The 57,586-nt window shown below is 39.7% G+C and overlaps 2 protein-coding genes across 3 annotated transcripts in view; both read right to left on the bottom strand.

Annotated features, from left to right (window-relative positions):
- Window positions 1–6,169: 6,169 nt before the first annotated feature.
- On the bottom strand, window positions 6,170–39,756 carry rapsn (receptor-associated protein of the synapse, 43kD). 2 transcript variants are annotated; one of them, XM_028794286.2, is made up of 8 exons: window positions 39,131–39,756; window positions 22,056–22,394; window positions 17,732–17,890; window positions 14,509–14,607; window positions 12,327–12,449; window positions 12,193–12,246; window positions 11,919–12,118; window positions 6,170–7,021 (listed from the first exon to the last, which is right to left on the bottom strand). In XM_028794286.2, the coding sequence occupies exons 1-8, from the start codon at window positions 39,320–39,322 to the stop codon at window positions 6,949–6,951; spliced, it is 1,239 nt and encodes a 412-aa protein (XP_028650119.1). In that variant the 5' UTR covers window positions 39,323–39,756; the 3' UTR covers window positions 6,170–6,948. The 2 variants fall into 2 exon arrangements, with proteins under 2 accessions (XP_028650119.1, XP_028650121.1); XM_028794288.2 differs by lacking the exon at window positions 39,131–39,756 and adding an exon at window positions 30,488–30,562 and having other exon boundaries at window positions 6,172–7,021.
- Window positions 39,757–47,980: 8,224 nt separating this feature from the next.
- celf1 (cugbp, Elav-like family member 1) overlaps window positions 47,981–57,586 on the bottom strand; it is a 58,285-nt gene continuing 48,679 nt past the window's right edge. Inside the window, 2 exon segments of the mRNA XM_051923538.1 lie at window positions 47,981–50,212; window positions 54,258–54,424. Of these exon segments, the coding sequence (XP_051779498.1) occupies window positions 54,297–54,424 (128 nt within the window). The 3' untranslated portion in view covers window positions 47,981–50,212; window positions 54,258–54,296.

Below are 57,586 nucleotides of genomic sequence, written 5' to 3'. Positions count from 1 at the left end.
CCTTTAACGACAAGAGGCCCACCCAGTGAGAAGTGTCCTTGTGCCAACATCACCAAAGGGGAAAGGGAAACCACCCCACCCTCATGATGACATGACTGAGACCCCAAAAACACGAGTGGGAATTGCAGTGCTGCATTCAAACAACTGGGGGTCCGCGAGTTGTAGTGGGAGATCACATGTACCTGCTCCAAATCATAAGCAGCACTTTCGTTTCATTTTTAACCATTAACATTACTTACTCATAATCATACTCTTGTAACAACTGCAAATACAATGTAACAAAATAGAACATCATAATGTAAAATCCCACAACACAGTTAATCAAAGCAAAAAAGTTTTTAAAATGATTGTTATAACAATAGTGCATAAGAATTAGGATTACTGTATAATATATGGTGAAATGCAAAACTGGCTCAAAAAGCGACTTTTGAACTGGGGGTCAATGAGAAAACCAATGCTCATCACCACCTCCTCTGTATATCTGCTGTTAAGGTCTTCTAGCATTACTCCTTTCACCATTGTCCTCCAGAATGTCACTGGTGATGTGGACCTTGACAGGTTTAATGGCTGACAGTGTCACTCCAGGTTATGAAGCAAGTGTATGGATAAACATGCTCAGAGGCCACATGACACTTACAGTATGTCAGCTTGATTAGGCCTCATATGCCATATTCCTCTTTCTCCTTCCAGTGTAACACCAATGGCTGTCTACTGTTGGTTGAGAAAACACTCAAGCATCTTGTATGTGGATTCCAATCGAGTTCCCACATCAGGGACCAGGGCCTTCTGGGGAATGTTGACGACAGCTTCCTTTTGCTTTAACTCAATCCTCCTTTTCCAGATCTGCGAGAAGCCATGAACCAAATGACGTCAGCCTGCATGGCCAACTCTCTAAATTTTCAAAGCCTTTGAGATTGTAAGGTTCAGGTTACGGCCAAAGCACCCAAGCCACAGATCTGGGTACTATCAGGGACTTGTTTGGGGGTTCATTTATTTGTAAAATATAGTTCTGATGTTGATTTGTGATTGAGGCCATTATATCACCACCATTTTGATGGCACTATTGTGGATTCCTGTTGATAGGACCACCCAACAGTGGCTGTGTCCTCAGAGGTCGTAGTCTATCGATCACACTGTGACAGGATGAAAGGTCATCTAGCAGTACACTTCTCCATCCTACTCCACCAACTCCAAAACCCTTTGAACCTTTTTGAAAAAGTTTTGGTTTCATTTCTCTGAACTCTCTGTTTTCCTTCTTTCTTCGATTTTGTCCCATGATTCTTGGCCTCAGTTACTGAGACTGGTCCTCCTGGTTTTGACTCTTGCTACATTATTATTTTTTTTTACTACATCCTTGACTTCTTGTTGGTCTTTGAATTCTTGTGCTGCTGGGCATGATATTTTTCAAAGGCTTTTCTCGTGTTTCTTGTATTATATGTGGTATCACAGACCTGGGGCCTCATGTATAAACGGTGCGTACGCACAGAAATGTTGCGTACTCCCGTTTCCACGCTCAAATCGCGATGTATAAAACCTAAACTTGGCGTAAAGCCACACACATTTCCACGGTAACTCATACCTTGGCGTACGCAATTTCTCCGCTCAGTTTTGCAGACTGGCGGCACCCAGCGTCAAAGCAGTGCTACTGTTCCTGTGTGATCACCCTTTCTTTCTTAGCTCCACATTCCTGACGCGGCTTTATAAATACACTGAAACTAACTGCATATTGTTTATTAGTGTAATGCATCTGATAATTAACCTGCAGCAATATAATGGTCCAGGGAACAGCCATAGTATTCCAAATACCATAACTGCTTTAGCGTTGTAACTCTCACTGCACCTTCTTCTTCTTTCAGCTGCTCCCGTTAAGGGTTGCCACAGCAGATCATCTTTTTCCATATTACTCTCACTGCACCACTCGGAGTGTTTAAATCACTGTATCTGAGTGGGGAATCACAGCAGCAGCTGATTGGAAAGAGAATTATCGGTATACAGCATGAAGCAGACGCTGACTCAGCCATGGCAAAACACTTTAGAGACTTACAGTTTATTTTTTTTGTATAGCCCAAAATCACACAGGAAGTGCCGCAATGGGCTTCCCAGTACGGACTTCGCGGTTTAGAAAAAGTTTCATCCCAAGAACTCTAAATGCACTCAATCAGCCCATCAAGTGCTCCTTGTAGAACTGTTTGTACTTATAAGTACAATTACCTCACTGTAAACCTGCACTACAGTTATAATATTACACAACCTGCGCCACTTTATAAAGAGCGTATTTACATATGATGACGATATCATTTTTAAGATGAAATGCAGCAAAATATGTTGATTATATTATACAGCTAAAACTTTAACTTCATTTAAATAATCTGTATTGTTAATAATTAAACATGTGAGGACTCGGTGCCGCAGCGCTAGCTAGTTCAGGGATTGTTCCTGCATTGCGTTGTATTCTTGCGCTGACGCGACACTGGAAGGATAGACGGATAGAATAATTAAACATGTACTACGGAGATATTTCAATGTTCCTTAAAAGTTTTGAAGAATCGGCGTTCTAAGCTTACAGATGGCTTCACGTCTATTACATAGCTGATTGTGTGGCGATTGGGTATTTGGAGAAAGAAAAGTAAGGACAGGAATTGGAGGTTAGTACATTTGAAAGAGACAGTACTGCTGTGATAAATTATTTCATTGAAGGTCGCGCATGGCGCAGCAAGCCTCTTGTGTGAGATATGAACAAGCACTGCGCCACCGTGTTCCCATGTTTAATAACATGCTTTCATTCCTATCATAATGAAAACGATATCACGTATACATCTCAGTATTTTAATTATTCAGAGAGCTGTAATATCACAAATGCAATGGATTATGTGTCCTGTCGGAGAAAGAGAAAGCCCATTTAAGAAGCACGTAGTGATTCACACACAGAGCACAAAGAAGATCAAATACAAAACAAAGCATTTTACATACTACTTTAGTTACAATGGGATTTGAGAAACTAGTAAATTAAACAATTTTAAGATAAAGTTTATGATGTTCTACTTTAATGGCAAAATAAACAACGTGATTAAAGTGGAAATTTCGAGATTAAAGTTGACATTTCGTGCTTTTTTCCCACTGTGTGCCTATTTTTTTTGTCTGTACCCTAATAAGCTTTCATATGACACTCAGACAGTGGGCTACGACTCGCCTTTTCACAGCGACTTTGATATGCGATTTCTTTTTTATTTCGGGCACTGTGCGACTTTGTGAACTTGAGCTTTCGAGTTTCTCCGACACTCTGTCACTCGATCAACTTCCTTTTGTTGATTATACCACTGTTTAAACCAACAAATAGTACGTTTTTTCCTTTGCCTCCACTTGGTATTCGCTGAAATTCTTATATTTTCCCCCGTGCTTTTCTCATTGTCTTTTCTCAGAAGGCTATTTATATCGATTTGCATATTCAAAGAGGCGTAATTCTGGGAGGAGTTGGGGTGGGACAGAAGGCACGTGCACGTGCGTTACTTTACACGCTGATCGGGATTTATGTAGTGGAAGAACGTGAAAGTTTGCGTACGTACAGATTCCTGCATCTGGATTTTTCTGTGCGTACGCACATTCCCGCTTTTGTGCTTACGCCATGTTATAGTGTGAGTTCTACGCACGGCGTTATACATGAGGCCCCTGGTCTTCCTTGTTGACTCCCCACTCCTCCGACGTATTTTCAAAAAACATCTCAAATGTTTCTCAGAGGTGAGATCTTCTGGGAAGAACTGTTTCCAGACAGGGGTGATGTAATATATGGTGAAGCCAATGTAAGGTTGCTGAACACCACAGCTAGTCCAGAGATCAGCACACAATGTACCCCCTAAGGTAACTTTCTGCCAACATCAGAATTAACTTGGTTGTACAGATTGGAGATTTTAGTTCTGGAAAACAACTGTGGTGATGGTACTTTATATAGTGTCACTGCCACTGCCACCGTCCTCAGCCTCAGCCATCCAGGTCTCACCATTTGAAATGGCATCATGAAGTACATGACTGTTGCACTGAGGTCCTGGGCATTCTTTGATTGGGGTGGATAGGCAGTCTGTCGCTGAAAGGCTTGCTGGATTGTCCACCTCACCGGGCAGGAGGGTGAATATGGACCAGAAGCACCTCTTGTTTTACTTCCAGTACGTCCACTCTGTAAAAAAAAAAAAGTAACAATGTTTAAAATTCTAATCCTCCCCCTCTCACTCACACACACATTTCAGTTTTTGCTCCGAGCTAGACACTCTCTCAGAAAGTAATGACAGCACAGCTATGTTTACACTCAGATATTTATATGATCAAATCTGATCTGGTTGTACAGTTTATATATAACCTTCATGGGGCCATCATCTCCGGTCACTTCTTTAAATGTATGTGACTTGTAATCCGAGCAAAACTTGCACTCACCTCTGTCCGTGCAGCTACTAATTCCCCACATGTAATTAAATTTAGCACGATTCGTTTGATTTCAATGGTGGCCTCCGGTCAGAGGGTTCTTTTGACGCAATTGTCTATCCTTTCTCCGAGTTTATCCACAGATCTCCAGTGATTAATTCCCGCATTTGGGATGGCCTGACTGTATGAATGCAGACGCTCTGTTAGCTGTTAATGCCATGGGGTTTTAGCTCATTAACCATCTCCACTCTGTGCCTTTATATATTCGTTTTTTCAGCAGACTCTTTTCTCAGTTGTTAAACGTCTTGCTCGTAGCAAGAGAACACCAATAAATTTCAATGGAACAATAAATGTGTCCGTTTTTTTGTTATATAAATGTACATTTCAATTGGATCACTTTATTCCAATATCTGTGTTTACGTGAATCTCTTTAATTGAAGTTTAACACTTGGTCGATTCATAAGGCTGGATGTAAAAACCCAATTCAAGACCTGTGTTAGTGATTTGAATGAACAAAACACACTGGATGGATGGCCCTGTGGAATAAACAGTGCAGACATGGCTAACACGTACGTCAGGACAATACATGCACAGTCGAATACGTACTGGAGCATGTGACACTACAGCTTCTTACCAATCTGCGATTAGCAAGTTAAGCAGCAGTGACGTCAGAATTACCTTACCTTGAATTTGCCATACAGGAACAGGCGATTGTCTCGAAGACGACTCAATAAATTCAAAGCGTTTCTCCTTTTTGCTGCAATTTTCTTTCTGCATGTTCTGCAGATAGGGTGATCGCCTTCCAACACTTCTCATAAAACCAAAATAAGACAAATTTCACAATCGTTCCTCTTCAATGGGCGAAAGAGCTCTAGCCCACTGTTGCTGCCTTCCACCATAGCTGTATGAAAATGCCCGATTTGCACACTACCCGTGTGCGATTACTTACTCTTTAGTGAACACTTAACAGTCTCCAACAACGGCCATAGTGATCTTTAAAACATGAAGCGATGTGATAAAGGTGTCAGGAATTTCACTGCGGTTAATTGTAAAAACTGGTAATTGTCCCATCCCTAGTTCAGGGATTCCTAAAACTTGTAAGTCTGCCTCAATTACACTTATGTAGTGAGATATCAAATGTTTTCCAAAACACAACACTTTATATTCAAGTCTTCAAAGTTCATATTATCTTTAGGCCTTTCTTTTCGTACTTTTAGGACGCAGGACTGCAGGTCTTGAAAAACTCTGCCACTTCACTTCACCACTTCATATGTTCCTGAATGTAAACATGAAATACAGCTCAGTTTGCAATGATGGGGATGAGTGAGATGGTGGTATATACGATGATTCTGACATTCAGTTGGGGTTACCTTCAATTTATTTGTTTAGATCATTTTGTACAACAGATATAAAAACAGCTTGAGGTAATGACAAGTCCTTGTAAGCGTCAACGGTGAGTCTATTTGTCAAAATGGGAGTTGCCCCCCTTTAAGTTACAAGTAACATGACAGCAGCAATTTGGTTGCCAGACTTCAGTTCCTTAATACTTATATTTTAAGTGGAAAACTGGACATTCTGACCCTTGTAAGTGGTTATTTAACAATGTCCTCAACCCCCACGAGAAATTACATTGTCTGCACACTAACAGCACCAAAGTACAGACTCATCTCCTCATGGCACTGGACGGATGAAGTCATGTCTTTAATCTCTTTGAAGCCCACTGAGTAGACAAAAATGAGTCGGACAAAAGCGAGAGCTGCACTTGAGCACTGCCTGTGTGCGCATCACGTGTGCCAGAAGTCACTCCAAGTCCTACTAAAAGCACTGCCAACTGGCATGGGCAGACAATAGCATGAAGTGGTTAGCTCTATACACATAGCTTCACTTTATCGGTTATGATGATTAAAGATGATTCATTCACACAATGTTGTATACCAAAGTGGGATGTGAAGGTATAAAGACTTACAATATCATATCTCTTCTAGAGGTTATAAATTCCAATGTCAAACAAAACAGGATTACAGTTGGATTAAGTGTTCAGGACCCTCTTAACAGCTTATTCAATAAAGCCTTGACTAGATACCAAGACACTGACAGAAGGGTGAAGAGACCAGAGAGCACAAACATTGCTATAACTTGAGTAAATCATAATACAAGTTAAAAAAAAACAAAAAACAAGTTCAGCTGCCCTGAGAGGAGCCAACTCGCCAGCATGAGTTCTCCAGCTCAGTTGGAGAAAATGTAAAACATCAAAATGTAACAAATGAGGTGCTTTGCTCACATGAATCCTAAAGGACAATCACCTCCATGCAGGTGGAATGATTTCCAAGGTAACTGTACACAGGAAAACGGTGCCAGCTTGCTGCCACATGCCTGCTCCTGAACATGCTTCCATGTTACCAAAGAGAAAGGAAATTAGAATGTCTGTCTGTTCAACCATCTGCTTGATTTTGGTGTCTCCCTCTGGTTAACTGCATCAAGAAAACCAAGAACAGTCCATGTCCAACCAGCACCATTCAACGACTGGTGCCATATCCATCATACAAAGCCTGGCTTGATTGAAGATTTTCGGCAATTTGGACACCCTCTTGTCCCATTTGTCTGCAGACACCTAGAAAGTGAAAACATTGGTCAATGTGTGCCTCCACGTCCTGTCCAGACAGGAGGTGACTAAAAGCAGGCCTAATTTCTGCCACATTTTTATTTCACTGGTAAATCTTGTACACTGTCCATTTTATATTGTCCTGCAGGCCACTTCCAATACCCAGGAAAATGACTTGATCATGTTTATATTCCAGAAACAACTTCATTATCACATTTAACGTTGGATTTGTTTGCTCAGGTGCCAACACACCACTGTTTTGGATTCTCACACTTTGTTCTGTTGCTGCTCTGTCCACTTTCTCAAATGGTTAGTGCTGCTGCTTTACAAGTTTGAGTCCTGCATCTGGTCATCCTCTGTGTGAAGAGTGGATTTGAGGGGGCAAAGATGGGCCACTGCTAGAAATGTGTTCCTTGGTAATTCTGAACATTGCTAATAATCAATGTATATCTTTACATTCAATCAACTTACTGAACCTGTTCAATAACAAATTAAGGGTGACAGGAAACTGCATAAGGCCAGTCATAGGCAGCCAAGAAGATCAATTAACGTGCAGTGTGTCACTGTATTCTGTGTATAAGCTTTACACTAAAATATGATTCTTTCATGTGCCATTTCTCCTTATTATGTCACATTGCTTGCTTTTTCTTTTCATTACTGCTCTGTGTTAGTCTGTAAGAAAGCATTTCTTTGGCTCTGCTAGGAAAACTCTGAGGAAGTTCTTTGCTTCCAGAGGTTCCTAGCAAAAGAGAAGCAAAGCTCCTATTTAGACACCAAATAGATCATTTATAAAAAACTAGGGGGTTCTGCTCCCTGCTCGCTTCACTCCCCGACCCCCGTGCAGGACCCATGCTCTAGTCATTTCCCAGATCTGCTGCTTGTGATGAAGCGTATTGTACTTTTGGATAAACATGAATATCAACTTTGTCTTTGATATCTCTGTCTTTCGAAACTATTATCACTGACAATTCATCACATGTTGGTTTATTATATATGTGAGTGTGATCTTTTGGATTCATATAGAAATCCAAAAAAACTTCTTTGTCCATGTTTTTCAGATAAATTTCATGTAAAGTGCGATACCTTTCGACATATGGATTTGTATCCATTATTGGCTATAGAATTTCTAATATGTCCGATCATATAACTCTTTCGATTCTATGTTGCATCGCTTCTCCGTGATCATAAATATAAACCTGACAAAATTGTGGTTTCTTTGAAATTAAACTTGTGTAGTAGCTTTAATTGTTGTGGGACCACAGATTCTCATTGTGTATGGTTCTGAATCGTGGAAATCTACTTTTTGAGCATTGAATGATGCAAATGCGAAAAGATTACTGTAGATGCGGATATTTTGCCTGTAGTGTTTGTGGATTTCGCTTTCACCAAATAACAAATCTTTTTATTCTTGTGGATACGCCTCTTCATTGGGAAGAAACACTACTTTTCCTTCATGACAACACGAATTAAACTTTAAAGCCAAACAATATCTACATACTTCTGTCATATCACCTTTATCCATATATTCAATCTCTTTTCGCTGTTCCGTTATTTCACCGAGTAATAATTTCCGTTTGTTAGCGCTAACACGATCTTTACTCTCAGTTTTTTGAGACTTTCAAATTTTAGTACTGTCATAATCTCTAATTGTGTTGGTTTGGACATGTGTAGAGGAGAGATGCTGGATATATTGGGAGAAGGATGCTAAGGATAGAGCTGCCAGGGAAGAGGAAAAGAGGATGGCCTAAGCGAAGGTTTATGGATGTGGTGAGAGAGGACATGCAGGTGATGGGTGTAACACAACAAGATGCAGAGGACATGGAAGAAGATGATCCGCTGTGGCAACCCCTAACAGGAGCAGCCGAAAGAAGACGAAGAAGATAATCTCTAACTTGCTCTGCATGTGTACGCTTTTTGGACTTCTTTACGAAATTCTACTTTGTCTTCTACTCTTTGTCTTTTATTTCCCCCATTTGGACCTGTTAGGTTTTCAATTCCACTTGGTCTGGGCTGATTATAACTTTCCTTATTTTCTGAATTTGCACTTAGATTATTATTGTTCTTTTTAGAATTCCTTTCTCTCCAACACTTTTTGGCCTCTTTTCAATGTGCTGCCCTTTCTTTTTCGCTTAGCCGTCAACGTTTCATAATAATAATAATAATTCATTACATTTATATAGCGCTTTTCTCAGTACTCAAAGCGCTATCCACACAGGGAGGAACCGGGAAGTGAACCCACACACTTCCACAGTCTCCTTACTGCAAAGCAGCAGCACTACCACTGCGCCACCTGTGAGGACTATATATGTTCATCTAGAACATATAAAATTATTGTCCAGAAAAAGACTACCTTGAAGGAAACGAATAGATTGTATGTCTTGTATTAAAATGAGGAAAACGTAAAAATGTATAAGAGCTGAGAGCACAGGAACTGTGTCTGACAATAGCATTCACACGAATGCGAGGTGAGTGGACCGTGGGCATGGTTAAATCTCCTGGCACAAAGTCTCGTCTTGTGGGACTTGAAATTATCTCTCTGAAAAAGTCTTGTCTAGTCCCAGGATTTTATTATATAATAGAGAGAAATATTATCTCAAAGTTATAACAAATTTAAGTATAAGTATCTACTAGCACTGAGAACAACTATTGAAACCTGGACATGCTGGAGCACCCGGACAGCCAGCGCACCAAGAGCACTTCAGCTAACAGAGAGCGTGAGCGTCATAACTATGGCAGTAACATTCACTGCGGCTCCAAGCAAGGTCTGTTACAGTGCGGAATGACTCTTTAATACAGGCTAAGTATAAACTTATTATTTGTGTTATGACTGGTTTGCGGCAGTGGTGGTGTCCCCAGTGCAATTCCCAGCATTGAACCTGGTCCATCTGGTCGCTGCTTTACACACCAATCCACTACTGGGAAAGTATACTGGTATTAAAATACCAAGTGTCTGACCCAAACTGTACAGCTTCCCATTGTGTAAAATTCATATTAATGTCCATGCATTTTATGCCCTAATGGATACTGAATACTACAGCACTGCTCATAATCAACTTGGTGCCATGATTGAACAGAGGCTAGTCCTGACCCTCACAAATCCTAGGTTAATCCCAAACCTGGCTGTTGTGTGTGCTTATGTGGACAGGTAGAATATTTAGTAATCCCTTGTCATTAACTTCCAAACACTCTCATGTCAACCAAATGCTGTCAGGTCCAGAACCACTAGAACACAGAGGTAGGGTGCAGTAATGAGACTGAATTTACAGCAGCCTATCATAAATAACTCTTGTAAGAAAGCAACATATTATAGCAAAAAAAATAACAATGTTGTGATAACCAACATGTGAATTATGTGACACAAGTTAACTTGAGATGTTTTATTAGATTGATTTTAATATTGTTTTCTGCTGTTTAATGTTGGCCCATTGAATTCCACTGTATCAAAAACTTTGTTATATCTGTTCTCAATGAAGGGGCGGCACGGTGGCGCAGTGGTAGCGCTGCTGCCTCACAGTTAGGAGACTCGGGTTCGCTTCCCGGGTCCTCCCTACGTGGAGTTTGCATGTTCTCCCCGTGTCTGCGTGGGTTTCTTCCAGGCGCTCCGGTTTCCTCCCACAGTCCAAAGACATGCAGGTTAGGTGGATTGGTGATTCTGAATTGGCCCTAGTGTGTGCTTGGTGTGTGGGTGTGTTTGTGTGTGTCCTGCGGTGGGTTGGCACCCTGCCCAGGATTGGTTCCCTGCCTTGTGCCCTGTGTTGGCTGGGATTGGCTCCAGCAGACCCCCGTGACCCTGTGCTCGGATTCAGCGGGTTGGATAATGGATGGATGGATGTTCTCAATGAAAACATGAGATTTAAAAATTGCCTCTGGCATGACTACAAACAACACGGGGTAAGTAACAGATTAAAAAGATCATTCCTTTAAGTAAGGGGTCCGGCCTTTGCACTGACATGACTGTCAGTTATCAACACTGCATATGGCCAACTTGATTTCAGTTCTAAGTAAAAGAAAAGGATCTGGATGAGAACAGGCCATACATAGCCCAATCATTCTTATTTTACAATATTCTAGAACAATATCAACCTGAGATTTAAAGGCTTCAGCTCTCTAGTACAAAGAATGCAACTATACAGTTGTCTTTCCATCCATAAATCTGAGGCAAAACATATTTTTTTTGTTGTGCCTGTGTGAAATTTACTGTTAGGCAACTATTTGTGACTTTGCTGAAGAAACTTCTTTTACTGTAAGTCAGTATCCACCTTACTTATTCCCAGCATAAATCCAGTTTATAACTAATATGTCTCATTACAGGATGCACAGAGATGGAGCCTATTCTGGCAGCACTGAGCCTAAAACAGGTAGCAATCACGGACTGGATGCCAGTCCAAGATATTAACCTTACAAATTGCCTTCATAATTTTAAACATTTCTATCATATCATGCGTCAGATACAACTAGATTCTTATATTTTTTTTTTTTGCTTAGTTCCCACCCTGTACTCATGAAGTACATCTCACTGTTCTTCTCTAGACCTTTTCTACTGCTATTCTGTCCTTTGTTTTAACATGAACACCAGACTGCACACAGCATTCCAGATGTCTATTATACAGCTTAAACTTAAGTCCTCTTGATTTGTACTCCACACAGCATAAAACCCCTCTTTCAACCACTTTAGTACCAGATCTTTTCAAGGTCCAGACAACACACTCATTATAGTACATACAGTCCAAATTTACTCTGATGTGCCCTGTCCGCTTTCCTTCTCCTTTTTAGGTCAATATCACACCATAGATCTTTGCCCTGTACACACGTCACATTGTCTTCTCTCTGGCTATATATCTGCTGCCCAATGCCACAACACCATATCCATTACTGTTCAGCTCAGCTCAGCTTAGTTGACACTCACTTAAGGTGAAAGACATGGGAGCAGGGCAGCGCTTGTAGCTGATGGTTTCGGTCTCCTATGGACTCTCCACACATGCCGCAATATAGCTCCATTTCCTCCACACACTCATGGAACTTGACGACATGTTCCCGAAGTTTGGCCTGCTCCTCTTTAGCACGATAAATACCTTCGTTTAGGCAGTGGACCCGGAGAAGACTCAGCTGCAAAGAAATAAGTGATCAGTGGGGCTTTACTGTAAGAGATGTCCATTGTCCTGAGGTGTTCCACTTTTTACCTTGTGTTCCAACCCTTCTGCCAGCTCATATGCTTTCTCAACTGCAGCCAAGGCCTGTAGGAAAAAAACAAGCTCAGTCAGAAACCTCCGTCCACCTGCCAACCCTAAAACGCAGTCATTCAGAAAAACATCACCTTGTCCAGCTCCTTCTGCAGAAGCCAACACTTAGCCACTCCCAGGTAGATGTTCACCTGGCCCAAGCGATTGCCCGTCTCCGTCATGATGCACATGGACGACTCATAGCGAGGGAATGCTTTCTGGAGGATGAAATAAAAGAGTGAGTCGCATGTTCTAACATCTACAAAATGTCTACTCTGTCCATTATTAAAGGTCCACACCAGGACCAGTCACATCCATCACCTCAGCTCTGCTAAGAGATCCATAATGTCCAGAATGATAGAGCCAGACTGTTTTTACCTCTGCCTTCATATCAATTTGGTCTGCCACCTTAGCTTCACATAAAGTCCACTGTTCTAAACTTAAAGCTACTCAGCCCATTTAGTTAATCGTAAACTTGAAAATAAGTTGAGACTATCTAGAATTCTGATTCCACATTGGGTTTATGGCATCCTGCACACTTTTCTGCACTGCCCCACTCCCCAATTAGCCACACCAACTTCAACTTAGCATTCAACCCCATATCAATACTACATCCTGTATATCTACAGTGCATACTTTGTCAATGCACCTTTGGCAGCAATTACAGCCTCAAGTCTTTTTGAATATGATGCCACAAGTTTGGCACACCTATCCTTGGCCAGTTTTCGCCCATTCCTCTTTGCAGCACCTCTCAAGCTCCATCAGGTTGGATGGGAAGCGTTGGTGCACAGCCATTTTAAGATCTCTCCAGAGATGTTCAATCGGATTCAAGTCTGTGCTCTGGCTGGGCCACTCACGGGCATTCAGAGTTGTCCTGAAGCCACTCCTTTGATATCTTGGCTGTGTGCTTAGGGTCGTTGTCCTGCTGAAAGATGAACCGTCGCCCCAGTCTGAGGTCAAGAGCGCTCTGGAGCAGGTTTTCATCCAGGATGTCTCTGTACATTGCTGCAGTCATCTTTCCCTTTATCCTGACTAGTCTCCCAGTCCCTGCCGCTGAAAAACATCCTCACAGCATGATGCTGCCACCACCATGCTTCACTGTAGGGATGGTATTGGCCTTTTGATGAGCGGTGCCTGGTTTCCTCCAAACGTGACGCCTGGCATTCACACCAACGAGTTCAATCTTTGTCTCATCAGACCAGAGAATTTTCTTTCTCATGGTCTGAGAGTCTTTCAGGTGCCTTTTGGCAAACTCCAGGCAGACTGCCATGTGCCTTTTACTAAGGAGTAGCTTCCGTCTGGCCACTCTACCATACAGGCCTGATTGGTGGATTGCTGAAGAGATGGTTGTCCTTCTGGAAGGTTCTCCTCTCTCCACAGAGGACCTCTGGAGCTCTGACAGAGAGACCATCGGGTTCTTGGTCACCTCCCTGACTAAGGCCCTTCTCCCCCGATCGCTTCCACTTAAGGATGATGGAGGCCACTGTGCTCATTGGGACCTTCAAAGCAGCAGAGATTTTTCTGTAACCTTCCCCAGATTTGTGCCTCGAGACAATCCTGTCTTGGAGGTCTACAGACAATTCCTTTGACTTCATGCTTGGTTTGTGTTCTGACATGAACTGTCAGCTGTGGGACCTTATATAGACAGGTGTGTGCCTTTCCAAATCATGTCCAATCAACTGAATTTACCACAGGTGGATTCCAATTAAGCTGCAGAAACATCTCAAGGATGATCAGGGGAAACAGGATGCACCTGAGCACCAATTTTGAGCTTCATGGCAAAGGCTGTGAATACTTATGTACATGTGCTTTCTCAATTTTTTTATTTTTAATAAATTTGCAAAAATCTCAAACTTTTTTCACGTTGTCATTATAGGGTGTTGTGTGTAGAATTCTGAAGAAAAAAATGAATTTAATCCATTTTGGAATAAGGCTGTAACATAACAAAATGTGGAAAAAGTGATGCGCTGTGAATACTTTCAGGATGCACTGTACTTCTGCAATGTCCGGCCTGTCTACCTTAACCCATATAAAATGTAGTTTATGCATCTTCCTAACTCCACTGGGGTTTATGCTGCCCCTTGACCTAAATTCACACCACTTATACAAGTTCCACCTCAGGTGCTGTCTGCTGAAGAGCTTCAAGTTTCATAAAAGTGTTCACCTATTCTACAGTAAGATGGCTTCTCAGTTAGCAACATCCATGTTATTATGGCTAAGGTCCAGCTGCTCACGGGATGGCATACCCTTAATTATGCCAAATGGCCTTTACTGTACCTGAACATCACCTCTACTGCGATGGATGTCAGCAAAGGTCAGGAGGCACAGAGATTGGAGTGGACGATCACTGTGCTGAAGGGCAATCTTCATGGACTCCTGAAATCAGAGGACAACAGTCAGGACAGTTTACAAGATACAGTAGTATACCAGACAGACAGCCACTAATACAATCACCGACCAATAATAAGGGATATATAAAGAGATAAAGATAACACTATGCAACTGATGATCTCTTGGTCACCAAGACAGGTGAATTTGAGCAGCCCCTCTAAATCATAAGAACATCCACATCCAACATGTATAAAATAGACAGATTCAGGCTGTCCAACCTATCCCTAGTCCTGCCCCCCACTAAGTGGCGCAGACAGGCAGTTACCAGGTGAGTGGGATTCTCCCAAGGGTAGACAGAGGATGTGTGGCTGGCAGCTGCTAGATGGACCTCCAACGTAAAGTGTAACTAGATCCTCGTGGCCAAGCTGGTCTATTTAAACCACAGAGCAATCCACAGCTGAGTAAATAAGGTCAGCACACAGCCGACCGGCAGGCGTCACAAGGCCCTAGTCAGTCTGTTAAACAGCCGCTGAACAGAGACAAAGGAATGCGGTATGCTGCTGACCACTGCATGGACACTCTCTATACCATCTGAACTCCAACCTGCCCTAACTGTATTTACCTTGTGGCTCTGGTAAGTTGATGCCTACTCTACCACTGTCTGTTTCTGTGCTCTTGAGGCACATTACAGCAGTTTCACTGTGATGTCATTTTTTAGCAAATTATTATATGGTACAGTACATATCCATCTTCTGCACTTGCTTGGTCCATTTCAGGGTCACAGGGGGCAACAACCTATCCTGGCAGCTTTTGAGCTTAAGCCAAGAACTATATCTGGATAGGATGTTAAGACAATCATTGGGTTCAATCTCTTACAAAGTTACAAATCTATGGGATGGGAAACAAATACTTACAGTACCTAGAGGAAAACAAAAACACTACTCTATGCCAAGAGTCCTACTCTAAGTCCATAGTGGCTAGAATTCAAACCCAAGACTCTGGACTTTTAAGGCACACACTCTAACCACCCTATATGACTGCCGTTCCAGTATATCGGCTTATAACTCTCATGCCTATCTTCCAAGCCTCCTAGTAATCAGCCAATTGCTTATTCCCATAATTTTAATGCATCACTCATTTGTCTTATGTGTCTTTCTTTGATTGCTTCTGGTATCAACCCCCTGTGATTTGGTTGCTTCTGCTCATGTCACCTTTTGCCTAGCCTCTTTATTCATCTCTCTTTTCTTGTTTCTTGTCGGAGTCATCCCATTTGTTTCTAGCTCACACTTTCTTTCTGTCTTTAAGGTTCCTTTCATGCACACCCTTTATGTTCAGCCCCTGGGATGTATTTTTACCCTCTATTGGGGGTGCGTGCCTTGGTTTCTGTAAGGCAACACACTTGCAGCTGTCAGTCTACTGGGATTATTACAGGTGAACAGAAGGTGACCGTTGTATATGGTGTCCTATAAAAATGAGACATGGCATGCCTGTGACTAGTGGACCCAAAAACAAAAACAACTGTGGCTTACAATGAGACTGAAAAAAGAACATTAAAAAGGAAACCAAAATCACCAACCACTTGTAACAAAAAAAGACTGAATGGATGTTTCCCACAAGCTTAGTAACACAAGGCTTTTCTCACAGGTTCAACTGGTCTTCAAGTCAGAGACAGACTGAAATGACATTGAGCTGGAAGAGGCAGACACCACGAGGGGTGAGGAAAGCCACAACCATTTAATCTATCCCAAGAGAAGATAAGCAGAATAACTGAACTAATTCTATAGCTTCGGTATTCTAATAATCTGCTACACATGTATTTCGGTTTGTTATGTTGCATCTTTCAGAATAAATGACATAATGTCATTGTCTAACTAAATTATTCCTGAACAGGGTCGCAGGGTGTGCTGCAGCCTATCCCAGCTAGCATAGGACGCAAGACTGGAAAAATGCCTCTAGAGGGTACCAGTCCATCATAGGGCAAACACATAAACATACACACACAAACCACAAGCTACAGCCAATTTAGGATTGACAATTTACCTACCTTGTGGGAGCAAAGCAGAGCACCTGGAGAAAACCCATGCAAACACAGGGAGAACATGCAAACTCCACGCATGTGGAGTCTAACACCTCCTGAATCATCTGCATGAGAAAAACTCCACATGTACTATTCTAGACCCAAAACACCCTCATTTTAGGGTTATTTTTGGAAATTACACCCTTATGATGAAGAGTAAACCAATACGTGACAGTATAAATGATCAGATGGACTTCAAATTGTGCATGCCATATTAGCTAACCCCAGGAGATCTAGCCCACTATAGCCCTCTATCAGATGGTAAAAAAAATGACAAATTCTTTTACAACCAATAATATTTAGATATTAAACATTTATATTGAATCACACATTTTAATATTTCATATATCTTATGCAACTATTCTTTATTATGTACTTCTGCCTCATTATGTAAATAATTACATTTCTTATTAACACAATGAATTAGGAAAGCTTATGCTTATTCAGACTTTCATACCTGTACACATACTGTATATATATATATATATATATATATATATATATATATATATACATATATATATATACATATATATATATATATATACATATATACATATACATATATATACATATACATATATATACATATACATATACATACATATACATATACATATATATATACATATACATATATATATATATATATATATATATATATATATATATACACACACACACACACATATATATATGTGTATATAAATACATGTGTAAATAGGTATATATTTACATATATACAAATTATATATACAGTATATTTACATATATGTATATGTATATACTGTATATATGTGTATGTATAAATATACACACAGTATATTTGACAGCACAGTATGTATTTACTGTACGTGTATGTCATAGCTGAAGAACAGTACATTTTTTGTGTCTCCTTCAAATCCAAATCCAAGACATGAAACCAGTCTGTCTGCTCTCACATCATCCAATCTGTTTCTACAGGGACAGGATGTAAAAAATTAACTAAGGAGCCACTGGTAATGGTAATGCTCTGTGCAAGATGCTGTTGATTTTTCTCCTGTGGCCTAAGGTAGTAGAAAGTGAGCAGACATTCAGTAATTACCACAGTACCTCGCAGCACTCCATGGCATCAGGGAGACGACCCAACTTCCTGTAAGCCACTGCCATGTGATACTGGCTCATTGCTCGATATTTCAAGCTCCAACTTTTACCATAATCATTTACAAGCTCAGCTGCTTTACAGGGAAAAAAGAGAGCCTTTTCAAAGTCCTGCAAATCAAAAGATAGCAAGTAGACATTAAAGACAGTCAATTGCTTACTCAGATCCATGTTTTAGCAAGAGGAATATTGTGGCTAGTTCAGTTAGACAAAGTGTAGCAAGAAGTTAAAAAATAATAAACTGATTTGATTAATGTAATGGTAACAGAATGTAATTACATGCATCAGTAAACTCTTTTATAAAACCACTTGGGGGTTACCCCCTGCTCACTTTGCTCGCCAACCCCGCCAGCCTGCGCTATGCTCCAGCCACTTCGCGTCTCTGCCGCTTGTGTTGTGAAGACGCGGTTGCTCCTCCAAAACCCCCTCTTAAACAGTGATACAATGGGAAACAAATACAGTATATCTGTATGTGTGTATATGTATACATTTATATGTGTATGTGTACTTGTATATGTACTTGGGTATATATACATACTAGGGGGTTTGCCCCCTGCTCACTTCGCTCTCCAAACTCCCCAGCCTGCGCTACACGCCAGCCACTTCATGTCTGCAGCTCGCGTTGTGAACAGGGGGGCTGAACGCACCCCAAGGAGACGCGGTCGCTCCTCCGAAACCCCCTCTTAAACAGTGATACAATGGGAAACAAATAGTTTTTTTTTTTTTTCTTGAAGATAATCTCACATAGAGCATGCTTTACAAAGTTTTGAAATTTCACAACTCCTATTTAAAAAGCAGTAACTTTTTTTCAAATTGTTTATCTTAACATTCTTTGCAACCTCAATTACTGATTAACTCTTTCAGATTTACATTTAGAGAGATATTTCCAAATTGTATATTTTTTTGTTGTACATCACTGATAACCGCATCTGATGGGAAAACAAGCACCCAATACAAGTGAGCCAAGAACTCCCCGTCACTTCAACTGCTTGCACGCAAAGACAGATTTTAATATAGATTTTAACTTCATTCAAAAATGTAGTGTTTAAGAAATATGGACCATTGTAAGCCATACTGTATAACCTATGCAATCAACAACCAACAATAGTACAAAAAAATCAATTTTTACATCTTGAATCTTTTTTCTGGTGTGAATGAAAGCTAATTCACCTACTTCAAGGTAAGTTTTTAACTACATCTACTCTATATAAAATCCTAAGCCTAAAACTGCAACGATTTTGTGCAACGATTTTATGTGACGTTTTTTGTCACACTTTATATCGGGCTTATTTTTAAACCTACATATATGTGTTTGGTATCATTCTTTTCAGAATTTATCGAACTGAACTTTAATGTGATGTTGTTAGATTTTCAGATTCTTATGCTGTTTTTAAACTATAAACTATAAAATATCAAGAACTCACGTCTCGTGAGATGAGACTTTGTGCCAAGACATTTAACCATGCCCGGGGATGGAAATTAAAGACAAAGAGTAGATGACAAAGACAGCTGCTGTACAGGTTTTTAAATGTTTGAAGCACCACACGAGATGCAGATCACGCGGCGCAGCAGCAGCAAGTCAGCAGCTGATCGAGCAAAGAGGAGGTAAAAAAAAAAAAAAAAAACTGTATTTGTTTCCCATTGTATCACTGTTTAAGAGGGGGTTTCGGAGTTGCGACCACGTCTCCTTGGGGTGCATTCAGCCCCCCTCTTCACAACGCGAGCTGCAGACATGAAGTGGCTGGCGTGTAGCGCAGGCCGGGGAGTTTGGAGAGCGAAGTGAGCAGGGGGCGAACCCCCTAGTATATATGTTTGGTATCATTCTTTTCAGAATTTATTGAACTGAACTTTAATGTGATGTTGCTAGATTTTTAGATTCTTATTCCGTTTTTAAATTATAAACTAAAAAATATCAAGAACTCACATCCCGCAAGATGAGACTTTGTGCCAAGAGATTTTACCACACCAGGGGCTGGAAATAAAAGACAAAGAGTAGATGACAAAGTAGAACGTCGTAGAGACAAGGCAGTGAGACAAAAGGACAGCTGCTGTACAGGCTTTTAAATGTGGCAAGGCAGCAGCACCAAACAGCGACAGAGATGTGAAGTGGCTGGCGCGTAGCGCAGACCGGGTGGGGGGGTTGGCAAGCGAAGCAAGCAGAACAAAGTATAAATATAAGAACAAAGAGTACATATCAAAGCTGAAATAAAAAAAAAAAAAAAAAAATTGTCCCAGACCGTCTCATCTTATGCATATAATTTGTCAAAATAATAATGAAGTTAACTATAAATTACTTATATTTTTTCAATGGGGCTGAATTTTAACATGACATTTACTTCTTGAAAGCCAAAATCAGTATCAGTCTTTTTTTAAATATAAGCTTCTTACTCAATCCATAATTTTTTACAATGAAACATAAGCAATTAAATATTAATTACTTTCAGGATTATTGTCACAAAAACACATCCATCATTTATATTAATTGTAAATCTAAAAATAGTTAATTTTAATACAGTATAAACTTTAAATTGTGAGACAACAAAGGATGCTTACAGAATGAATTCAATTAATTATTGTGTAGAAAACTTTCTTAACCTTATTAAATATACAGTATTTATTGGGTGTCCACAATGTTTTTGCTGTCATGATGTCTGCAATATACTGCAACAAGAAGAATGTTTTCAGCTAGCAACAAATATCTTGTTAAACCAATAAAGCCATAAAACAGAGCATCAACAGGTACTCCCCTGTTTAGAAACTCATCTATTTTATATATATATATAAAAAAAAATCTCAGAAAATGAGATTCTCCTAAATAATTGAGCATGACTTTCATTCGCCATCAAATATGTGTGTACCCCCCCTCCCACTTTGGTATTATCTCCATGGCTCATGTTCCCTGCTTCGAATTGATTCATTCAAACGAGTGTCAGCATATTGAAAGTGAGGATAGTGGCATAGGTAGTGTGATTCACCTAACATTTCTTCTTCTTTGTTCACATGTATAATAACCTGCAAAAATTCTTGCAATTACAAGAGGAATCTGCTTGGTAAACTGGCCAACTTTCCAGTGTAGCCTGAACCAGCAGCTTTTGTCAAAAGGAGATACAGTACTATCAGGGGAACGTTTCAAGCAGAGAATAAAGATTCATGGGAACAAAAAAACTAATAAATATGGTCAATTAATGTTCAATACAATATACATAAAGCAAAACAGCAAGTTAAACTGTGGTATGGTGTCAATTACTTAAAACACAACATAGAGCAACAAATGTATTTTCAAAAGGAATCTCCATATACCTTTGTCATTGTCTAACAGACTAAACTCACACAATAGTACACAGTAGTACACAAACGAATCCACGTTTGTAAGTTGTAGAGTACCAGAATTAGTATAAACTTGTTCAAAATAGGGACATTCTTTTTGAATAACCCTGTAATTTCTCAAAATATGGCTACATTGAGAGGAGACCCATGTTTTCTAATTTGAGACACGCTACAGAGTGCCAGTTTCTTATTTTGTGTAACACGAAAATCCCTTTGATTCAGTACCATAACAGGAGGAACTCCTACCAATAATGAATGAATTCCCATCAGGACCCTTCCGTATGGGGAATGAAGAAGTTTGATTTATCTGTTCTGCTTCAATGCCTCTGCTCATTCACAAAGCCCAGTGTCTCAGGAAGACAAACATGTTTGTTGGACAAGAGCTGCACTTCTTCTTCACCACTGGCAATGACTGCTATGAAGATATTGTAGTAATGGCTTTGCTATGCATGCTGCTCTAAAGAGGGGAGTAAGAGAACTTCTTGCTGTAGTGACAAAAGCAATGTAAAGGTGAGAAGTCTTACACACCGCACAGGGGATGCAGAGAATCTTCTGCTGGTTAAATATCAGAAATTTGAATTCTGATATGATGAAATGGATTAAATACTAAAAATGGCTGCCCTAGATTAGTGCCTACAGTGCAGTAAGCTAAAAATGGAAAAACACTAACTGCCTATTAATTGCTTACATTAAATTATGTTTACTGTGGTGGGTTGGCGCCCTGCCCGGGTTTGGTTCCTGCCTTGCACCCTGTGTTGGCTGGAATTGGCTCCAGCAGACCCCCGTGACCCTGTGTTCGGATTCAGTGGGTTGGAAAATGGATGGATGGATGAAATTATGTTTATTGCCCTTCATGTGACTGGACTAAAAGCACTGGGAACTTCCCCAAAAGCACCTCAATGGTCTTTACAACTAGTTACGGTATGTGTACGGAACATACTGGACATACCTTGAGCTGGATGTAGAAATTGCCCAGGCTGCAACACACACGGCACTCTAGCATCTTGTCATCGTTATTGTGGGCGTAGCGGAGCGCCTTCTCATAGTTCTCCAGGGCTTTCTGGAACATGCTGAGGCCCAGGAAGGCATTGCCAAGGCTCAGACAAACCTGGCCATTGAGTTGCAGGCTGATGGTTGTTCCTTGCATGTTGAGGCAGGTTTTGCAGTACGAGATGGTCTTTTGAAAGTCACACAATTTCTCATTGCTGCGTGCCAAGTTCAAATAAGCTTCCGTGAGGTAATCGGGATTCTCCATCTCCCGAGCTGTATCGATCTGAGCTAGGGCATACTGCAATACAATGAATATAAAAATATACAAAACTACTTCAAGTATGCTAAGAAGAGAGAAAACAGTCCTTAAATGACAGAAAGAAAAGATGCTCTAATGGCTCAAACACTCAGAAGTGCAACTTGGTGACCAGGAGTTTGATTCCACCTTTCAACTTACCCAATAGAAACCAGCTCTCATCAAGGAGCTAAAATAAACTATTTACAAGCCCTGCACATCAAGCTCAATCTACTCTCTCTCACAGTTACATCAGGATGGTTATTCCATCAACACCTTTATAGTATTATAAAGTATTATATTTGTTACCCATACTGGGTCATTGAGGTCTACAGTCAATCCTCACAGTGCTGGTGGTGGAGAGGAATGAGCGCTCAATGCCTGCTGATGACTAGGCATAACCACTCACACATTCATGGCCATTCATGTAGGGCTAATTTAAGTTGCTAATCGAACACAACACAACACATGTCTTTGGAAAATGGGTGGGAAACCAAAGTAATAGGAGGAAACCCATACACATTTGAGGAGAACATTCCTTATTTGCATAGACAGTAATGGGTAAACTTTAACCCCAACACCGTCCCACTGCTCTAAACGTTTTCTAATCCTAGGATTACCAGAGAAGCCCTTCTCCATGTCAAACACTTCTATTATAACACACAGTTAACTGCAAATAAGGTGTGAAAAAGAAAAAATATAATGATCTAATCTTTCACAGAGTTTACCTTCTGAGTAAAATGTAATGTTAAGTCAAAAAATGTGTTTCCTCTTCCGGAAATGGTCAATACTGCTAGGTGGCGAGAATGTCACCTTCTGTTGTAACATCATGGTGGAGGTGTCCAAACAAGGTTCATCAGTTTTATTCTTGGGCTTTAAAGATATGCAAAGTTCTGAAATTCCAGGAGCCTATTAACCTGTCATTGGAGGTTGTGGTCATTGCAAGAATGGTTTTACAGCACATGCTGAAAGAGAAATCTTGTCATTCAGTCATCTGGGAACAGCAACACCCTGCCTTGCACCATCACAATACAGCAAGGACATAGTCTTCTACACACTTGTAAATGAAAAAAGATTATGTGCACACCATATTAATAGCCATACCCACCTGCTGTAAAATATGGATATGTTTAACTCATAAATCCCTACTGTGCTCATGAAAAGAAATGATGTGATATGTCTACTGAAAGCTACTACCTGGGGCACAATACAGGATTATTCCTTTACGAATGTAGTCAGTGGTTGCTGTCGTACCTCAATTAGTTCTAACATTCTGAGAAAAATGAATTAAAGATATGGACAGATGAACTAAATAAATTTGAGAGAAAAAAATATATATATACAAGGTTCGATCACCGAGGGGGGTGCAGTGAGTGTGTACGCCTGATGAGCCCAAATAAGGCTGAAACACGTGTCGCATGCTCTTTGCATTATCTGACAGTAAACTATGCAACATTCTATGATTTGCTTCTTGCAACTGAGAGGGCACTGTGGCAGATGTTTGCCGACTTGCAGACCAACAAGTGTTACCTGGTAGGTAACCACTCATACAATCAGATTGTGATTCAGACTACGAATGCTATGAAAATATAATATATATATACACACACATATACAAATACACACACCTGTTAGGTGACACAGTGTGCAGTGTTGCCTCTTCACAGCTCTGGGGTGTTGGTGCAGTGATTTTTCAGGTTCTTCCTGTGTTTGCATGGGCATCCTCTAAGAATTTCAATTTGGTCTGAGTATGCTGGCAAGTTGGTTGAAGAACCAAAGAACAGTTGTAACGAGATCAGTCCATTCAGCACATATTGTCAACCACGGGTATATGACTACCTCCCAAGTTCTCAGAACTGTTTACAATTTCTAAAGGGTTGCAAAAGCCTGCCATATTTTGATAGCCAAAAGACATCCTTTCCAGATATGTAGAGTTCAGTCTTTATCCTTTTAAGGTCTGTTTGCATATAATGTGAAAAGTACCTACTGCAATTGCCATGTCTGCCTGTCTGCATGAAACAATTCAGAGTCCATTAGACCAATTTTGCTGAAATTTGGCACACTTATTCTTCAAGGAAAGGTGTTAAGAAAGTTCAGCTTTATTTGAGATATCTCAAACACAGCTCACATTTTTTAAATTTCAAATTCTCCTCCTGAAAAGCACTGGGGAATTTGCAAATTCATCTGTCTTCTATTAAAGTAAGGAAAACTAACCTTAATTGAGGTCACATTAACTTGTATATTTCCCTATTTTACTCATCTGACAGCCGCTCCTGGCAGCAAAACAGATCCTCAAATCAGTAAAGCCAGGCATACATGTGCATGTGCAGCCACCGCAGTGAGTGTGCACGTGGCAACAATAGTAACAGTAATAACAACATGCGCAAAAGGTCATGAAACCATTTCATATCATCCATTTAATATTAACGTCATCCAAATAACATACTGAATTTGACTTTGAAAAGAACAATCATAAGAGCAGTGAGAAATTATCGGTATTGTAATATCAGTATGTTGAAGGTATTGTAGTATAGTGGCTGGACATTGTACATAGGGTATTACTGCTGTTTTGCTTGTTTTCATCTTTTTTATTTCCAAAAGATGACTCTTACAAAACAACAAACATACAACTACAGTAAATGGCCAAAAACATCTAAGGAAACATTTATGGGAAGAATCCAAAATAAACACACATAATGATAAATTACATCAATTACCTACATCCAGTTCTCTATGAAAAATAGACTGACTATATTTTCTGTGCCTTCACAACTATTTGCCTGTCCAGTTAAGCCTTTTTCTTTTCTTTATAGTTTCAGAGCCCAGTACAGCAAAGTCAGCAACACATCTATTTTCTTTATTTCTATTTTGAGAAACCTGTGGCCATATTGTTTGTTGAATGGGTACAGCTTTATTGAAAAATATCAATGTGTAAAACCATCCACATGAGTACCAGCCACCTACTCGTATTATAATAAAAATTACAATAATAATAAATTTATTTTATTTATATAGCTCCTTTACTTTCTCAAGGTGCTTCACAGTGTCTCATAAAGAAACAGCAGGTATATGTAACATTGGATACAGATGCTTCCTGCATAGAACATTAAAACAGATAGATATAGGATATACAAAGGCATTAAATAGAATAAAACACAATAAAAAAATACTAAATTCAATACTAAAAGAAAGCTTAGTAAATAACATCATTTGTGATATAACACACACAAATAATACTGAACATCTGGGCAGACAGGAAGACAAAGAGGAGACAGAATGTCCAGTTAAGCTAAAAGCCTCCCCGAACAGAACAGTTTTAAGTTGTTTTTTTAAAAGAATGAATGGAGTCAGCTGATCTAATTAATTTATGGAGGTCATTCCAAAGTCTGGGCGCTATACAGCTGAAGGCCCTGTCACCCATAGAGTGCAGTTTAGTGTGGAGATTGCCAGAATCAGAGAACCTTAGTGGGTGAACAGATGCATAGTGATGAAGAAGGTCACTGATGTAGTCCAGTGTGAGGCCATTTAAAGCTTTGTAGGTTAATAATAATTTTAGATTAAATTCTGTAAGACACAGGAAGCCAGTGGAGGCGAATCAGTATGAGTGTTATGTGCTCGCTGTTGTTGGTCCATGTTAGGACTCTATACTGCAGTATAGTTTTGAATTAGCTGGAGCTATGATATAAGATTAGAAAGGGCACCTGCCAGTAATGAGTTACAATAATTGATGCGAGATGTGATAAGAATGGACAAGTTTCTCACCATTAAAAAAGTTGAGGAATGAGTGAACACAGGAAATGTTACGGAGGTGAAAGTAGGAAAGTTTCTTAATGTGGTTTATGTGGGTTGAATAAGAAAGGGAGGAATCAAAAATGACAAGATGATCCCTTGCATTAGAAGAAGGTCTGATGAGATCACCATTAAGAAAATGAGCTCCTTCTCAATCACTCTTAAGTTGCACTTTAGTGCCAATTTTCTGGAGTTCAGCTTTTGCTGCAATTTAATTTTAAAGAGTTATACACCATTTTAATTCCACTGAGGAAACTTGTGAGTGGAGAAAACCCTGATGAAGTTCCACTTTAAACATTGAAATACAGTTGAGTATCATCTGCATAAAATGATAACCCAGTCCATAGCTACGAATAATATGGCCAAGGGGAAGCATATAAATACAGAAGAGAAGAGGGCCGAGGACAGAGCCCTGAGGAACTCCTTGTGTGACTGGCGCTGAGCTTGATCTGCTGTTGCCAAGACTAACAAACTCTTACCTATCAGTCAGATAGGACTTAAACCATCGGAGGGCAGTGCCAGAGATACCCAGCATGTTCTTTCTCAATTCTGGACACTAGAATGTCACGTCTGACAGTGTCAAATGTTGTACTAAGATCTAACAAAATTAACATGCTGGTTTGTCCAGAGTCTGCTGCCATAAGCAAATCATTGGTTACCCGAAGCAGAGCAGTTTCACAGCTGTGCTGTGCCCTGAAACCAGACTTAAAGGGTCCCATCAATTTATTAAAAGTTAAGTAATTGATGAATTGGGAGACAACAACACACTCAAGAACTTTTGACAGAAAGGTAAGTGAGAAATAGGCTGAAAATTGTTAAGACTGTCAGCACTAAAATGTGTCTTTTTAACATTGGGGTTACAGAAGTGATTTTAAAAGTGGCTGGCACAAAGCCAGTGTCATGAGATGTATTTTATTATTGTTGCAACAGTCAGGATTACAGCATTAAGGCAGGATTTAAGATATGTGGTGGGGATGGGGACAAGCACACAAGTAGTGGGCCTCATCTTACAAAGCAGATCATGAATAAATGCTGATGTGACTGGTGAAAATTTAGTAAAACAGCTGGATGGAGTGGGAATACAGGGGAAGATATAAATGGATGATGGATTTACATTAGTTGAATTATTTAGATCTTTAATTTTATTGCAAAAAAATTGGAGGAAATTTTCAGACTTCAGAAGAGCAGGTAATTGGGCAAGATATAGGTTGAAATACGTTTAATAGAAAGTGGCCATGATAACCCAGGGGTTTTGTTCTCTGTAGTTAATATTCTGCCATAATGTGTGTACTTGGCTGCAGTTAGTGCATCCCTGTTAGCCTTTTGATGGTCAGAGAAAGCCTGGTGAGGCTTATCTTATGTGACATTCTCTCAAGGTGTTGGACAGCTGCTTTCATACACTCTGCCTTGTACCATGGAGCTTAGCGCTTAAAGGAAACCTCCTTATGCCGTAAAGGAGCGGTTTTACCTAGTGCTGAAAGAAGGGCTGTGTTATTGAGATTAACATGACTATTTAGTGGTGATGGAATAGGTGAAGACAAAAATATTTGTCCCTCTATTCTCACTGGATTTATTTCTGATCTTTTTTTCTAAGGTTCCTGAAAGAAAATTTGATGTTTACAGGTAAGAGCAGGGAGAGATAATGAGGTGGTGAAAAGTACTGCTTTATGGTCAGAGAGGCCCAAATCACTGCTATTACGTGTTGCTGACAGATAAGGCAGATCAGGTCTACTATAGGACCACCAGAGTGGGTAGGAAAATCAACATGATGCTACAAGTCAAAAAACTTCAGTAAGGATAGAAATTAATTTCTCAGCTTACATGTAGGAATGTCAATATGGATGCTGAAATGACCAAGAAGAATGACTCTCTGAGACAAGTGACTTAAGTAGGTTAATAATTCAGTCAGATCAGGTAAGAAAGACCCATTGTATTTCGGGGAACAATAGAGAACAATGAGTAAGACAGTACCAGATTTCGTTATTATCTTAAGAGCCAGTCACTCGAAAGACAATGGACAGTCAATTGGGATTCTTTTGACATTTAATTCAGTTCTAACAGTTACTGTGACTCCTCCTCCTTGTCTTGAGCTACGAGGCTCTGCGAAGTAAATAGTGTGGCCTCCGTGAGACATAAAATTGTTTGGTTTTTGCCAGGTTTCTGTTAAGCAAAGCATGTCAAGGTTGGAATCTGTAATGAACTTTGATAGGACCAACACTATGCCATTAAGAGATCTTGAGTTAAACAATGCAATATTAGCTGAAGAGAGTTCATTGTGGACGGATCCATGATCACAGATTATTTTAACAAACTGCAAATTTGCCACGCTGACACTCCTATCTCCAAAGCCATGAATAGGACAGTGTATTGCTAAACAAATGCCGCTGTTGAACTTTTCATTCGCAGCCTGACGGTGGCAGCAACCTGACCAGCAATGTGAATATTTTGGGCGCCGCATAATGCCAGTGTCTTTTAGGACATTCCAGTCTGACCATTTGCTCTGGACAAACTGTTTCATATGAAGGAGATTGTCACAAGAGAATTTTAGCACAGTACAGACCATACTTATCTTATTGTAGCAGAGAAGCAGCACAGCAGGGAATGTGAGACGGGTGGGGTGGCACAGATTAGCAGCAATAGCAAGCAGCAGAAGTAGCACACTAGGAGACATTACAAGATACACATGAAGATACCAGAGTTCGGAGGTTCCAATGTACAGCCACATACACATGACAATGGGTATTACAGGCGTGATCACCTCAGAGCCACAAGCCAGGTATGTGTAAAATCAGATCATTTCTCAGTCATTAAGCACGTACAGAAGTAATCGAGAGCAATCCAAAATATCCATTATAATGAAGAAAACAGACCATCCCTAGACTGGCTCCTAGATTGCCACAGTGCAAAGAAATGTGCATCAGACTCATCCCGTGAACCGCAGAAAGGTTCAGTTTTCCCCAAGGCTCCACACCCAGTCAAGGCAAAGTCCATAAAGTCTATAAAAATAAATCCAAATCAGTGTAGTTTGAGTCAGATGCATCCATGAACTATACATACAATAAAAAAGCGAAAGAGGTATAAGAAGTTAAAATATAATGCAAATTTTAATGAAAAGTGTTAACAGGGAGCAGCGGCAGCAACATGCATGCGCCAGCAATCCCTCCTAAGCACCTATGCTGTGGCATGTCAACTGAACTGAAGGTTCTGTACAGTTTGACCACGAATACAACTGGTGACTGTGTCATGCAGTGCGAGTAGTCACTTGACCACAATCTCTCAAAACTACACACTGTATGCCTGGTCGTATTGAAAGGCTTAGAGAGGACTGGCCCACAAAGCACACCACTGGTAAACCAGCTCATTTCTTCCTCTGCTTGAAGTAAGTTAACTATAAAAGAAATAATAATAATAATAAATTTCATTTATATTGCACTTTATATTTTAGCAATCCCAAAGTAATAAAAAGTCACTTATTTGAACAACAAATTCATGGGTGCATTGTAATGATTTCTCTGGAGTATAATTTATATCCAAATCCCCACACCTGCTCTACTCTGTAATCTGAAGTAGCCAATAAATTTACCTTGAGATTTAAACAAATTTTAACACTTCAGGTAAGCCTTTCAATAATATTAGGTTTCTAAAAATTTGGACTACAGTTAGTCATCGACCTACCGTAACCAAACGCACTGTATTAATGTCAATTTTACATCACTTGAACTGAAATCTGGCTCCTGTGAAAGCTATTGAGTCACTACATGCCTATTTGGACTATGTTTGTAACTACAGTATATGACATTGTAAAGTACTGATCAACAGTATGCATTTGATGCGGTGTACTAAAATACGTATGTTAATTGCATTCTGTAATCACTTTTTTAATAAGACACGACTACCAAAATCCACCTTAATAAAAGGGATGTGACTGCGTGTCCGTCCGGATGCTATTTTTCTTTCATTCCTAAAGATGGCACATTACAAACAGTTTTAGAAATAATATGAATTGCGTTTGTCATTCTAACAGATGCCGCATCAGAAACATGAACACTGGTTTTACGAATCCCATACGAAACAGCATACAGCAGTAACATATGCATTGCATGGTGCACTGCAAACGTTAATACTGAGGTCTACTTTAATTACTTGGATTCCAACCCGCCTTAGACGAGTACCATGGCTAGATATTTAATAAACAAAATGTAGTAACTGACTCCCTAAAGTAGCTATACAAATGCTCGAACTTTCCAATCAGTTGAAATAATTCCCTGAATGCATCTGAAAGTTACACCATGCGTACATTTTCTCACTTGTTACTTTCTCTCGTAGTACAGCAAACACGAGACACCAACACTCCAAAACATCTGCCGTCTTTCTGTTCTTCCTGTCGCACTGTGGGCTTTACATATCCGACGATGCGCTCATTGGGTGTCAGCGCGCGCACACACACACACACGTGACGTACCTGACCCTACTACCGTACGACTTAAGGCAAAATCCGCCTGATTCATTTTAGCGTGGCGCATAACAGAACCGTTTTTATGAGTCACTGGAGATGTCAAACTACACGGCGAGCGGTCAGGGGCGTGTGCCGTGATTGTATCCTGCTCTTTAATATTGTTAAAGTACAGGCTACGACTTAAAATCCTAGAAATATCAGTTAGTGCTACTGGAGCTTTAATCGTATTGTTTCAAAAGTCGACGCACATTGCACGGTTTCTAGTCGAAGGGCATCTTAAACTTAACGAATGCTGTTGTTGGGTCTTGTCTTGAGGTTATCAGCTTTAAGGAATGGAAATCACCGGGGTGCCAAATTACATGGCTCTGTCGCCACATTTCGGCAGTTTTAAATTTCTAAAGCATTTCGAGCTTGACGCATTCTGACAGCCAATTAACCTGCTCCCTCAGGGTGACGACCCCAGTGCCTGTACGAATATTTTCCAGTTACTCAGAGTTAAGTGCAATCTCAGTCCTTCCTTTATTCATTGTAGACGGATACGATAAACGGGCGTGGGGGGTATTGGGTTCTGGGAGGGGGCATCAAAAGTAAGACCTTCGTTTGTACCACCTTGTATTCATTTTAGCTCCGGCTGAGTGCTCATTGGTTGTTTACTATCGCAATCACTGGAGACCGCCCCTATGATTTAAAAGATTTAAATTTGAGGTGGTTTGTCGCAGTCCGCTGTGAGAGAATTGGTTGGGATGTCCAACTACACGACTTCAGTCTTGACTCGCTAAAAGTATGTAAATTACGTCTGCGACTCCTGTTGTGTAGTGCATGCATACACTGTGACATTTTAGAACGATTTTAAACCTGACTTGCAGTCGTTGGCTTCTTTTCTGAATGGCACAGAATTTAGGCTTCATCCGCCTCGTTTGACTTGTAGTATGTGAGGAGATGTGATAACTTATTACATCATACTATTGAGACTGTCGTACGATCGGAAGAATTTCAGTCGTGACAGAAATTTCAGTCAGCTGTCTTGTTGTGTGAGCTGTCTCACGAGTCGATTTTCTGATGGCGCTATCAAATTTCCCGAAATTGACTGCAACACGTTGAACTTTGGCTATTGCCGTTTTTGTGCACATTTTTGATTAATACAACTAGCTATCATGTAGCAGCCACACACATACAACTGAATGGCCAATGACTAAAGCATCTTAAAAAGTGTTTGCTGAAAGAGTCCGAAATAAACACACAGAACGGTAAATTATGTATTTCCAGTTCTTTCTGTAAAATAGAGACCGTATTGTCCTCTCCTTCACCACCCTCGTGTCCAGTTATTCATATGGCCGTGTTGTTTTGAATGGGCAAAGCTTTATTGTAAAATGTCAATGAGTCAAACTGTCCGTCGGTGTCATTCCATGTGCACGAATTGTCAGAACACCCAGCTGGACCAAACGTGCTCGTATAGTTTGAGCACAAATACGACTGGCGACTCGATCGTACAGTGTAAGTCGCATATTGTAAGATCTGCGTAGCGGAGGCTTTAATCTTTCTAAAATAATATAAAGCTGCGATTTGAAGGTTTTTAAAGCGCCGCCTTCTGGTACAAAATTTGATAATTTGCGTTGAGTATCGATAATTCAATGCAAGTAGGAATGATGGTGCACAGTAGCGGATATAAGACCTGGAGGCGCCAAGACGCCTTTGGCAGAGGGGCTGTACGGGGTGTAGAAATAATTTTAAGGGACTGGGGAAATGTCTAAGCATAAAACACACAGTCCGGGAAAAATTCATTTCGACAACAGTAATAAATGTTAAAAAAAATCACTTAGACGCGTTTTACTAGGCTAATAATAGAATAAGAGCCAGCAGACTGCCCAGAAAATGGATCAGGCTGGATGTCTGAGTGACAGCGACCCTTTTGCACGGCGACAGGGAGCCACGCGTCTCATGAAGATTTGTGCAGCATTCTATAAATCCGTGAAGATTCAGGAATGCAACAGAAAGCACAATGGGATGACGGTCGGAGACACTCTGGTCTTGTTACATGACTGGAGACAGTGCGAGGCTGGCCGTTGAGACTGGCCACGTATTTATTGCTTTGTTAACAGCTTGTAGAGAAAAGCCAAGCAAAATGACACCTTTTATTGGCTAACTAAAAAGATTACAATATGCAAGCTTTCGAGGCAACACGGGCCTCTTCTTCAGGCAAGATGTAATGTTAACAGCTTGAAAGCAGGGTTTGATTAACCATTAAGCAAAATAAACACGTGCTTAGGGCATTAAGGGGGTTGGGTAACCCAGACATTTTTCGTTGCTGGATTTACCATGGACCATGTGGTGCAAAACTGCAAAATGAACATTACATTCCAATTTACTGCAAGTTTTATTTCATTTCGAAAAATAATCTTCTTTTACGGTTTATTATTGTTTATATTTTGAATCAGATATATAAGGGGAAATAAAAAATCTTTTTAGTGCTTCCATTGGTCTTAATCCAGTCATGTAAGTAGAAAGTAAAGTAAAACTGGGACCGTAATGTTGTCCGATGTACGGCGTTGCGATTATTCATCATATGCAGCAGTCTCTTTCCCTATCGGTATTCGTTAGTATTTTCACGCTTTATTTAGTGATTTTTCAGGAGTTGCAGTGAGTTGACCGTTTTGGGAGTGACAAGTCCCCACAAGCCCTCTCTGTGGCTGTCCCGTCCTGGACCTTGTGAAAAGTCAGGATCAGACAATGGCTGCACAGAGCTCTCATGAGATGGATGGCCTGGTGGTAGTATTCCTTTTTCTAATTTGCCCATGTTTTGCGACTTGTTTTGTAGCAGACGCCGCCTTCTTTTTCTTCATCCCACATTAAAAGGACACTTGTGGAAACACACTGTGCTTTCATACTCTGTACTCTTTTAGCTCCATTAAGGAATAACTTCACACAGCAAAAAAAAGTATGGTGGAACAATGTACTGCTGCTGCCTCGTACCGTCAAGGATTCAGATTCATTTCCCAGTCTAGTTGGCTGATGTGTGGAGTTTTCCTATTCTCTGTGTTTTCTCCTACTCCCACTCATATCCCAAAGACTTGAAGGTTAGAATGATGGAGGATTCGAAACTGATCCTAAGTCAGTGGATGATTGTTTAAACAGCCGACAGCAATGTATGAGGGTAGAACAGAACAGGGTGGCAACATGGTTAGTACCTTTCGTCCTGGGTTTTAAATCCCACTGAAAGGGTTTTCATCTCACATCCCCCAAAGGCATTCAAGTTAGGTTAACTGTCTTTCCCTATCCTAATTCCTAATCCAACTGGTCTATCCTTTTAGATGTATATGGATTGGTATGAGTGGGTATGTGATTGGCATCCTCAGTTGGTTCTCACCTCATGTCTCACCCGATTCCAGCCCCATGTGATTCTGAAATTAATTGAAGAAGTTAAAGTGGCAGAGTGGTTAGGGATGTTGCCTCACAGCTCCTGGTGCCTGGGTTCAAATTCAGCCCCAGTCACTGCTTCTGTGGAGAGTGCATGTTCTCATACATCTGAAAGATACGTATGTTAAGTTAGTTGGGGACTCTGTACTTGCCTGATGTAAGCAAAGCATAGGTGTGCCCTGCAATGGACTGGTGTCCTGCATTGCACCTGACTAGATGATGAATTTACATGTACACGTCAATGAATGATACTGATCCATTTGTTATTAACTGTGCTTAATCTAGGTCAGTGGTTTGTATTGTGGCCTCTCATCACCTTGGATCTGACTTTGATTCTCAGGTTGCATTTCTTCAGGTGTTTCGGTTTCCTCTCCCCTCCAAAAACTTGATGTGCCGGGTTAACAAAGGTCTGTAAATTGGCCCAGTGTGAACATGGGTAGAGGTGTGTGTGTGTGTGTGAATGTGCCCCACGAGGAAGTCCAGTCCAGTACTGGTTCCTGCCTCACACCCATATTTTTCAGATAGCATTCTTATTATGTTAAAGGGAGATGAAGTCTAACAAAAAAAAAAAATGGAAAGATCAAATCCTAAACTTCCAAATGGGTCCTTTTGTTTCAGTGGTCCAAATAAAATCAATCAACAAGTACCTTTAAAAGTGAGCTCTGCGAGGTGAGGAAGTCCCATACTGTGCTCTTTAACATAACAAGCAAGTAAAGAACAAATAGAAGGATCAATCCTCAAATTTCCAGAGGTGTCCCATTCGTTTACTGGTACAGATAAACGGTCAAGTGAGGCGGCAAAATGCCATAGTGGCCTTTTAAAGTGATGACAACTCCCCTCCAAATTTTAAACCAAAGGCAGTACCCCCAAGAACCTCCCCCAAAAAAATAGGGTTAGCCAGTAGCCAATATTTCCCTGTTGGGGTTTCCTGCCGATATAAATTAAATATACAAGTCTACTTAAAATCAAGATGGCATGTCCAAAATTCTCTAACTTGAAAGGTTCAAAATGCAAATTATTGGGGTCTTTGAAAGTAATTTTTTAAAATATGTTATGGTGTTATAAAGCCGAGGGTTGGCTTTGTGAGGGCTATTGTAGTGGATAGCTCTTCACAGGCCGGGCAGAGAAGGCAGCCATCTCTGAGCTTTTCACGGGCCCTTGGGATGGTGCTTGAGGCTTCAGTGGCTTTAGTCTGACAGTTAGAGAAGGAGGGCAAGAGTCAAGAGGATCTGAGGAGAAAGGGCAGAGAGGTTCAGTGAAAAAGGATAAATAGGAGCCGAGTGCAGCCAGTAGTGCTTGCCTGAAGACTAGCAGCAGAAAGTGCAGGTGGCTGTTAATACCACAATAGCAATGGTGTTAACATTAAAGGGGACAACATGAGGCTAGCCTTGTCCCGTTCCCAGTTCACATTTGTTATTCTGGAGATGTTTCTGGGGCTCGTATCAAGGGGAGAGCGAACTAATCGGTCTATTCACACTTTTATTATTCAGTAATCAAGTCTGTTATCTGCTAAAAAAAGTGTGAGTCTCAGCATTCCCTCTAGGTGCTCACTACAATATGCTCAAAGATGAACACAGAAAGATCATCCTTAAGGTGACTTCACCCTTGAAACACCTCGCTTCCTTGCTTGTGTGCTTAACTTAACTAGAGCTTCAGGGTGGTGTTAATGGGGTCTCATTTAGCCTAATTCTGCTTCAAAACGGTGAAAATTATTTGCAGATTGCGCATCCATGTATGGTGCAATTTGCCTATTTAAGCTATTCATATCCGAACATGAAAAAAAAAAAAGGACTCCATCCCTTCAGGAGGCAATTTTTGAGGGGAACATTTACCCACAGGCTCATTCCTCCACGCTAAAAGATGCATCTCTGGTGCTCTTTGCTGCCTGCTGCTATTAGACAATTCATTGCTTATTCCCAATGCCCCAGACTAATTGTGTATACACTTCCATTTGCTATTTCTGCACAATATACATTTATTACTTATAAATCTATTGCTTGATTGTAGGGTTACCGTATTTCCCAAGGGAAAAAAAAAAAAAACAGGACACAAAATAAACTGATTTTATTTTATCCCTTTGGAGTTTTTCTCCATGACAGAGTGCGCAAACGGGAGAGTGGTGAGGGCAGGGGAGGCAGGTGAAATTTATTTGTAATTACAGGTCAACCCTTGTGATTTGCAGGTTTACAATTTGTGGATCCACCTATTTGCGGGTTTGTCATCAATTATTAAAAGAAAATTATTTCACAAGTTTTGCAGTCTTATTGAAGAAAAACGGAAACAACACTGTAGCGGCACTACTTAAATGGACTGCCAATCTCAGTAGTCCCTGGAATACTGCGTCACTAGGTAGCTTCGGTGAAAGATGAGAATGCCATCTTTAAAAGTGAGTCATAGGAATCTGACAGGGACACAGTCACTGGTGTCCTTTAGTTTCAACAATTCACTGCACAACTGCAATACAATTACACCTGTCAGACTGCAATTTTCTCTAAATTTATGCTATTGTCCTGTGCCCGCTTATTCATTTGATTTTGTCTGGGTTGGAAAATATCTTAGACTCAGGAGTGTTCCTAACTTCTATGAATCTTCACATGCATCGGCACATTGGTAGGACGTTTTCCATAACTTTCAGGAGGCTATTCACAGGATTACACTTCATAACTACACCACCATCATCTGCATCGGTGAAACTGGATTGTCATTGGTGTGCATCATTCTGTACTTAGTGTTTTGTTGGACATCCTATCTGTAATATTTATCATTTTTCTCATTTACTACCATAAATATACATACACACATTTATTATAAGTTAAATTATGTAAAAAGTTACAATTCACTAAAGAACTGCTGAACTACTCACATTGTCTAGGGCAGGGGTCCCCAACTCCAGTCCTTGAGGACCTCTGTAGCTGCAAGTTTTCATTTTAACCCTTTTCTTAATTACTGACCCGTTTCTGCTGCTAATCAACTTATGTTGAATTAACTTTAATTGACTTGTTTTTTTAAGCTTTCTTTCCTTAAGTGGTACCCAAACAGAAAAGAAACGTGAAGTAAGTGAGCCAACAGAAGACCAACTAAGTCAGGGCCTCAAACTCCAACCAATTGCTTAATTAGGCACCAAGTCTTGTTGTTAATTAAACCCGTTCTTTAATTCCATGGCTTGCTGCTGCTCTCATTGTGCAATTGCATACATTTCTGAAATTGTTGATTTTCTCTTTTCTAAGAGTACTGTTAAAATGTTTTGGAGACCTGAGCAGATCAACATTCCTCAGACCTTCATCTCTCTTTCTTTTCAGATATTGTATGATGGACACTCATAATTTGGCTCATTTTGTATGTCATTATTGTTTGACTGCTAATTAAGGAAAAAGAAACAAGGGGTCTGAGTCTTCAAGAGCAAGTCAAATAAAATTAATTCAAAAGAAGTTATTTAGCAGCAAAAGTAGGTCACTAATTAAGAAAAGAGTTGGAATGAAAATCTGCAGCTGCTGTGGTCCTCCAGGTCCAGAGTTGGGGACCCCCTGGTCTAGGGGAAGCCTGCTTCACATACATGATTTGTTTGCATGGTGCTCGTTCCATCTCACGTTTCTGGCATCTGATTTAGTGCAATAAACGTTGACGATATGGTATTCATGGGCCTGAAACGTATTAACAGATTTTCACATTCACAGGGGGTCTTTACCCCTAACCCCTGCAAATTGCAAGGGATAAACTGTACTTCCATAATTCACTCAACACTGGGGGCATTAACAGAACCTCTGAATACCACAAAGTATTTCTCCCACTGATTAAACCCCTAACACATATAATATTTAAATTATGCCAAGCAATGTGGTAAAAGCTTCTGCTCACAACTGGGCTCAAAGACCTAAAATCACACAAGGAATCCCTCAATGGGCTTAAACGGGCCTTGTTTTTTTGACAGCCTGCTGCCTATTAACTCCCTAAGAGGGCAAGAAAGAAAAAAAATAAAATAAAACCTTGCAGAGGAGAAAAAAGTGAAAGAAATCTTGGGAAATGCAGTGTGTGGAGTATGGAGTATTTTTCCCACCTCCCAAACAGGAACTTCACTGACATTTCTGAATTGGCCCCATCCAAGTAAGTGAGCTTCTCTACACTTCTAAACGTTTTTAATATTCTAAAATGTTTCAAGTGCATTAACACATAAAGGCATTCCATGCTAAATATGCAGCCTCATCATAAGTTATAAATAAACTGCCATTAAGTATACATTAGCAACACAGATCATTGACAAACACATGAATTAACAGAAAATAGATGGGCGCCACAACTCTGTAGACTAACTCTGTGATGACTGGTGAGCAGGTGGCAGCTTCTAAAGAAGAAAATAATTGAAGATTAGCAACTACAGTGGGGCCTCGGGTGCAGGATTGAAGCACGGGATCCTAGTTACTAGCAATGCACCAGTGGCGGGGGGCGCGTGTGAAGAAGTTGATCATCAGGGGTAAAAAAAAAAAAAAAAAAAAAAAAAAAAAAAAAAAAAAAAAAGGACTGTGGTGTTCCATCTGTCACACAGGGCCTCTCCACCTCGGGCTGGCCAGCACCTGCTGCTTCTCCTGCTATGATTCACTAGACAGCTGCCCTTCTCAGGGTGGCTTCAAAAGTGGCTCAAAAGCAGGCCGCTCTCACCTTCCCTTGTACGCGAGGGTGTCCCTGAATGTGTCAAACCTGTCCTAAAAATGAATCATGAAGGCCCAAAGTCTACTCAATAAGCGTTACATAAAGTCAAACTGCATGGCCTGAGCAGCTGCAGTATTACTAGAGAGGACACAAACTTCACACTGCCTGATCTGCCACTTGTGGCAGCAGACTTATTGTTACTGAGCACAGATCTGAAATATTAGAAGGACTCCTACTTACTCTCACTAAAACACAAACCTCACCCCTCAAGCATCCCGAACTGCCTGGTGGACACTTTCATTTCTACCACAGCCCCACAGATACAAGGAGGACGTTTAAAGTGGGCACGCTTGGCCACCACCTGAATAGACCTCATTTTGCTTCCATGTTCAGCAGAAACAGCATGCAGAATTATCCAGGAATGAACAGCAACTACCTTCAGCATGTCCTTATATTTTCCCATCTCCGAATGGGCAGTGATGAGGCAGCCAAGAACCCGGAACTTTGCAGCAGGGTCAGATGCCTTCTCCAAGACCTTGGCCCAAATGTGGAGTGCTTTCTCTGTCTGGTTAGACTGATACAGGTGGAGTCCCTTCTCAATCTGCTGTTTTGCTTGGTCCTGACCCATTTCAGCTCTCCCCCTAGGAAACAAGATATCCAGTTCCAGGCTGGTCGGACGTGTGTACGTCCTCAGAATTCAGGCAATACGATGAAGAGACAGAGGTAGGAATAAACATTGCCCCTGTGCATTCAGTTGTGGTAGAGTGGATCAAGCAGCAAATTGAGCAAAGCCAAAGAAAACAAGCTGTAAAATGCTCATTGTGCAGCAGGCCCAACCTGGTCACTCTTCCAGGCGTCTTTCCCGCAGATGGAGTGTGAAACTCTAGAGCAGGATGGTAACATCCCTGCATGTTTATGAAGCAATCTTTCTTTGGATTGGCCACAGCTGCCCATGTCATTCTTCATCACGTGACTGCCACTCTCTGGCATTCCAGCCAACTTCTAAACTGTCCAAGGTCACAAAGAGCCAGCAAGCCATTCATCACAACACTTACACCCACACACATGCCGAGACGAACAGGCGTGGCCCAACAGCAAGGAGCCTATGGATCTTGGGATGTCAGCGACCCGATTGGAAACAGAGGAACAGGAGCTGTTAATCTGACACGCTGAGGGCAAGACGACGAAATAAACTGGAAGCTCTAGAAAAGTCTGTTGCTGAGGGAGTGGCAGCAGAACAAATATATGTCTGAAGACACACAGAAGACCATCCCACTTATACCAATGCTAAAAGAGAGAAAAGCTGAACTTCCAAGATCGGAGTCCTTCTATTCTATCCTGGAGGGCCATAGTAGCTACAGGTTTTTGTTCCAATCTAATTTCTTAATTCGAAACCTTTTGGTGAAGCCATATTGCTCACTCTATGCCTGGCACAATATGGAAGAATTTTAAAATCATACCAATATTGGAAATGTTAAAGATTCCACTTAATTCCCTCAGATTTCACAGATTTTTCTTCTACTCCGTCTTTATTGCACACATTAGAAGGTTATGTCTGCCCAGAACATCACATACAGAATTAACAGATTTATACTCGTAATTCCTCTCTGAACTTGGTGTCTTACTTGTAAAACTTTATATGCATTTGGGCATGAAAATGTACAGACACCAAAAAATAGGAAAATGCTTGTGTCAAAAAATAAAATCTCATTTATAAATCCTGACATATGCACATTTATGCACTATTTTTATAAATCACAATCATCCTCCTACATACTGTATGCAACCACAATGCTGAAGACCTTCTGTAGCTGGTGGAGCAGCCTCCCTTCTGACGCATCGAGTCCTATGCTGTACTCCAAAGCTGAGCGAAATAAATGCCTCCTGTCTGTGTTCTGGGTGGTCAGAAAAAGGAGTAAGGCACCAGCGTTTGAATGTGTTATCAACTACTGCTTGCCACATGTAATGAAGTGACTGCTGTTACAATGAATAGTATAAGCCATATAAAAAACGGAGGGTTGAGCCAGTTACCTTACCTACAAACCAGCCACCACATACAGTACCATCACATCTGCCAGTGTTACTTTGCTTCAAAATAAATTAATCCCTGGTTGTTACTGGCTACTGTGCCGCAATGTTTACTAGTCTCATCTTGGCATCACAGATGAGTTGTGCGTTAATGAAATGTCACTGCTTATAGTTAACAAAAGCAGCTTCATTCTTGCTAGGTACCCATATTGCAATACGAGTGCAGTAAAGTGCTTTGATTACGTGAACAGAAACGGACACTGCTGCTGATTTTTGTTTATGTTAGCAAAAACATCAACATCATATAAAAGGGTCATTTCATTCAGATGGCCTGTTCCTGCCACACACTGCCAGTACAAGTAAAATTTTGCTCTTTGAACAAATGACTTTCCCCATCTGTATACACACATTATAGATAGGCAGTATATAGGCACACATGTGTGCCAGTGGGTCACCTTCCAGGTATGTAGTACCACCCCAAAGTGAGAATGGGCACCAACACTTATCTTGTCACCTGTTTCTGGCCTCCACAGCTCCAAGAAAACGCCCACTGAGACAACTGATTTCGCTCATTCTGAAGAAATTCCTATAAAGCTGCGAATCCCCAGAGGGTGGCATCTGACATTGACCCGACCTAACTGGAAAGAGTGAGCTCCACGAACCAGAAGGATCTGCTCAGACGAGCAAAAATTACCTTAATAGCAAGGCAACCGTCTGTATATTCTATTTACAGCACCATTTCATGTTATTATATTTTCTATTTGAAGGAAAAAAAATGGGAAAACCTCACTGGTGTCCTAACATTTCTTTGTTGAACCTGGGTTTCACTCCTGCTTGACCATAATATATACTGTATACATTAATTTGAAAAAGTAAACACACCCCATTCATTTTTTTTTTTTTTTTTACACATTGATATATCAAGATTTAATCTTCACTTTAGTATCTTTAGAAGGTGATGGTGATTTTGAGGGGGAAATAAGAAAGTTTACCTTTGCAATAATTTATTCAATAAAAAATATACAGATGTGCAATTTCTGTGTAAATACGTAAGCCCACCTTTGCCCATTCCAGTAGGTGTTTCCTGTAACTGTCAAGGAGTCTCTGTTGTCTACTGAGAGAAAGTCATTTCCCACTCCTCCATGTTAAATTCTTTAAGTTGTGTGATGTTTTGGGTTGGGGGAGTGTGTGTCTTTCATGCACATCCCATTTCAAATCTTCTCAATGAGATTCAGATCTGTGATTTGACTCAGTCATTACAGAACCCTCAATTTCTTTCTTTACAGCCATTCCTAGCTGAGTTTAATAGTATGTTTATGGTTAGTATGAAGTGGCGAGGTTCACTTCTGACTCTCAATATTCTGACAGAGGTTCTCACATTCTCCTCAAGCACCCTCTGGTTCAATGAAGAATTCGTAGTGGATTCTATGCTAAGCAGCAAAGCCACCCCAAACCACAAAATTTCACCCACCATGCTTTACATCTGGTATCAGGTTCCTCTGGTCAAATGCTGTCTTTGGTGTCTGCCAAACATTTCTTCTGGTACTGCAGAAAAATATCATTGCCTCATCTGTATGGAGTAAAATATTCCACTTGTCTTTACCTAGGTGTTCATGGTTTAAGTTCAGACTTGCTCTGAAGTTCTTTCTGGAGAGGAAAGGTTTTCTCCAGGCACACCTGTAATCTGTGCAGCCCCTTTCTAATGGTAGACGGATGTACATTCACATCAACAATAACAAGAGCTACTTGTTGGTCCTGTGATGAAATCCTTGGGCTCTTTAGGGACTTCTTTCACCATCTTGTGTTTTGTACTTGGACCAAACCTGCTGGGGTGGTCTGACTGGGATAAGTTGTAGCAGTTGTTTGCAGAAGATTTAAAAAAAGAAAAAAGAAAGTCAGTCACCTACAAGTGGAGATCTTTTAAATCCCTTCCCAGACTCACAGGCATCTATAATCCTTCTTTCTGAAGACCTCAGCAAACTCTTTTGATCTGGGCATGGTGATGATACACACGTCAATAACAAAGAGCAATCCAAACTAAAGGTCTGAGGTTTAAGTAAGAGGTTTTGACAGGATGCTCTCTAATGATGTTCACTTGCACCTATTCTGGCGACCTGATTCTACTTTCAGGTATATGAAATAGTGATAAATGAAGAGGTGTACCTGCTTTTTCCTTAATGTGAAATTTTCATTTTTATTTATTTAAATGATACAATGGAGTACAAAATATAAATTTGGAGTTGGGTTTGTTATTTTACATCACCTTCATCTAGAGACACTGTTTAAAGGGAGTTCAAATCTTGATAGGTCTACTATGATTAAAAAAAAGAATCTAGATTGAAATCAGTAAGTTTCTTAGCATTTTACAAACTCACTGACTGTGCCAGGCTTCATTCACTTTCAATGATTCATTATTAGGTTAACATGTCCAAACACTTGCATGTTCATCGAAAGACATCATTCTGAAAGTTGTTCTACTGATGTCTTGACTTAATCAAAACACATTCCCATGGTATATGCCTAAGATTTCTAAATGGGACGTGAAGGAACTAACAAATACTTTGCAAAGGGTCTGGACTGACCCCAGCGGGCAACAACAAGCAGCTTTCTCAATTTCATGAAGGAGTAAAACATACCAAAGGCCTGACTGGTTGGCACTTGTGACTGTCTGTTTTCAACGTCTGGTGTTTAAGGTTGCACGCGATTTGACTGCTCATGTCTACGTATAATCCATTTACATTCAAACCCTGTTTTCCAGTACCCAGGGTTGTGGAGAGCAGGAGCTCATCACAGAGCATGTGCCTATCTGAGGTAGTATCAGGTGCAAGGAATGAACCAAACACAGGAGGAGCCTCTTTATTAACATAAAAGGACATGCAGAAATGTCTTAAGGAAATGTGGGCTCCCTGTCGCAATATATCCACATGCATCTTCTCAAAGCAGCAAAGACTTCCTCAAACTATTAAAATAAAGGAAACAAAATTTCTGATATAAAAGGGGAGCAACCAGAAATGGAATAGTGGTCTCAACCCAAAACATGATCATGCTGTATGGGAAGCAAAAAAAAAAAAAAAAAAAGACAGGATTCCAGGTGATCCTATACTCACACATTGAACCAATTATCATAACACACCTTTGCAAACTAACAGTAAAATCCAAATAAGCAGAGAAAAATCAAAGACGACACAGGAAGAACACGTAATCTCCACACAACTGTCAAAATTTTCATTTAGAAACAAGAGGCCAGCATAACTTTTATACCATATTCTTAAGTCATTTTATTTTTCTTCTTGAGCTGGAGCCCAGTGAACGATATAACTAACTTGTCGTGTAGGAAGTTGGTCTTCAAACATTGTTCCAAAAACAATAATTAACAGCAAACTGTGATGGTTCAGACATCCAGCATCAAGGCTTTGGAGGGCTGATGCATCTTCTAATTGTTTAAGAGTGAGGTATCCACCCTCCTAAAGTGGTAATTCTCAGTCCAACTTACAAATCAAAACAGTTTAAAATGTGCTCACCTCCAACAAAAAAGGAGGTATTCTGCTTTTTATTTTATTAATAAGTGGGTCAGTTACAAAAAATGCATCAAAGTCCCATCCAATTAGCCATGTCATTTTTGCCAAAATACCAGAAAAGAAGACATCTCAGTGCTTCACATGTTGATGTGAGAAAGCAATGTCTACAAGTTAAGCCAAACAGCCAGCTCAGATTGCTGTTTAAGTAAAATGACATTCTTGCACCTGCTTAATCCAGTTAAGGATCACGGGGCCCCTTTATGCACACACTAACAGAGATTCAACTAAATTAATCTAACTTGCATATCATTGGGATGTCCGAGAAATAGACAGGTAGAAATCCACAGGGAGAACACGCATACGCCATACAGATAATAAACAGGTATAGTTTTTGAACTTAAAATGACCACTGCGGAACAATGTCGAAACAATGCAAATAACATTCTGCTTATTTTCAACTGACGAGTCAACTTCAAAAATAGACTGACAAAAGATAACTAGTAAGGCAGGAGGACTAACCAGTACTATACAATCCACTGACATGCATTTTCAAATCTAAACATTTCTTTAAAAAGCACTGCAGGCAAAGTAGTGTAGAGGCCACACAGAGTGTCTGTTAACATGCATTTAATGCAAATATTTTTAACAAATTGCTTGTGGACAACTGCAATATATTCCTCCTTGGAATTTTTTCATATTCTACTGCTTTAAAACAATGAATCATAGTGGATTTAATTTGCCATTTTTGACACTCTGACCAACAGAATAAGACTCTTTAATGTCAAGGCGAAAGCAAATCTCTCCAGAATGGTCAAAATTAATTACAAATATAAAACACAAAATAATTGTGCAAACTTAAATCATCACTGGTGCAGCCAATAGAAGTCACAAAAGTAGTTACATGGAAACTACTGTTGTCAAAGGGTTTCAATTGATTGCAGTATAAATGAACCTTATCTAGGAAAGCCTACACCACGAAGACAAACACTACATGCAATTTCATGGAAAGGTGACTTAAAGTAGTCAGGGATAGAGACAAGAAAATATCTATGTCACTGAATACCCCTTAGAGCCCAGTTAAAGTACTCAATAACAAATAGAATGAGTACAGGACAGCTAAAAACCAGCTTAGAGCATACCATCCAAATAAATGAGATTGTACAAGGAAATGACTAGTTATGGAGGTTACCGAGTGATCTCTGAGAGCTCTGAAGATGTGAAAACCTACAGAGAAAAAAAAACAAAAAAAACAGCACATAGGACGTTTGGAATAGGATGATGGGAAAGTCTGAAGTCAAATGGAAGAAGGTTATATGGTCTGATAAGACCATAATTGAGCTTTGGAATAAACAGCATGTTTAGTGTAAGCCAGATACTGCACATTATCAAAAATATACTACATCAAGAAGCATGGTCATGGCAGCAGCATGCTGAGGGGATGCATCTCTGCAGTAGGTTATGGAAGGCATGTTGAGAAGAGAGTTGATAATGAATGCAGTAAAATACAGGGATATTTTGGAGGAAAACCTTGTGCAGTCTATAAGAAATGCAGCTTGGTAGAACACAACACAACCACACAAAGCATAAAGCCAAGGCTACAAGGGAATTAAGTAAGAAATCCTAACTTCAGTCTAATTAAGAAACTGTGGCTGGACTTAGGAAAAAAAAAAAAAAAAAGTGTTCACTCAAACTCCCCATGCAACCTGACAAGGCTTGAGGAGCCAAGTACAAAAGAACAGGATAACAAGCAGTGTCCAAATGTGCAAAGCCGAGACAAATCAATCCACACAGACTCAAGGCTGCCATCCACCTACTAAATACCAGCTTGAAGGGGTTAATACTTATGCAATCAATTATTGCGTTTTATAGTTGTAACGTAGATTTTTTTTGACTTTGACATTAAGAGTCTTTTTCGGTTGATCAGTGTCAAAAAAGTCAAATTAAATCCAATGTGGCAAAGGCATTGTAGTAGATTAAGTTTGTTTTTGCTGGGCTGGACAGATAAATGACAACAAATTTGAAAAAGTGCAGGTAGCATAGAAAAGTCAGAAGAAAAGAAACAAGCACCTGGAGGAGGTTGCATATGCTACCTTCTGCTCAAATCATCAATCTGGAGATGAAAAGACAAGGGCAGAGCTGGAAAATCAGTTCTGGCTTTATCACCTAGCATGAGTGGCTGGATTGCCATTGGCTTCACGGCCTTAACATCCAAGCTAATTAATCCAACTGAATGTAATCAAATGATCAGGAATCAAAAGCTGGAGCAAGGGGCATCAACATATGGGCTAAGAGGTGTTTCTGAACATTTCGGTGTTCTGGTAGCAATTGTAAGTTTCGTCACTGTAAAGTGATTAACCAAAATGGTGATGATTGTGTTTAGATCTCGCTTAAAAAAATTTACTCTTATGACAAGTTGTCTAAATAATGCATTATAGTTGTCTTGTATCACATTGCTCTATTCTTCTTCAAAAAGCCCTGACTGACACATCAAGGAGTTTAGAAATGCCCTATAATGTCATCCCCATCTGCAGGTATTTGGGAACCATATTTTGGGGAATATTGGTTTCTGGATGGCCTGGTTGTTGGTCTACATAATTGTATGATACAGCACTTCAGGACATTTAATTCTTAAATGAATTTTAAGGACTTTACTCTAGCAGTTAGAAACTCTTCTCCTATTGCTGCTTCCATTATACTGGACCTTTCCAGCAACCAATTGACAAAGAAAAGAATGAAATACTCATTTACTCTGCCAGCTCCCACCTGTTCAATGAGACAGCAGATCCCCTGCCTTATCAACTCCTTATTCATCAACTTTACGCTAGGTGATTGGAATGGCTATTGCCACATCTTTTGATGCTGATTGGTCATTTGATTCCATTCCATTTTTGCATGAAATACATGTGGCGCAGCCACTAAAGGCAATGAAAAAAGTTTGCTTTGCTTTTAAGTTAAGAGACACAAACTAAAATGCAACACAATTTTGTATTGCATTTTAAACTGACATGAAAATCGTGTGCCATTGAGCAAAGCAATCGATCATTTGGTTCATATGTTCTTAATTATGGCACGATAAAACCATGTCAAAATTATATTCATATGGATTGCATTGCAATGTAGGTAACACATTGGACTGCATTTAATTTTGGTACGAATAATCCTCCATAGAAATTTCTACAATATTTAAAGACTTTTCCCTGAGTATGATAAACAGTGCATCCCATGGTAAGAAACTGTGACACAAGTATAACAATTAGACACCCATTTGTCATTTTGCCAAAGGCCATATGCTGAACCAGTGTGCATGTGCCAAACCACACCCCCCCCCCCCCCCCCAAATTCTTTTCATTCTTTTTAAGTAGAAACGTTTTCTGTAACAAAATTAAGCTAAATTAATGTTTGAAAAACTAAACATTTGTGAGTTACAGTCATTGTAATAAACATGATGTTTGACTTACCATCACAAGGTGGGGTTTATTACAGCACTGACACAGTTTAAAAAAGAAGGAGGAAAAAAAAAAAAAAAACAACTCACTTTTAAGAGGTCCATAGCGTAGAAAAGCACACCAACAGAGATGAGGGATACTTCCATACTACAGGAGTGTGTCACTTATCGTAGGCGCTTCAGAGTGCATCAGCATAACAACATCCCCATCTGCTGGGCACCTAGGGAAGTATATAAAACCCTCCCTCCAGAGCCACTAAGGAAGAAAATTAAATAGACAGGAGACACAGAGGGATCTTCTCAAACAGTTTAATTGTAAATAACAAGAATTGGCAGCACACGTGGCATACAAAACAAGTGCCTGCTGCGTGTGCAATTAAAACAGCTCAGTACCCCAGTCAAGACAAAAAAGTAAGAAACCCCGTAAACCAAGGCTCGCTTGTTCAAATTTGTAACTACACAAACTGCGCTCAAAAAAAAGCAACTTTTTTTTTTTTTTAAGTTTTTTTTTTTCTTTTTGTTTAACATCAAAACCACACAAACAACTTTCAAAAATAAAAAAGCTTTCTTTTTTAATAATTAGAAGTAATGAAGACTTCACAGAGCTTTTATTCCAAAAAATTCATAATCTTACTGCAGTACAGACTGTTAAGTTTGGTCATAGTGGCAAATTCTACAAGGTTTTCAGTTCATTTTCAGTTCACATTGTGAAACAGTTTTTATATGTTTTTTCTAGTAGAAAAGGCAAAAAACAAAACAAAACTGTACAAAACCTCATGTTAAATACAATCACTTGGTACCAAAAAAAAAGAAAAAGAAAAAAAAATCCCACAGGTTTCTCTCAGATGAATTCAGGAAAAAAAAAAAAATAAAAGCAGCTGGGCAGAGGAAAGTGGGTGACTAAACCCAGGATCAGGAAGTGCCCTATCATTTTCCACAGGTTTTCAAAGGCTACGTGAAGGGTTGGAACTCTAAATAAGAAAATAAAAGTGGTTGGCAACACTGTGAGCCGACAAGTAAAAAAGGAGTGGCAGGGTGGTCCGAGCCACCAGGTCGCAGGTGAGGAGTGTTCATAATCTAAATTCTGAGGAGTAGAACTGCTACCAGCAGCATCCACCATCACAAAGGGGACAGGGCATGGGCCTTCTTTTCTCTAATAACCTATTATGTGGATGAATATACTTACATTTTTTCTTTTCCAAACTCAAGAAAAAAATAAAAGTAAATCCGATATTATTCGCTTTTCAGAAAGAGAGAGAGAGGGCAGAAGGTTTCAGGCTAAAAGCCTTTTGGGAAGGAAGTCTTGGCCCATGATGCCCTTTTTAGTGTGGGATACCTTTTCTGTAGAAGTGACTCTAAACCTTATAGAATTTGTAAACACTGATGCAAAAAGATCCCTTTCACAAAACAAATGAAAGACAGGATTAGGACACAGTCTCCCGCACATTCACACGCACTCACTCAAATGGCCATTAATGGCTCTGAGTGATCTGCCAAATTGACAAGTAAGACTGAACTATTAAACCAAAACTTATTTTTTTTATGTTGTTACACCAGAGATAAAGGAGGGTAAAAAAAATAAAAAGAGATACACAAGAATTGGTGATAAACGGCAACATGCACAACATTTGGCACTATTTGATTCTTTAAAAAAGAAAAAAAAAGAAAAAAAAAGAAAATAAAAACAAAAATCACATTTTGCTGAGGATTTCAGTGCAGTTAACAAAAACATGCATGTAAGATAATACAAAACTATTTGTGACAATACAATTCTTTCTTATTTTATAAAGAATTTTCACTTCAGAAAACAAAAAAATGCAGATACACAAAAAAGAAATAAAAAATATGCCACAAAATGACAGGAAACGCTTTGGAAAGGGGCAACTTAAAATAGCCAATAATGGTGCCACTCATTTAACACAGAACTCCCCAAACACATCATGCCAACCTACCCTAAAGCACAAAAGTACAAAGTCATCCTCAGTCGCAGCAAAATGTGACGGACATTCTAACAAAAAGGTGAGGAACGAGAGAGAGAGAGAGAGAGAGAGAGAGAGAGAGAGAAACACAGAGTAGATTTATCAAACTGCTGGCTGCTAGTACACATAAAACTACACATGATGTGCTAGGAAGACTGCTCAGGTAGGGAGCAACACAAGTGAACCCAGAACGCACACAACTCAAGCCAAAAAAATACTTTTGCAAAAATCTAGTGGTTATTTCAAGTCCTAGAAAAATAGATTCTCTGACGCACTCATAACAATATTCAAATGGCAACTTCAAATTGAGTTAAGTTTTTTTTTCTTCATTACAGCAGTCTTCCTAGCACAACTGACTGGCAGCACAAACAACAGAAATGAAAAAACAAACAAAAAATTGTATAATTAATAAGCGTCAAAAGGTAACACAAGGTCAAAGGTGAGAGTTTCAAGCATCAGAGAAGCTCAGAGGACAAGGACTGGACGATGAACTTTTGACGCCACATCGACATGCTAGGCACACGATGAACAAACGGGCACGGAGAGATCTAGAATAAAACAAAACAAAAAAGGGAGAACAGGCTAGTTAAAGCAACAACTAAAAAGGAGAGGAGAAAGTAAATCATAAATGACCATCTTTGCATGGGGCAGTCAATCATTCATCTGACACTGGACACCAATGAAACACATGGCAGAGAAGGCAGCACATGCGATCTGTCAGTAAAAGATGAAACTGGAGAACACATCACAGAAACACACACACACACATACATATATATACATACATACATATGTAAGGTCACTCCACCAGCCATGCTGATTTCCTGCACTTTTCTTACACGTCCCCTGAAATGACAATGCTGGAAAGCAGCAGAGCTAGACAAAGACCATGCTTCCTTCTCTCACTGCATCCATTAGCAGGTATACTGGAAGCTTCATATTTGAACTGCAACATGGCTTGAACCCTAACCCTCACCTGAGTGCTGTAGTGGGAGGGACAAAAGGCTGCTATGCCTGCCCAGAACATCATATCCAGAAGTTGAAGACTTCCTAGTAAAATTGTATTAATTGTGACTGCCTGCCTCTCTCTCTCTCTGTCTGTCTCTCTCTATAATAGGACTGTGCCTCAGTGACAAACACTATTAATGGCTTTCCCTCAGTGTTAACCTGGGTCAAACACCCCTAAGGTTTCTTCTAATTAGACAGTTTCACCTGCTACTGTGGCATATCCTGAGAGCTGAACACACACTATTATTTGGTCTCAGCTCTAGAGAGAAAGAGAGAGAGAGAGAGAGAGAGAGAAAGCAAGCAGGTGTGTTAGCAGAAACCCACCACACCACCACCCAAATTGTGTCTGTTACAGGTGAGAGACTAAGAAAGAGCTACGCAATTACTGTGTGTAACTATAAAAACACCGAAATGAATACGTCATTTCAGTAACAAACCCTTCTTCCAGGGGATAATCAGGAACAATGAAGAAAAAAAAAGAAGAAAAAAAAAACTAAAAATATACAAAAATAAACTAAAAAGTCAGTCCTTTATATGCAGGAAAATTAAACACATTAAGTCAGACAATTTCAAGCCCTAATTTTAATTAGGACTTTCATTAGCCCCTTTCAAAACTGTAAACATAGCACTTTTGGCACACACTTTTACAGAGGCTGATGTTTTCCTGGACGGTCCTTGAACAAAAACAAGGGCCTGGTGTTAGGCCAGTTCACCTGACCATGCCCAGTTACATGCTTGCTCAGTGATTCTGTGTGAACCGGAAGTGTCAAAGACTCACCCTCTGCATGGATATTGAAGAGGCAGCACTAAACCAGTAGATGGGGAAACTTGGTTCCTAAGGGCACACATGGCTGAAGGTTTTCACTTAGACCAATTACATAATCAGCATCTAATTCATCCTTTTACTCAGACTCCTGGCTTAACCTAAGATATGACGATAATCACTCCCCATGCCCACTCGACATTCCAAAAAAAGTTCTTGTGGGCAAGTCCATAAAAATTCTTGATGCAATAACCAAAGATAAGCCAAGATAAAAAGTCAAAATATGCTGTGAAGAACACATCGCATTAAAAATAAAAAAATTGAGAAATTATCTTCTGTAAATCTTTGATTTTTAACCTTGTAAGTCTGGTTCCCATAGAGGTTATCACCCACAGAGAAACAGATTAATTCGGTCCAAGACATTCAGTGTGAATAAGTAACTCTTAGTATATAAAAAAATAAACAGAAATTTGTTTATCTGAAATTACTTGGGACTGATGATACTTTAGTGTCAATAAGTTGCCCTTGATCTACTGAATTACTACATTTATTACGCTTGTATTATAATGTATTTTGAAGAAATAAACCCTGAATCAATGTGTTTAAATATTCAGTAACTAATGTATGATTATGTTGATATTCCTGTAGAGCTCAGAATGAAACACTAAATAATGAAAATAGTTTCATATTTAAATTAACCGCCTCAAGAGATAAAGGAGAACTTTCAGTAAGACAAAGTATTACTGCATTCAAAAGTACAAGTTGTGATTTTTCAAATTCATCTAGCTTAGACCCATCATGTACTTGTGAATACATGCAGGACTGCACTCAATGCAATGTTAGCATTTACCATACTATTAAATAGACATTTGAAGAGAAAAAAAAGTAGATAGATACAGTTGAGTGTCGATATTTCAGGAAGCCAGGAGCTGAAGATAAAAAAAACAGGCTGCATCCCAGTATGCTAACAAAAGTATAAAAGTATTAGGAAACTTTACCCTTATCAGACATGACCAGAGCTATGTAGCATCACAATGTAGAAAACTAAAGATGTGCTGGCATAATTTAAATAATTTTTTCAATTTAAAAAATAATTATAATGCAACAAGAAATCAACTAATGTATACAAATTTATGAAAATTTTTACCTGCAATATAGGTTCAGTTATCCATAGATTAGTTAATGAGACACAACTGTAACTGATGAATTAAAACAATGATATCCCTTTCACAATAGTACAATAGAGAGTAACGATTCTGGAATGACCCATACAGACGCCAAGACTTTGAGATGGGCCATCCCATAAAATAACTGTTTCCTGCATGCTGCGTAATTTAGGAAACTACAGTGCTGCCTTAGATTAGCTACTGATCATGTTCTGTCATTACCCGCAGCTAATTGTGGCCCCATAGGATCAAGCTTGCCCTAAAAGTACAAAATCAAGCATTTGTTTTGCATTCCATGCCCTGGTCATTGTACAAGAACAGCAGGTAGTGCTGCAGAGCTTTGAGGAGTGACTGGTAGCGCAGAATACTCTTGGTGCTTCCAAGATCCCCTCAGAGCTCTTTACAGTGTGCACAGACACATTCAGCAAAAAGGGTTACTTCAGTCAGTAGTTTAAACCACACATATCAGTATATATTAAACCATCTTCACATATTATCTTTCTACAAAATACTGTTTTTTATATTTTTTCTCTCCAGAGAAATAATTTAGGCAATAAATAGACTCCAGCAATCGGGAGTAGTATAAAACCTCTATAAAAATAGAAAAGGCATTATAGGTTTGCAATATACATCATCTGGACAGCTTTTGCTTAGCATCTGTATAAAAATTTTAATTTTAATGACATCGGAAGCCACTTTTACCTCACTAATTGTATAAATACATAGTGCTTTTAAGGTTAGTAACAGAAAATGTACATGTGGAAACCTCTTAGAAAAGCCAGCCAATTGAAGAACCATTCAACATTGTGAGACTGTTCAGCCTTTTTATTCTGGTGCTCGGTGATATCTATCCGAGAGGTAGTATATGGACTGGTGCAAAGTTAGGAGGTTGTGAAGTACCTCATAACTGCAGCTCCCAGGCTGAAGCATGAGAGACCGCATATTAGAGTTGCATCATAAAGAAGGGCTCTAACCATCATTTATACAAGAGCCTTAGCCAGAACCACCTTATTTAAAAAATATTACCACATTCTCTAAACATTGGGGGTCATGACAAAGAAGAGTTTCCTGAGTATTATTCAACTGCCCAGTCACCTTTTCTCATAATGCAAAAAAGACCATACTGTATGTGTGAATTTTTTTTATCATCAAAGTCTGGCTTGTGACACTTATTAACCAGTACAGCCAAGATATCAGAATTCCTTGTTGTGAAGAGGATGATTCCTATATGACCGAAAAAGTTTTGCCATTTAGTCAAACACTAACTACTCAGAGACACAGGACAAATATCTTCCAAACCAAGCACTCATGTCCACGATTAGTTAGCTGTGAGGTAAGTTTTTAACTGTTCTCAGCATGTCCTGCTGTAAGTGAGGAAACTCGGCTTTCCAAACAAACAGGATTTGGCTACTGGCTTCTTGGTGATGTGGCACTGCTGCTCCTAACTTTTTGATATGGCACCTTAACTCATAAATACAAGTTTGTAAATTAAAAAAAAAAAAACAAAAAAAACAAAAAAAGAAAAAGAAAAAAAAAACACTACGAGGAAAAAAATACCCATAATTTTCAGCAACACATGTTGGCTTATACAGAAGATATAATATTCACCCTGGCTGAAAGAATTCCAGTATGACCCAGCTTTTCCTTCCAACTTACCAGAGAACATTTCTAACCAAGTCCATTTGAAAGGAAAGCTCAGTATGGTTTGCTGTCATTTTTGGATCTTTTCAGTTGAACTTTCAAGCGTTTCATGCCAATCTGGAAACCGTTCATCGACTGAATTGCAGCCTGGGATGAGACAGGATTGTCATAACTTACAAAACCTGTGATATAAAAGAAAAGAAAAAGACCAGATGTTTTAAGGGTAGGCTATGTCCAGGCCTTACAAGAGCTCTGTGTTCCATTACTATTAGTTATTTTTTTAATTTTACTCTTACCTATCCATAGTTTACACCCTTGAACTATTTAATTTTACCACAGTAAATTATAATGAGCTTGCACATGAAAATGTAGAATGTCAGTGCATGATCTGCACGATCAATGCACCCCTTGTGTTGTTGTAGGCTACCACAGCACAAGGCTTAGCGACCTGAATAATTCCTCAGGCACGAATACTGACAGTCGCCACATTATGAAAAGTGCTTATGGGGATAACAACTTGCTTGTCCTTGGGCTTGATTGCAATTATTTTGCCTTTTTGTGACGAAGCAACTGTTGCACTACACTGAATCGTCATACAACCGAATTAACCAGGTATATCACGGAGGTACAGTCGTATCACACATCAGTTTCACTTTCCGTGTCAGTGCCTGATGAGCAATTTGTATCATCATCATTCAATTCAAGCAATGGTTTCATTTCAGTTTGTTCTACAGTTGCCTTGGCTTTTCATTTGACATTGTGTTTTAAGTTGGAGACTGTGCTCCACCCATGAATACTGATGAGTTAGCTTAAAGAGGCAAAAAAATAAAAATACTGTATTTATGATTTTTGCAGCTTGATGTTATTTCATCCACTAGATGGCAACAGAATACTGTCCACAACATTACTGAGGATTAAATATCTAAAGTGGAACATTACATGTCACCCCAAACGTGACTCGTGGTTAACTGTATCTGAATGGAATTCCAACCCCAAGTAACAACTGGGGTCATCACCAAGGAGGTTAAGCAGGTTTGAAAATATTGTTGCTATTATTATTTATAACTATTCCATAAGCTTTTCCACATGAAACCTTCTTGGTTTTGAATGGTGGCATGCTTGTGGGTGAGAAAGTGCTAAATAAAATAAAAGGTCTTTAAGAATAACTATAATAAGGCAGATAGACAATTATTATTTTTGCTTTTGATTTGATAACATACCTACATGACTATGTAAAGAATTGTCTAAGATCCAATTACAAATCTTCATATTTATCAGAAATTGTAAATGCTAAATAAGTTTACTTAAATATTTTAGTTTGTTAGTTGCCACTAAAATCATAAAGAAAATATTTCTACTTTGCCACAAACACATTTTTATTTTGCTTTGAATTTAATTTCAATTTTTAATATTGCCCATAACACAATCCCCCCCCCCCCCCACTTAATTTTCTTCCCTTTATTTTTAGTTTTTGCCAATGGTTTTATATGCATTAATCATTTGCCATCACTTCACTGTTGAACTAGATATACTGGAAGGACTACAGAAAAAATAAATAGACAAAATAAAGAGTAAACTTGCAAATGGAGAACTACTCAAAATGCCAAATGAGTTGGCCTCATTATGAAGGAATTATGACTATTGGAACAAAGGAGGAACAACTCTCTGGTTATGTACAGTGTAAAGTGCGCTCTATTGTTTTGAGGAACAAGAACTTGAATTCCTTCTCTTCAGCAACATGGTTGCAGCTGCTCGACTTCAACAGCATGTTGTAGCAGTCAAAAGCATATGTTCACATCACAGTATTTCTTTGCACCTGTTAAGCCAGTAACAGCTCCTGTCAAATCAAACATTTCTGACAAGAGTGTAGACTTTTGCTGTCAGAATATTAGACCTTTTGCCACAGTAGCAGGAAAAGGATTTATTGCTGTAGCACAGGAACGTATAAACTTGGCAGCTAGCCATGGTCGGGTTCAAGCTGAAAGTGTGCTACCAGATCCTACTACCACCTCTTGTAAATGCAAGGAAATTGTAACTACGAAAAGACAGGATGCTGTCAGAGAAATATCACAGATCATGTCCGATATTAATTTTGGACTGACCACAGACGTGCACCCACAATTACTGTGAGGTTAGTTACCTGACAACTACCTGTCACACCAGAGTACAAACCATAGTAATGTTCCCCCTCAAAGAAACAAAAACAGGTGACAACATACTGAGAGAGTTACATTGACAGTTCATGCATGAGCACAGATTTGATGCTATTGTTCTAACCAAAGTCGTTAGGGTAAGTGCTTAAGGACCAAATATCATATCTGCACTCACACCCTATTGTCAGCTGGACTGTCAGGATCATATATACAACACGGTTCTCAATCATGCACTAGATGTTAACAAGCTTTCAGATGTTGTTCCAGGAATTGCAGAAACATTGTTGGTAGCAAAGGCCCCAGTGGAATATGTGAAGCAAACCGGTCTAGTAGATCAGCTGACAAAAACATGTCAGATACCAGGTTTAGTATAGTTTTTCCCAACTTGCAGTCAATGGAGGATGTGCACATCAACCTTTGACAAAAGCTTGAAAGCCACGGGGAAACCCAAAGAATTGACATAGCCTCAGATGTCCTAAAGATCCTTTTGGAATTTCTTCGCCCATTTAGGCACAGCTCAGAGGAAACTGGAAGGCAACCAATACCTTATGCTTAATCTGGTCATATTGGGGATGACAGACTTGAACCTATGGGTACAGACAGCCCCATATCAAGCAATAATCCGTGAAAGACATCTACAATGGATAAACAAAATAGTAAAGATCACAACGGTGTACAAACTTGCAATATTCTTATAGCCATGCAGGTATGCATGTTTCTGAATAGAGTAAATATTCACCAAGAGGCCATGTATCTAATAGCCTGCTTCACATCAGGTGACAAACCACATCGTGAACCTGCAGCCAAGGGAAAATTGACTGTAGTGACTGTATCGAAGAATAGGTGAACATACCTATGAATGAAACAATGATGAAGTTAATACTACACAAAGCATAATCACACCATGGAAGATGAGAAGGATGTGTTGGGTTTAAAGAAGAGCAATAAGGCATCTTTTCTCTGCTTGCTAGACTTGCCCACAGTGTGTTAAGCATTTCCACAAGTAGCAGCAGCAAGCAGGAAGTTTAACACAGAAGGCAAAATGACTGACCAGAAGAGAACTGTGCCTGAAACCATCAAAGGGGCATACACTGTTTTAAATGCTACCACACTAGAGGTCTGTACTGGCAGAAAAAGTAAATCCTGAACCAGTGCCCATAAGAGCAGGCCCAGTACCCCATATTCTCAAAG

The sequence above is a fragment of the Erpetoichthys calabaricus genome, chromosome 2 (assembly GCF_900747795.2).
Source record: "Erpetoichthys calabaricus chromosome 2, fErpCal1.3, whole genome shotgun sequence".
Lineage (NCBI taxonomy): Eukaryota > Metazoa > Chordata > Cladistia > Polypteriformes > Polypteridae > Erpetoichthys > Erpetoichthys calabaricus.
This window is presented reverse-complemented; position numbering and strand designations above follow the sequence as displayed.

Coding starts and splice junctions, on each gene's coding strand:
- rapsn (XM_028794286.2), bottom strand. CDS start 39,322: ATGGGTCAGGACCAAGCAAAACAGCAGATTGAGAAGGGACTCCACCTG. Junction 12,450..14,508: donor GCAGTAGAGGTGATGTTCAG/GTACAGTAAAGG, acceptor TTCATCCTCCAG/AAAGCATTCCCTCGCTATGA. Junction 12,247..12,326: donor TGCAGAAGGAGCTGGACAAG/GTGATGTTTTTC, acceptor TTTTTCCTACAG/GCCTTGGCTGCAGTTGAGAA.